Source organism: Giraffa tippelskirchi, chromosome 1 (genome assembly GCF_054371585.1).
Source record: "Giraffa tippelskirchi isolate mGirTip1 chromosome 1, T2T-mGirTip1v1.2.pri, whole genome shotgun sequence".
Taxonomy (NCBI): Eukaryota; Metazoa; Chordata; class Mammalia; order Artiodactyla; family Giraffidae; genus Giraffa; species Giraffa tippelskirchi.
This window is the reverse complement of record NC_137275.1, coordinates 20,154,522-20,226,610: the sequence shown is the minus strand read 5'-3', so window position 1 is coordinate 20,226,610 and position 72,089 is coordinate 20,154,522. Positions and strand designations below refer to the sequence as shown.

The following is a 72,089-nucleotide window of genomic DNA, read 5'->3' as shown; positions in this document are numbered from 1 at the left end:
TGGGAAACTGGCCCAAAACCTGGGAAGAGTTGAATTTCATATTGGACAAACAGGGTCAACCATAGAATAACTTTTTGGTAAACATTTGTGCATAACAATGCAGTTAGAATTTGTTCAAAAAGAAAAAACTGAAAATAAATGGAGAAAGTTAAGAAGCCATACCCTCCACTTGGTTTAGTTCAAAGTTACCCTCAAACTTCATTCTTAATGCTTGCTTACTCTTGGTGAGGTTTAAATGGCTTAATGAAGATGGTTCTTTCCAAAGTAACAGTTTAGTTAAAACTTTGATTAAGCACTTAAACCTTGTTGTTTGAATTCAAGGACTACAGTAGTATTCCTGGAGTTTTCAGCTCATCAACACTGGAGAAGGCAATGGCACACCACTCCAGTACTCTTGCCTGGAGAATCCCATGGACGGAGGAGCCTGGTGGGCTGCAGTCTATGGGTTTGCTAAGAGTCGGACACGACTGAGCAACTTCACTTTATGTTTCACTTTCATGCATTGGAGAAGGAAATGACAACCCACTCCAGTATTCTTGCCTGGAGAATCCCAGGGACGGGGGAGCCTGGTGGACTGCCATCTATGGGGTCGCACAAAGTCGGACACGACTGAAGTGACTTAGCAGTAGCAGCACTTCAAAATTTAATTTTGATGGTAAATAAACCTAAATTGTTAGTCACTCAGTTGTGTCTGACTCTTTGGGATCCTATGGACTGTAACCTCTGTCCATAGAACTCTCCAGGCAAGAATACTGGAGTGGGTAGCCATTCCCTTCTCCAGAGGATCTTCACGACCCAGGGATCGAATCTAGGTCTCCAGCATTGCAGGCAGATTCTTTACAGTCTGAGCCATAAACCTAAACCTAGAAATAAATGTAGGTACAGAGCAACCATAACCATCATAATGAGACATGCATGTAAAAGAATAGATTAAGAAAGTTTCTCCACTCATTTTCCTTTCAACACTGAACAGAATACACTTATTTTTTCTTTACTCTTCCCAGAATTTTCCTTGGTGATCTATTATTAGGAGAGTGCTTAGAGTACATGAAAAAGTATTTTGAAAGGCAAATTATTTTCTAATGAAATCAGCACTATTTCTTGCAGCAGATTACTGGATATTACAGATGTTACTCATAAAATACCTGTCAACAGACCAGGAAGGAAATCTAATTGTGTCATAGGTAGAAGCTACATATATCTTGGTTTGTTTAAAGAGACAGTACTATGTTAAAAGACAATTTCAGAGGAAATTTAAGACTTTTGTATAAACCAAGGTGATGTTTTAGTAATGATACAGACACAGAAGAAAATAAGTCTAAATGAAATAGTTAAATCTTATACAAATATGTTGTAGTTGCTGTTTAATCACTAAGTTGTGTCCTACTCTTTGTGACCTCTTGGACTGCAGCACACCAGGCTCCTCTGTCCTCCACTGTCTCCCAAAGCTTTTATGTCCATGAAATTCATGGACAAATATATACGGACAACTGCTTGACTTATACTAGTTTTGAAGGCAAATATACAATATAGCTACGATTGTTTCCATCTCTAGAAAAACATCCAAAAATTTAAGGGAAAAATATATATTTAAGGGTTGTACTTTGCTGATATAATGTATTTGTACTACCAAAAAAAAAAAGGACAATAAACATTGCTAGGATAAGCTATTGTTGAAATCTCAGTTTCAATATTTATTCCTTACCAACAATTTTCCTGTCCTTCTTTTACTGTTTTCTAACTTCTTTCTTTCTCTAGTGTTTCTTTTCATCACTGTGTCGACTCCATGAAAGCAGATACCTCTCCTCTAAAATTGTTCTTTTTCCTTTAACTTCACAGTAACAGTTAACATGATTTAAATGTCTAATCAGCCTTTCTCATTATTCAAAAAGATTCATCTATACATCAAAAGTATAAGAAATGAAAGAAAAAATAAACTTGACATCATCAAAATTTAAAACTTGAGTATTGCAGGAGACAACATCAAGAGAGTGAAAAGGCAACTCACAAAATGAGAGATCATTTTTTAAAATCATATATCTCTTAAGGATATTGTGTCTAGAATATTTAAAGAGCTACTAAAATTCAATGATTAAAATGATAACAGAATTTTAAAATGGACAGAAGATTTCAATAGATATTTCTCCAAAGAAAATATACAATGGTCAATAAGCATATGAAAAGATGTCTAGCATCATTACCCATTAGAAAACCATTAACCCAGGAAACCAAAACCACAGTGAAAACCACTGCATACTCACTAGGTTGTTGTTGTTGTTTAGTTATGTCCTACTCTTTTGAGACCCCATGGACTGTAGCCCATCAAGCTCCTCTGTCCATGGGGTTTCTCAGGCAAAAACACTGGAGTGGATTGCCATTTCCTTCTCCAGAGGATCTTTCTGACCCAGGGATCGAACTTGCATCTCTTGCATTGGCAGGTGAATTCTTTACCACTGAGCTACCAGGGTCTCCCCCATGTGCTAGGTTAATTCTAATCAAAAAGTCAGATAGTAACAAGAATCTATGAGAATGGGGAGAAATTGGAAGCTTCATAAACTGCTAGCAACACTATAAACAGGTCTAACTGCTTTGCCTGATAGTTCAGTTGGTAAACTGCTTTCCCTGATAGCCCAGTTGGTAAAGAATCCTCCTGCAGGAGACCCCGGTTCAATTCCTGGGTGGGGAAGATCCGCTGGCTACTCATTCCAGTATTCTTGGGCTTCCCTTGTGGCTCAGCTGGTAAAGAATCCGCCCGCATTGTGGGAGACCTGGGTTCGATCCATGGGTTGGGAAGATCCCCTGGAGAAGGGAAAGGCTACCCACTCTAGTATGCTGGCCTGGAGAATTCCATGGACTGTATAGTCCATGAAATCGCAAAGAGTCGGACACGACTGAGCAAATTTCACTTTCACTTTCAACTGCTTTGAAAAGAGTCTGGCAGTTTATCAACTATAAAGACATACAGTTATCTTATGATCCAGAAGTTCTACTTCTAGTTAAATACTCAAGAGAAATGGAAACCTGTGTTCACACAAAAACTTGTACACAAATGTCATAGCCCTATTCTTAACAGTCACAAAGTGGAAACAACCCAAATGTCCATCCACTGATAAATAGATAACCAAGATGTAGTAGTGCATCTTTACAATGGAATGCTATTTGTCAGTAAAAAAGAACAAAGTACTGCACTTCCCTTGTAGTCTAGTGGCTGGGAACTCACTTGCCAATGCAGGGTACAGGGGTTGGATCCCTGGTCCGAGAAAATTCCACCTGCCTCGGGGGCAACTCGGCCCACGTGCTGCAACTTCTGAGCTCATGCACCTGAAGCCAGTGCACCACAGCCAGAAAGTAGCCCCCACTCACTGCAGCTAGAGAAAGCCCGTGAGCAGCAACAGAGACCCAGCACAGCCAGAAATACATACATAAATAAAAGAATGAAGTATTGATACAACACAGATGAAAACATTATGCTCAGTGAAAGAAACTAGTCACAAAGGACCACATAATTATGTGATTCTTTGTATGCAGAACGTCAAGAATAAGCAAGTGTATACAGGCAGAAAGTAGTGGTTTCCTAAGCCTAAAGGTGATGGGGAGATCAGGGATGATGGTTAAATAAGCTTAATTTTAAAAAAAAGGTTTCTCCTCTACCCACTAGGCTCAGCTGTCACAAAAGATCAGTAAGGCTGCAAGGTGTCAGAAACACCATCTCCCAAGTCTCCACACACTTGTGTGCTCACTGTTTCTGGTAGTGGAGGTTTTCTGTATTTATCATCAGAATTCCTGGGTTTGACATCCTGTCTGCCTCTAGCTGTGTGACCTTGAGACATTCACTCGACCTTTTCAAATCTTAATAAAATAGAGATCATAGTAACTACCTCACAGGCACATTATGAAAGCTAAATGAGATGACATGAATCAAAGGCTTTATTAACTGTAATTTGCCATATGAATGTAAGTAGCTGCTATTAACAGTTCTAACAGCAGTACCTAGGGCCTTGATTTTTAGCTTGCCACGGAAGTCAGACCTGACTCACATTACCCAACTGCATCACAAGCAGGAGCCAGGGGCTTAATTTTACAGTGAGAAATCACCACTAAGAAGATTGGATAGTCACGTCAGTCTGTCCTCTCATTTCCTTCCCAGAAGAGAAATCTATTTGGGAAGCTCAATTTCCATCAGAAGGTTGCTTGGAGAATACAGAATCAGAACCAGGGGAGTTAGATGATCCTGGAAACATTATCACGAAGATAAGGCAAGCTAATGAGTTCCCATTCTTCTCTACAGAAATAGATCTGTCGGGCAGACTAGACAGCCTTCCTTCTTTAGTGCAGGAAACTGCTCACAAAGATGCCCTGTCACCCCTATTTTTCAGGCAACCCCCCTTCTACTCAGGGTATTTGTAACTACCTCAACTTCATCACCCTTATTCACCCTTCTTTATAACCCATTGTTACAATGAACCAATTCCCAATTTCAAACTTTTTTTACCTACTGTACTTTGCAGGTAGACAGCTTCCCTGGTGACTCTTTCTAACTTCCAACTCCCCATTTTCCCCACAGAAACAGGGATCCAATCAAGTTTCCCTCCCCAACACACTTGGAAAGCGAATCTAATCTACACGGCACAGCTTCTTCTTTGATCCAGTTAGTTGCCTTGTCTTCTTCCAGACAATGCATTTCAGCCCTAAAAATCTCTACAAATGTGAACTATTATGATCACTGTAAGCTCTGCAGATCAATACCTTGATGGTCTATCATCACGGCATGATTAAAACCAGGTGGTAAAGTGCAGTCCTCAGTCCCTCTGGCCCTTCTTCCCAGCACACCCTTTTTTTTTAAATTAATTAATTTAATTGGAGGCTAATTACATTACAATATTGTAGTGGGTTTTGCCATACACTGACGTGAATCAGCCATGGTGGTACATGTGTCACCCCATTCTGAACCCTCCTCCTGCCTCCCTCCCCTTCCCATCCCTCTGGGTTGTCCTAGTGCACCAGCTTTGAGTGCCCTATTTCGTGCATCGAACTTGGACTGGTCATCTATTTCATGTATGGTAATATACATGTTTCAGTGCTATTCCCTCAAATCATTCCACCCTCTTCTCTCCCACAGAGTCCAAAAGTCTGCTCTTTACATCTGTGTCTCTTTTGCTGTCTTGCATATAGGGTCGTTATTACCATCTTTCTAAATTCCATGCTGCTGCTGCTGCTAAGTCGCTTCAATCGTGTCTGACTCTGTGCGACCCCATAGATGGCAGCCCACCAGGCTCCTCCATCCCTGGGATTCTCCAGGCAAGAACACTGGAGTGGGTCACCATTTCCCTCTCCAATGCATGAAAGTGAAAAGTGAAAGTGAAGTCACTCAGTTGTGTCCGACTCTTAGCAACCCCATGGACTGTAGCCTACCAGGCTCCTCTGTCTGTGGGATTTTCCAGGCAAGAGTACTGGAGTGGGTTGCCATTTCCTTCTCCATTCTAAATTCCATATATATGTGTTAATATATGGTATTGGCGTTTTTCTTTCTGACTTACTTCACTCTGTATAATGGGCTCCAGTTTCATCTACCTCATTAGAACTGACTCAAATGTGTTCTTTTTTATAGCTGAGTAATATTCTGTTGTGTATATGTACCACAACTTTCTTATCCATTTGTCTGCCGATGGACATCAAGGTTGCTTCCATATCCTAGCTATTGTAAACAGTGCTGCAATGTACACTGGGGTACGCATGTCTCTTTCAATTCTGGTTTCCTTGGTGTGTCTGTCCAGCAGTGGTATTGCTGGGTCGTATGGCAGTTCTATTTCCAGTTTTTTAAGGAATCTCCACACTGTTCTCCATAGTGGCTGTACTAGTTTGCATTCCCACCAACAGTGTAAGAGGGTTCCCATTTCTCCACACACTCTCCAGCATTTATTGTGTGTAGACTTTTTGATGGCAGCCATTCAACTGGTGTGAGATGGTATCTCATTGGGGTTTTGATTTGCATTTCTCCCAAAATCACTGCTGATGGTGATTGCAGCCATGAAATTAAAAGACGCTTACTCCTTGGAAGGAGGGTTATGGCCAACCTAGATAGCATATTTAAAAGCAGAGACATTACTTTGCCAACAAATTCTGTCTAGTCAAGGCTATGGTTTTTCCAGTGGTCATGTATGGATGTGAGAGTTGGATGGTGAAGAAAGCTGAGCGCCACAGAATTGATGCTTTTGAACTGTGGTGTTGGAGAAGACTCTTGAGAGTCCCTTGGACTGCAAGGAGATCCAATCAATCCATCCTAAAGGAGCTCAATCCTGGGTGTTCATTGGAAGGACTGATGTTGAAGTTGAAACTCCAATATTTTGGCCACCTCATGAGAAGAGTTGACTCATTGGAAAAGATCCTAATGCTGGGTAGGATTGAGGGCAGGAGGAGAAGGGGATGACAGAGGATGAGATGGTTGGATGGCATCACTGACTCGATGGACATGGGTTTGGATGGACTCCGGGAGTTGGTGATGATGGACAGGGAGGCCTGGCGTGCTGCAATTCATGGGGTCGCAAAGAGTCGGACACGACTGAGAGATTGAACTGAACTGAACTGAACTGATAATGAGTGATGTTGAACATCTTTTCATGTGTTTGTCAGCCATCTGTATGTCTTCTTTGGAGAAATGTCTGTTTAGTTCTTTGGCCCATTTTTTGATTGGGTCTTTTATTTTTCTGGAATTGAGCTGCATGAGCTGCTTTTGTATTTTGGAGATTAATTCTTTGTCAGTTGTTCCATTTGCTATTATTTTCTCCCATTCTTAAGGCTGTCTTTACACCTTGCTTATAGTTTCCTTCATTGTGCAAAAGCTTTTAAGTTTAATTAGGTCCCATTTGTTTATTTTTGCTTTTGTTTCCATTACTCTGGGAGGTGGGTCATAGAGGATCCTGCTGTGATTTATGTCAGAGAGTGTTCTGTCTATGTTTTCCTCTAGGGGTTTTATAGTTTCTGATCTTACATTTAGATCTTTAAATCCATTTTGAGTTTATTTTTGTGTATGGTGTTAGAAAGTGTTCTGGTTTCATTCTTTTACAGGTGGTTGACCATTTTTCCCAGCACTTGTTAGAGATTGTCTTTTCTCTATTGTATATTTTTGCCTCCTTTGACAAAGATAAGGTGTCCATAGATGCGTGGATTTATCTCTGGGCTTTCTATTTTGTTGCATTGATCTATATTTGTGTCTTTGTGCCAGTACCATACTATTGACAGTAGCTTTGTAGTATAGTCTGAAGTCAGGCAGGTTGATTCCTCCAGTTTCATTCTTCTTTTTCAAGATTGTTTTGGCTATTTGAGGTTTCTTATGTTTCCATACTGAACCAGGAAGAAATAGAAAATCTTAACAGACCCATCCCAAGCATGGAAATCAAAACTGTAATCAAAATTATTCCAACAAACAAAAGCCCAGGACCAGATGGCGTCACACGTGAATTCTAACAAAAATTTAGAGAAGAGCTAATACCTATCCTACTCAAACTTTTCCAGAAAATTGCAGAGGAAGGTAAACTCCCAAAGTCATTCTATGAGGCCACCATCACCCTAATACCAAAATCAGACAAATATGCCGCACAAAAAAAGAAAACTACAGGCCAATATCACTGATGAACATAGATGCAAAAATCCTCAACAAAATTCTAGCAGAAAAATTCAACAACATATTAAAAAGATCATACATCATGATCAAGTGGGTTTTATCCCAAGGATGAAAGAATTCTTCAATATTCGCAAATCAATCAATGTGATATACCACATTAACAAATTGAAAGGTAAAAACCATATGATTATCTCAACAAATGCAGCCTTTGACAAAATTCAACACCCATTTATGATAAAAACTCTCCAGAAATCAGGCATAGAAGGAATATACCTCAACATAATAAAAGCCATATATGATAAACCCACAGCAAACATTATCCTCAATGGAGAAAAACTGAAAGCATTTCCTCTAAAGTCAAGAATAAGACAAGAGTGCCCACTCTCACCACTACTATTCAACATAGTTTTGGAAGTTTTAGCCACAGCAATCAGAGAAGAAAAAGAAATAAAAGGAATCCAGACTGGAAAAGCAGAAGTAAAACTCTCACTGTTTGCAGATGACATGATCCTCTACATATAAAACCCTAAAGACACCACTAGAAAATTACTAGAGCCAATCAATGAATATAGCAAAGTTGCACGATGTAAAATTAATACACAGAAATCCCTTGAATTCCTAAACACTAACAATAAGAAAACAGAAAGAGAAAATAAGGAACAATTTCATTCACCATTGCAATGAAAAGAATAAAATACTTAGGAATAAATTTACCTAAAGAAACAAAAGACCTATATATAGAAAACTAGAAAACACTGATGAAAGAAATCAAAGATGACACAAATAGTTGGAGAAATATACCATCTTCACGGATCAGAAGAATCAACATAGTGAAAATGAATATACCACCCAAAGCAATCTATAGATTCAATGCAATCCCTATCAAGCTACCAACAGAATTTTCCCAGCACACTCTTATTATTGTTCGGTCGCTGAGTCATGTCCCACTCTTTGTAACACCATGGGCTGCAGCACACCATGCACACTCTTTTTTTTTTTTTTTTTTATAAATTTATTTATTTTAGTTGGGGGCTAATTACTTTACAATATTGTAATAGTTTTTGCCATACATTGACATGAATCAGCCATGGGTTTACATGTGTTCACCATGCACACTCTTAAACCATTATTTTTTTTTAATCTATTTTGCTTTAGAAGAATTTCAACAGTAGAGAAGTGTAATAACATTCAAGTCACCAGAACACCAATATCCACGTTACTCTCACTGAGAGTTTTCTACTATTCCAGGATGAGAAATTAATTATTAATAGATGATCTGGTCTTTCCAGAAATGCAGAACATTATGGATGTTCATGGCATAGTAGTAGAAAGAGTATGGACTTTGGAGGCAGAGTTGGCGAGTTGTGATCCAGCTTCTTATCAATAATGTATCTTAGACAAGTTACTTAATCACTCTGAACCTCAATTTCTTCATCAATTATAAAGTATTTTCATTGCTGATGTCCTAAAACAATGAAAAATAATCCAAGTTCAGTTGCTCAGTTGTGCCCAACTCTTTGAGACCCCATGGACTGAAGCACCCCAGGCTTCCCTCTCCTTTACTATCTCCTGGAATTTGCTCAGACTCATATCCATTGAGTCTATGATGCCATCCAACCATCTTATCCTCTGTCTCCCCATTCTCCTCCTCCCCCACTCTCCTTAGAATCAGGGTCTCTTCCAGTTAGTTGGCTCTTCCCATCAGGTGCCTGAAGTATTGGAGCTTCAGTTTTAGTACCAGTCCTTCCAAAAAATATTCAGGGGTGATTTCCTTTAGGATTGACTGATTTGATCTCCTTGCTGTCCAGGGGACTCTCAAGAATCTTCTCCAGCACCACATTTAACTACCATTATTGAGATCTTTGCATTCTTTAAAAAGGCCTCTATAGAACAGACTTGTAGTTGCCAAGGGAAGGGGGTGAGAGAGAGATGGAGTAGAAGTTTGGGGTTAGCAGATGCAAATTCTCATATATAGAATGGATAAACAACAAAGTCCTACTATATAACACAGGGAATTATATTCAATATTCCATGATAAACCATAATAGAAAAGAATATTAAAAAATAATATACGTATAACTGAATCACTCTGTCGTACAGCAAAAATTAACACAACATTGTAAATCAACTATACTTCAATTAAAAAACAAAATGAAAAAAGGCCTCTATTATCATGAGTAAAATCAGGATTAGTCATGGCTTGCTTTGTGGTCTTCTGAAACTCTGGGACTTTCTGTTCATTATTTGAAAAGTAAAGAAAAAAATGACACTTTTTATATTTAAAAGTAATAGCAGTGTGGTTAAATAAGGTTTCTTCAGCATACTGAATTTTTTTTTCTTATATATTTCCAAAAACTGATTCAGTGTATTATAGAACCAAAGTAAGGTTTATAGGTCAAACTCTTAAGAAATGGTCTTCTATGTAGAGAAACACAAACAGTATCTGTACTAATTTTCTCATCTGATCTCACCTACTATTTCAGGAGAGAGACAGAGAAGTAGCCCACAGCATTACAGGCCTCTGACTTCAAAGCCTCCCAGTTTGAGCTGGAAAACCGATGGTCAGATGCCTAAGCTTTTTTAAAAAATCAAACACCATTTAAAGGTCCTGCTAACTGCATACCCAAGGTTTTATAACCCGACTCTTTTCCAGAAAGGAAAGAATGACCTGCAGTAGGAATTCGACGTAATGAAACATTTTTAGTGAGGCAAATGTTTTGCTTTCCAAACATGTTCTAAGTATTGATGACACTAGGGCAACACTTCTGCTAGACGAGACAAAGAAATACCTCAGACAAAGGCCTGGTACGGAATACCAGGTGTAACACAGTTCTAAAGAAAACAAAGGTAGGTCTTTGGGGCGGGGGGTGCAGGAAGTGCCGCACCACGTGTCACTTAGAATCTTCGTTCCCCAACCAGGGATCAAACCAGTGCCCTCTGCAATAGAAGCACAGAGTCTTAACTACTGAACCAGCAGGGAAGCCCCAAGGTAGGTTTTCTGATTTCTTTAAGATGATGCTGTCTGTGTTGTTCATTTTCTTGGGATGGTCTTTCAGATGTCTTGAGCCTGTGCTGTCTCCACCAGTGTATCTCTCCATCACTCAAAGAAGATCTGCGAACCCTTGGGAAAGGGGCTTTAGTCTGCTCAGGATGTCATAACAGAACACCATAGACTGAGTGGCTTAAACAACGGAAATGCATTTTCTCATGTTCTGGTGTCTAGGAGTTCATGATCTGGCTGCCAAGATGTTCTGATTCGAGTTAGAGCTCTCTTCCTGGCTTGTAGATGGCCATCATTTTGCTGTGTGCTCACATGACTCTTTTTGCATGGGGAGGGTGTGGGGTAGAGCAAAGCAGAGAGAGAAGGAGGAAGCAAGCTTGTTGGTGTCTCTTCTTATAAAGGCATTAATCTCCTCACGAAAGTCTTACCTTCATGACCTCAACTAAACCTAATGACCTCCCCAAAGTCCCATCTCCAAATACCATCCATTGGATGTTAGGACCTCAATACACAAAATTGGAGGGTACATAATTCAGTCTAGAGCACCCTTCTAAACCTCCTTCTACCATATCTGGGCTGATGTGTGCTCAGTCTTGTCTGACTCTTTGAGATCCTATGAACTATAGCCCACTAGGCTCCTCTGCCCATGGAATTTTCCAGACAAGAATACTAGAGTGGGTTGCCATTTCCTACTTCAGAGGATCTTCCCAAGCCAGGGATCAAACCCATGTCTCCTGCATTGGCAGGCAGATTTTTTACCACTTCACCATCTGGGAAGCCCCTCTACCATATCACGTCACTGAAATGTAATGGTCTCATGGTTAATTCTGCCTTACAGTGTGGAAATTACTCACCAGGTAAACTGAGCTGTTGTGCTTATAGAAGTTTAGTTTTAAAAGCTAAATCCACATCAGGTTTAAGATCTCACATGATAATCTTACTTGATGATGATATAACTGTTTCTCGAATACACAGTGCCTTCTTTTCTACCTTACTAGATAACTTAAATTTTAACAGAAGACTTACGGAGATGATGTTATTTACCACTTTTCTAGGACAAAAGGTCATCATTATTCTGGAAGGTTTGTGATGGTATCTAAAGGAGGCAACTAGAGAAGACCACAGAGGTAAGAGGGTTATGTTCTCATGGGCTTTTCAAAACCTACAGGTACCCGTTTCCTTTATCTAAGTCTTTCCTTATTGTAAAATATAACGCATCTACCCAAAATACATGTACTGGCTTTGTTTGTAATTATTTCGTTGCCTTCATTTATATTTTTACTGCCTAAATATCAATCCCTAACTACTTTATATAAATGTGATTGCACAATATTCTGTATCTGATGTCTTTATCTTAATTTTATGTTTTCAACTGTCATATATGACGTTGGATGTAGTTGGACTCATTCATTTAACTAGTATCTGGTATTCCATTCTAGGAATACAATACCATTTATTTATCTGTTCACTTTTGATAGAAATTAGTTTCAGTTTTGGTTGTTACAAATAATGCTTTTTAGAGCATACTTGTACATGCCTTTGGGTGAATCCATTTACAAAAAAACTCAATGGACAGTCTAAAATTGAAAAACGTAATATATGAAAGTAAGAACTGAAAACAGATTGGTTTAGCAGCTGATCAGACATATAAAAGAAAATTCATTAACTGAAAGATCAAAGCAAAGGATCCCAACTGAAACACAGAGAGAAAAAGGACTGGGAGGGGTAAAATACATCAGAAAAGCTCTGACGTTAGATTGTGTGACCTGCCGTAGTCCCAGCCAGTCAGAGGATTCTATTCCCTTGGCCACGTGACTGACTCAAGAGTCCCCATGTGGTTCAGGTTGGTACAATCAGATCTAATGTTGGAGCTTGGGCTTGAGCCTCCAGAATGAAATATTCTCTTTTCCACTAGACTTGAACTTGAGCCTTAGACGTTAGTCTGGAACTTGTGTGCTAGTGTACAGTCAGGGCCAAGAGAGGAGAATGACTGAGTCCTGGTAACATCATTTAAGGCCCTAGAGAGAAAGCTATACCAGTCCTATCACTGGACTAGTCAGTTCTATGAGCAAATATTTCCCTTCTTGCTTTAGACTAGTGAGGGTTTTGTTTTGTCACCTTCAGTGAAAGTCCTAACTATAAATACTCCTTCATTCTTATGCAGTCTCCAAATGCCCTCATCCATCCCTTCCACAAATAAGGGGAAATATCCTATTATGGAGACCTGTAGACCAATTTTCTATCCCCCAGCTAATATGTAATCTTCCTTCTGGGCCTTTCCCAGTAACGCAATAGCATTGTTCTTGGAGCCTGGTTGCCCACAGGACATTCACACTAAGTTCTTCTTCCTCCTTGGATCTCAGGTGACCTATATTCATCCAGCAAACCTTTGCATTCCTCTGCCCCTTGTTCATTTTTGCACCTCTAAGTTTAATATATTGTTTTAATTAACATTTTAGGAGCTAAACTCTCAGCTAGGATTATGTCTGAGTGGAAAGGTGCATGATAACTCTTGGATTGGGATCATATTCAAAAGGAAGAACTGATTATAAATTTCAGTTTCTTCTGTTTTTGAATCTGAGGATGAACGTAAATCTGAAAATGGTCATCAGAAAGCCTGTTTGCTTAAATCTCTCCAAACTGACTTCTCTGAGCTTCACAGCTCCCATCTACTGAATTCTCTTCCCTCACCCCTCTCTTTTTCAGTTAGAATACTCAAGACTCAGGGCTCTGGGCTCTGAAGTCTGGGCAGGGCACTGTTTATTGCATGGCTGAATATTTCACACGTAGTAAGAAGTCAGTTCTAAAGGAAATCAGCCCTGAATATTCCTTGGAAGGACTGATGCTGAAGCTGAAGCTCAAACACTTTGATGCAAAGATCAATACTTTGATCCAATACTTGAGGCAAAGATCTGAGTTATTGGAAAAGACCCTGGGGCTGGGAAAGATTGAAGGCAAAAGGAAAAGGGGATGGTAGAGGATAATAGGGTTGAATGGTATCACTGACTCAATGGACACAAGTTTGAGCAAACTCTGGGAGATAGTGAAGGACAGGGAATCCTGGCATGCTGCAGTCCATGGGGTTGCAAAGAGTTGACATAACTTAGTGATCAAACAACAATGACAAAAAAGAAACTGCCCCCATTTGAAACTAAGTTGAAATCTCTTTTTCTTCAAGTTTTATGTTTTAACTTATTTCCTCTTCTTTACTGGTATAATAATTTTTTAACCAAAAAAAGGCCCTTGGTTCCAATATTTCTTTTTATTCTTTGCTTTGTATTTAGTGTCCCTGACGACCCCACACACATAAAACTCACTGTGTCAAAACATGCAAACTGTCAGGCTGTAAGGCTGTCCTGCAGATATCTTTTGTTCAACCTTTACTCTCTCTTCCTCTCTCTCTCTCTCTAATATATATATTATATAATATATCATATATATTTACTTAAGTATATATACATATATTATACAATATATATATTATATTTATACATACTTACTTATATGTATATAATTGATTTACTTATTTGTCTGCACTGGGTCTTAGTTGTGGCACATAGGGTCTAGTTTCCTGACCAGGGCTGGAACCTGGGCACACTGCATTGGGAGTACAGAGCCACCAGGGAAGTCCCTACAATATATTTTAAAATTGTGTCTTCGTTATTGATATACACAGAATATCAGGAGATTATACATAACAATTCTCACTTTAGGATTCTTTCAGCATATCAGGATGTCTAGCTCTCATTTTCCCTCATGGCATCAATTACCTAGAGCAAACAACTGGTCCACTTCACTGATTGATTCTCTCCTTGAAGCCCCAGGGCAGCAACACGATGCAGAGTAGTGACCTGATGGCTTCAGGCACTGTGCCACGTGCTGTCTTAAGGAGAGACAGGTGTAGCGTGGAATCTGGATGCCAAGAGACCTTGTAGTTGAAGCTGGAGACTAAAAACTCCAAGCAGGATCTCTGTTGGTGGACACAGGACCAAGGAGGCATCCGTGGAGGCTGAAGAGTGACTACACAGTGGCCAAGATCAGAAATGCCCAGTGTCTCAGCATTGCCAGGAATGGAATGAAGAAAGGCACTAATTTTTGTTGTTCAATCACTCAGTTGTGTCCAACTCTTTGTGCCCCCATGGACTGCAGCACACCAGGCTTCCCTGTCCTTCACCATTTCCCAGATTTTGCTCAAACTCAGGTCCATTGAATTGATGGTGCCATCCAACCATCTCATCCTCTGCTGCCCCCTTCTCCTGCTGCCCTCAATCTTTCCCAGGATCAGGGTCTTTCCCAATGAATCAACTCTTCACATCAGGTGACCAATTAAGCTGTGCTATCAAAAACATTTAGGGTTTTCTTGGTGGAGCAGTGGATGGGAATTTGCCTACCAATTCATGGGACATGTTTGATCCTTGGTCCGGGAGGATCCCACATGCCTCAGAGCAACTAAGCCTGTGTGCCACAGCTACTGGCACTATCGGACTGGCATGCGACAACTATTGAGCCCAAGTGCTGCAACTGCTGCATCCTGAGAGCCTAAAGCTGGTGCTCCACAATAAGAAAAGCCACTGCAATGAGAAGCCCACGCACCACAACTAGAGAGTAGCCCCCTCTCTTGGTCACAAAGTAACCAAGACCCAGTGCAGCCAAAAATGCTAATAAATAAATAACTCTTTTAAAAAATGTTCAGAAGGTGGAAGAAGATGGCAGAAGAGTAAGATGGGGAGATCACCAACCTCCTCACATATACATAAAAAAATGCTCAAAGTTGGGACTTCCTTGGTGGTCCAGGCTTGTCCATGCTCCCAATGCAGGGGGCCTGGGCTTGATCTCTGGACAGGGAACTAGATACCACAAGCCACAACCAAAGATCCCACGTGCTACAACGAACACCTAGGGCAACTGAATAAATAAACAAATAAATAAATATTTTTTAAATGTTCAAAGTTAATTATCCTCTATATCTGATTTACAGACTAAGACTCACGCTCTCCACATTATGGATGGAGACGTCATAGACTTCATATTAAAATAGTTTTCCTCTGCATCTCCCTACTGACCTCTGTATTTTTTAATAGCTTTTTAACCCCATTCACTTTAGCATAATCTCTTGATGTACTTGATAATCAGAAAGTTCATTTTTCAAAAAGCATGAGCCATGCACTTAAGCATCACCTGGAGAATTTATCCCTCTGGTTAGGATTGCTGTTTAGCAAACAACAACAGTTGTTCCTCGATTTGGGCAGAGCATGGCAGGCTTGTCCCTACTCCACAAAATGTCAGTAGGTGCTACTTGAAGGTGACCCACATCTTCAGAACAAGGGCTCAGTCACATGACTTGGGGTTGTTGTTGGGTGTCAGTCCTCAGCTGGGGGATCATCTGTAACATTCATAAAGGGCCTTGCTATGCAGCTGCTTGGGCTTGCCAGGTGGCGCTAGTGATAAGAACCCACCTGCCAGTGTAGGAGACCGAAGAGACTCGGGTTCAATCCCTGGGTCGGGAAGATCCCCTGGAGGAGGACGTGGTAACCCACTCCAGTATTCTTGCCTGGAGAATCCCAGGGACAGTGGAGCCTGACTAGTTACAACCCATAGGATTGCAAAGTCAGACATGACTGAAGCGACTTAGCACTCACACATGTGTACAGCTTGGCTTCCTTATAGCCTGGTGGCTAGGTTCCAACAATAAGCACCCCTAAAGGCAAGAAGTGAAAGCTACCTATTTTTTAAGTCTTGGGCCCAGAAACCCACACAGCATCCCATCCACTGTGCTCTATCAGTTGAGTGATGACCGTGCCCAGAGTCAAGGAGAGGGGATATGGAACTCGGTTCTCAATAGTAGGAGAGTCAAAGAAACAGCTGCTACACTTATTTAAAAAGCAAATCATTGGATCATTGGATTTTACCCTAGACCCACTGAATCAGTATTTCTGAGGCTTGAGGTTGGGAATCTGGTTTTAACAGACACCTCAAACTTTTCTTAAGCAGACAAAAATACAACTTATATATCATCTTGGAACTTTTTATTTTAACATAAATATTCCGTCTCCCCTGTCTCTCTCTTTTTTTTTAATTGGGGTGTAGTTGCTTTACAATGTTGTGTTAGTTTCTGCTGTACAATAAAGTGAATCCCATTATGGGTATATACCCTTAGAAAACCATTATTCAGAAAGACACATACACCCCAGTGTTCACTGCAGCACTATTTACAAGAGCTAGGACATGGAAGCAACCTAAGTGCCCATCACCAGAAGAATGGATAAAGATGTGGTACATATATACAATGGGATATTCAGTTCAGTTCAGTCACTCAGTCGTGTCTGACTCTTTGTGACCCCCATGAACGCCAGGCCTCCCTGTCCATCACCAACTGCTAGAGCTTGCTCAAACTCATGTCCATTGAGTCAGTGATGCCATCCAACCATCTCATCTTCTGTCATCCCCTTCTCCTCCTGCCTTCAATCTTTCCCAGCATCAGGGTCTTTTCCAATGAGTCAGTTCTTTGCATCAGGTGGCCAAAGTATTGGAATATTGCTCAACCTTAAAAAGAAATGAAGTTGGACCATTGGTAGAGATGTGGATGGACCTAGAGTCTGTCATACAGAGTGAAGTACATCCCCTGGTTCTTGATCAAGGCATATTTCATGATATCTACAACCACCTTGCTTCATGTGATGGGAAGGGACACATTAAGGAGCCTCTTCTAAACTTGAATTCCTCTCATTATTACAGGAAGAGCAGAGCACAAGAGAAGGTGAAAGGGGGTGAATAAGGGCAGGCCTGGTAATCCTTCGTTCATAGGTAGGTCTTCATTGATCTCAGCCAGCTTTCACTGCACAGATGATAGGAAACGTCAGCTGACTTTTATATTGCAGCACCCCTTATTTTGCAGGTGATGTGCTTCTTTTCTATATAAATGTTAAGGAGAGGGAAATTATTTCATCAGGTGTGTGGATTAGTTGGGTTCCTCTGAGAAGCAGGCCCCAAGATGCAGACTGGATACACAGTTTATTTGGGAGGTTCACGATAGATGAAACATAGCAAGTAAGGCAGCCAATAGGGGCCCAGAATGAAGAGAGCAATTTGGGGGAGAAGACACGAGGGGGGCAACCAGACTTTAATCCAACTTAGAGGTTCTGGGAAAAGATATCAGCACTCACACATCCCAGTTATCCTGCCAACAACAGAGGAACTTGGGATATTTATATTCCCACCCTTAAGTAATTTGCAAGGATGCCCCTAGGGAGTCATTAATTTCTAGGCATTTCAAAAGGCAAAGCAGGTTCTAGCAGTCCAAGGGTAGGTATTGGCCATTGTGCATGAAAATGGCAAAGGACCCAAGAAGATATAAGGAGAATACACTCCCAACCTGTCAGAAGATCTCACATCCTCACCCAGGCTTAATCAAAACAAGTCAGACTGGGGTTCTGTACAGTTGTTCTGTCTGTTCTGTGGTTTTAGCTTATTCCTGGAAACTCCTTACTTTTCTTGGAGGTAAAGAATCTGCCCAACCAAGAAATCTGCACTATTTCATCTTTTTCTGAATAAAGCAACCTCTTATCAAAGAAAGAAATAACTTTTGGAACGCTCATGACATTGTTTCCAGATGTGTGATTTCCAGATATACACTGGCCAGATGCAGCAGAGCCCAAGCCATGGTGCAGGAGCAGATGCCTGGAAGTTGAGGGCTATCCCTGATTCCATGAAGATCCTGGCTTTGTGGACCACTTTGATGTCATCTTTCATGGTTCGTTGTGGTGTATGTTACTTTACAACCAGGGGGAGCATTTCAACTGGCTTCAGTTTTTTGGGTAGTGTTTGAGATCGTTGTTTGGAAAGGGTTATGCTGGAAATTGCCAGTGATAACATGTGCTGGCTTTGTTCTTCCCAATGTTCTCTCATGTTGCTCCACCTCACATCCGAGCCAGTCCCAGAGCTGTCCAGAAAACCCTTTAGATGTTAGTCTCCACATGCATTCTCTTTAGAAGGCAAAGAAATTGCAAGATAGCTAATGAGTGAGTTCTGATGACAACATTCTGGACTAGAGTGAAAACTATGATCTAATTACTCACTCAGGAGGGTGCTTGAGTTATTGTTCAGTCTCTCAGTCATGTCTGACTCTTTGTGATCCCATGGACTGCACCTCTCCAGGTTTCCCTGTCCTTCACCATCTCCCAGAGTTTGCTCAAACCCATGTCCACTGAGTCAATGATGCCATTCAACCATCTCATCCTCTGTCATCCCCTTCTCCTCTCACCCTCAATCTTTTCCAGCATCAGGTTCTTTTTTATAATTAATTTATTTATTTTAATTGGGGGCTAATTACTTTACAATATTGTAGTGGTTTTTGTCATATATTGACATGAATCAGCCATGGGTGTACATGTGTTCCCCATCCTGAATCCCGCTCCCGCCTCCCTCCCCATCCCGTCCCTCAGGGTCATCCCAGTGCACCAGCCCTGAGCACCCTGTCTCATGCACTGAACCTGGACTGGCGATCTGTTTCACATATGATAATATACATGTTTCAATGCTGTTCTCTCAAGTCATCCCACCTTTGTCTTCTCCCACAGAGTCCAAAAGTCTGTTCTTTACATCTGTGTCTCTTTTGCTGTCTCGTATATAGAGTCATTATTACCATCTTTCTAAATTCCATATATATGCATTAGTATACTATATTGGTGTTTTTCTTTCTGACTTACTTCACTCTGTATAATAGGCTCCAGTTTCATCCACCTCACTAGAACTGATTCAAATGCATTATTTTTAGTAGCAGAGTAATATTCCATTGTGTATATGTTCCATGCTTTCTTATCCATTTGTCTGCCGATGGACATCTAGGTTGCTTCTATGTCCTGGTTATTGTAAGCAGCAGCATCAGGGTCTTTTCCAATGAGTCAGCTCTCTGCATCAGGTGGCCAAAGTATTGGAGCTTCAGCTTTAGCATCAGTCCTTCCAATGAATATTCAGGGTTGATTTCCTTTAGGATTGACTGGTTTGATCTCCTTGCTGTCCAAGGGACTATCAAGAGTCTTCTCCAACACCACAGTTCAAAAGTATCAATTCTTTGGCACTCAGTCTTCTTTATGGTACAGCTCTCATATCTGTACATGACTACTGGAAAAACCATAGCTTTAACTATACAAACTTCTATAGGGTTGGCAAAGTGATGTCTCTGCTTTTTAATGTGCTGTCTAGGTTTGTCATAGCTTTTCTTCCATGAGCAAGCGTCTTTTTATTTCATGGCTGCAGTCACCATCCACAGAGAAGAGGTGGGTGCTTGAGACGAGATTCCAATTATTTTGATTGTGCTTGCTTGATTTGTAAATCTATTTCCCTATCATTTTCTTCCCTGACAAGAGATGGCCTTCTTCCCCGACCATTTCTATTGAGTAGAAACCCAAGCTGCAAAACAGATAAAAGAAAATGTAAGATACTATGTATGACATTGAAGGAGGAACCATTTTCTTTTCTTTTAATTAATTAATAATTTTTGGTTGCACTAGATGTTCCTTGCTGTTTTCTCCAGCTGCAGCGAGTCGGGGGCTACTCTACTGGAGTGAACGGGCTGCTCATGGTGGTGGCTTCGCTTGTTGTGGAGCAGAGACTCTAGGGCACATGGCACTTGAGCTCAGTAGTTGTGACCCACGGGCTTAGTTGCTCTGAGGTATGTGAGAGCTTCCCGGACCAGTGATCAAACATGTGCCCTTACTTTGGTAGGCAAATTCCTGACCACTGGACCACCAGGGAAGTCCCCAGACCATTTTCTTAAGGCATCAAAATCAGTTCCCTTCTGCTTTAGAAGCAAAACCAGACTCTAACCTGGCCTGACCTCTGACATCATCTGTCCGCCCTCCCCCTCTCCTCCCACGGGCCTTGCTTCTGTCCCCCAATGCAGCAAGCCCACTCTGGGGTCTTTGCCCTTGCTTGGAATCCTGTGACCCATGCCTGGGTGGCTTGTGTTCATCGTTTATGCCTTGGCTTTAATGCCATCTCCTCAGAGAAACCCTCTCTGACCACACCATCATGTCAACTTTTACCTAACCTGCAACTTAACCACTCTTCAAGATTATCTGATTTGTTCATTTGTTTGCTTACTGTCTGTTTTCCTCACTCAGTTCAGTTGCTCAGTCATGTCCGACTCTTTGCAGCCCCATGGACTGCAGCACACCAGGCCTCCCTGTCCATCACCAACTCTCGGAGCTTACTCAAACTCATGTTCACCGAGTAGGTGATGCCATCCAACCATTTCATCCTCTGTCGTCCCCTTCTCCTCCTGCCTTCAATCTTTCCCAGCATCAGGGTCTTTTCCAATGAGTCCGTTCTTTGCATCAGGTGGCCAAAATATTGGAGTTTCAGCTTCAGCATCAGTCTTTCCAATGAATATTCAGAACTGATTTCCTTTAGGATGGACTGGTTGGATTTCATTAGAACAGGTTTCCAACCTCCATTCAGCACTGTATTCCGATTATCTGGCACACAGTCAGTCCTCAATAACTACTTGTTAGGCAGGTGAATAAATAAATAAAAGAGATGCTTGTGGGCAGAATAGAGGGTTTGACGAGCTTAGAAGCAGGACTGAAAGAAGCAAGAGAGGAAGCTGAGAAAACAGTCCCGTGACAACTAAGAATAGAAACAGGAGGCAGGGGCTTCCCCCTGGGCTGGGAAGGCTGTTCAGCTAATCACTTCATTGCCTTTCCTGTCACTGTGACTTTAAGCTTAGCAGAACATTTTAAAGGTAAAAGTGTGAGAAGTAGGCATCAGCAGCTATTGTTTCCTCCAGCCCACACTTGTGCTGAGCTCCCAGCCTGCTCATCCCCTTCCAGGAGCCTGGAAGACACAGCCAGTCAACTGGTGGCCTCAACGTCCTGCTTGCAGCTAGAGAACCTGCTCAGGGCCCCCGGGAGGACCAGGGTGTTGACCATGGTGCTGGCCTTGTTATCTCTGCCTCCTTCTCCTACTGGCTCCAATTATTCCTGGCTCCTGTATCTCCCTTAGGAGCCTGGATTCAGGGTTTAAAAGACTTTGGAAGGGCAAAGCTTATTTCAAACAATGAACTATAGGATGACTTTAATCCTAGTCTGAATTTCTGAGGGCTACCTAGCTGAGTCAGTCTCTTCAAATGCATTATTCTGTTTAAGCTCACAATCCCACTATGAGGGAGTTGTTATTATTATTATTATCCCCACTTCTCAGATAAGCAATCTGAAGCTTAGAGAATTAAGCAAATTTACAGCATTCCAAAGCTCAGTAATGATGGAAATGGCATATAAACCTAGGTCTAAATGCTTTTTAGGGTCATGTGCCCATAATGAGTAAAAGTATACTTTAAACTCTCTTTCTGACTTTAGTACCCTGCCCTCAGTTTAACTGAGTAGCTCATTCCTTCTTCCATGACTGGTATGAAGGAATAAATGTCTAAATATATTCTATTTTTCTCTAGTTAGCCACCGTGAATTCCAAAGTGATGTGGCAATCTTTGCACATCTGTTTAATTTTTACACGAGGTAATTGTAGGAGTTATTTTTTGATTGTTTGCCTTCTGAGGACTCCCTCCTGGCTTGCCCTGCGCCCTAGAACTCTCCTTCACATCCTTTAAAATCAGACAAGTATCCTCTGCCTGTGCCTCACTTTCTGTTTGGTGCTGCCCTCTAGCGGCAACAATAAATGCAGCTTCTGTTCAAGCGGTAACTTTTCACTGGCGCTCAGAAGAGGTTTGGGGGTTGTTTTTACTGAGTTGTTGTTGTTTAATTGGAGTATAGTTGCTTTACAATGTTGTGTTATTTTCTTCTGTACAGCAAAGTGAATCAGTTGTATGCCTTCTTAAGGTGTCCAGAGATTTACAAACATCTGCAGGTGTTGAATGGTACATGGGCACCTATATGCTCTCTCTGCCCAGTAACCCAGAATTGGAAGAGGGGTTCAGAAGGATTGAGAGACACTTCCAAATAAAATACACGTCATTTCATCAGCTTCGAGTGCAGAAGCATTTTCTCAGTCTTCCTCTCTCTGTTGATCAGAAACTAAGTAAAAGCCATAAAGTACACAGAGAAGAGAGTGGTGGTAATTAACCTGTGCTCTACAAGCCAAGCCTTCCTTGTACATGTCCCAGAGGGCGCATAAATCAGACGGCACTGTCGGTTTTACAATGAAATACAAACGTGGAATGCAGCCCACTGCTTAGGAATTCTGGCATTTTCTTCTGACTCTGAGGGAAGAAGCGGGGGCTTTGCAGGAAGAATAGAGAAAGCTAGTAATAATTCTCTAAAAAGCCTCATGTTAGAAGGAATAACAGGTGAAAGCTGTGAGTATACTCAAGACATTATTTGCAAGTTTGTTTGTTGTGGCCTCTTAAGAGTCTGTAGATCAGAAAAACAAAAACTCTGTGGTTGTTTCCAAGTATACAAGACTGACCAGGCTGACTGGATTAACCCATGATTCAGTCAGACGGGTTTAACTGATTATTTTCTTCCTTGAACCCACCAGTCCTATTGATGACTCATAAACCAGCAAAACCAGCCCAATGAGTTAGGCCAGACCACAAAGACTGATCTCAGTTTGCAAGAATTCTGACTTGGATTCAGTTCAAAGTTGCTTTCATTTAGGTCTTATTACCCAAGCGGCAAAAATATGCAAACGTTACAGATGACATCAAAGATACAAATGGAAGATTAACTGATGCCGCCCATGTTCATCCCGGTGGCACATCCAAGGTCAGTGGCCAGTGCGGCCCAGGTGGGGTGATGAGCCCCCTAGGACAAGGGAGCCCCGGGCAAATGTGCCAGAGAGACCTATGTATCGGCTAGAAATCCTGAGCTCAAAGAGGAATACGGTGGCAGGGGGAGAATTGGGGGTATTCTCCTAGAGAAGGGGCCAGTGCATTCAGTATGAAGTGTGTTCATGTGAAGGAGGATATGCATGGATGGCAGATTGTCCAAGGAGTACAGGTAGTAACATATATTTTCCCCAGTGAAGAATCCCTGAATTTATAGACAGATACAGCATTCTCTGCGGGTCAAAACTGATACAGGCCTGGGACCTGGGACTTTTGCTGCAATGTTGCAATTCTGCAATGCTTGCATCTGAATACACCTCACCTGGAGCAACAAAATACCAAGAAACTATATGCGACTAAATGTACACTAACCGTGTATGTGTGCAGGTGGGACAAATTCTGGACAAAAGATACAAAGAGACCAAAAAACCTAATTGGCACTTCTGGAGAGCCTGGAGCAAAAGCAGGGTACTGTGCATGCCCTGCTGCACATAATATCACCTAAGAGGTGGGCAAACCACCTAAGCCACACTCTCCAGAACAACCCCTGGACACACCTTGTTATTGTCCAGTACCCTAGTTGGGTCTAACTCTTTACAGCCTAGCCATCTCATCCTCTGACGCCCTCTTCTTCTGCCCTCGATCTTTCCCAGCATCAGGGACCTTTTCAATGAGTCATCTGTTCACATTAGATGACCAAAATACTGGAGCTTCAACGAGTCCTTCCAACGAATATTCAGAGTTATCTCCCTTAAGATTGACTGGTTTGATCTCCTTGCTGTCCAAGGGACTTTCAGGAGTCTTCTCCGGCTCCATGGTTCAAAGGCATCAATTCTTTGGCATTCTGCCTCCTTTACAGTCCAACTCTCACAACCATATGTGACCACTGGGAAGACCATAGCCTTGACTATACGAACCTTTGTCGGCAGAGTAATGTCCCTGCTTTTCACACCCATACCCTCACCCCATATAAAGAACAAGTTCACCCCACCTCAAGAGTAAGTAAGCAGGGGAACCTGTTGTTTGTTCTCGGTTCCCCCTGCTGCAGGGCATGCATCATGCATGTTCAGTCACTTAGTCATGTCTGACTCTTTGTGACCCCATGGAATGTGGCCTGCCAGGCTTGTCTGTCCATGGGATTTCCCAGGCAAGAATACTAGAGTGGGTTGCCGTTTCCTTCTCCAGAGGATCTTCCCAATCCAGGGATCAAACTCAGGTCTCCTGCATTGCAGGCAGATTCTTTACCATCTGAGCCACCAGGGAAGCCTTCGCTGCTGCAGTAGGGGCCCCAATAAAGCCTTGCCTGAATTTTTTGTCTGGCCTCCGATCAATTTCTATTGATTAAGGAGACAAGAACCCTGGTTGGTAACAATGTGGCATAGCCAAGGAGAGATAGAAGTTCCCCACCAGGGAGTACATGCTAAGTCACTTCAGTCATGTCCAACTGTTTGTGATCCCGTGGACTTGAGCCCACTGGGCTCCTCTATCCATGGGATTCTCCAGGCAAGAATATTGGAGCAGGTTACCATTTCCTCCTCCAGGGGATCTTCCTGGCCCAGGGATTGAGCCCACATCTCTTACGTCTTCTGCATTGGCAGACAGATACCACTAGTGTAACCTGGGAAGCCCATGTGAGGGCAACCTTTCCCAACTAAAATGGCAAGGCCTCCTCAGGAGGACAAGACAACTTTCAGATTTCTTTCACCCTTATGTTCATACCTGGAACACAAACGGAAGGTTAGGAAATACAGCAGCCCTTTTGTGACTATGAAGCGATGAGCATCAAAATGAGGGCTTAAATGTTAAAGATGGTGGAATGGGTCACTGACAGTCCTGCTGAACTACCACATATGCCTTGAACTGGTTTCCCTTCCCTGAATTTCTTTGTATGCCAAAAAAAATCCTAATGTTTAAGTTCCTTGTTCTGTCCTGTGGGTCCCATCCTATTGATGGTGATGCTGTGGGCTAGGAAGATCTGAGGCACTTGCCCTGGGCCCCATCCCTCCTAACAAGGCACACAGATACTCCCAACCCCACACTGGGCCCAGCGTTGTGCCAATGCCCATTCTTATGGTTTTTATTATGATCACAGGATACACTTCAGAAAAAAAAAAAAAGTCAGCAAACTGTAAGGGACAAGATTTATTACTCAGAGAGCCTGGAAAATATATTACACACCTGAGGGCCACAGAGCAAGATCTCAAGGTGACAGTCAGAGACAGAGACAGAGAGAGATGGAGAGAATGGACCTGGGACTCTGCTTTTATTAGGGTCTGAGTGTGAGGTGTCTGGGGTTTTGTGGGGTCACTCATTATGGGGTAATTTGAAGCACGGGGGTATTTAGGGCTCAGGGGAGTGGAGGAAGGGTCACTAAAGGGGTCAGTTATCCAGAAGTGTGAGTGGCCTAGTTCTTACCTGGTTGGTCTGCTAAGGAGCAGGTTCATACAGCCAGGAACATGCCTAATCAAAATAGATGTCTTTTGAAATGGATTTCTCCACAATCAAAGGCTTAATATAAAGCACCTACACTACCCCATTCTCATAGAGTTTTGTGTTGGTTATAATAGAACAGTACATTCTTAACAGATTGTCTCAGTCTTCTCAGGCCACCATAGCAACATACCAGGGGCTGGGTGGCTTAAACAAAAGAAATTTATTTCTCATGGTTCTGGAAGCAGGAAGTCCAAGATCAAGGTCTCAAAGATTTGATAGCTGGTAAGAGCCCTCTCCTGGCTTGTAGACAGCCACTATCTTGTGTCCTCGCCAGGCTTTTCCTCTGTACCTGCTAGTGGAGAAAGAATGAGATTTCTCTTAGTCTCTTTTTTGTTGTTGTTCAGCCGCTAAGTCATGTCTGACCCTTCGTGACCCCATGAGTGGCAGCACTGCCAGTCTTCCCCGTCCTTCTGTATCTCCCAGAGTTTGTTCAAACTCATGTCCACTTATCCTCTATTGCCCTCTTCTCCTCCTGCCCTCAATCTGCCCCAGCCAAGAAAAAGAAATGCAAGAAAGCAAAGTGTTTGTCTGAGGAAGCTGTATAAATAGCTTAGAAAAGAAAAGAAGCGAAAGGCAAAGGAGAAAAGAAAAGATATACCCAACTGAATACAGAGTTCCAGAGAATAGCAAGGAGAGATAAGAAAGCAACATGAACAATGCAATGAAATAGAGGAAAACAATAGAATGGGAAAGACTAGAGATCTCTTCAAGAAAATTGAAACTACCAAAGGGGAACATTTCATACAAAGATGGGCACAATAAATGGCCTAACAGAAGCAGAATAGATTAAGAAGAGGTGGCAAGAATACACAGAAGAACTGTACAAAAAAGATGTTCATGACCCAGATAATCATGATGGTGTGATCACTCACCTAGAGCCAGACATCCTGGAATGTGAAGTCAAGTGGGCCTTAGAAAGCATCACTACGAACAAAGCTAGTGGAGGTGATGGATTTCCAGCTGAGCTATTTCAAATCCTAAAAGATATGCTGTTAAAGTGTTGCATTCAATATACCAGCAAATTTGGAAAACTCAGCAGTGGCCACAGGACTGGAAAAGGTCAGTTTTCACTCCAATCCCAAAGAAAGGAAATGCCAAAGAATGGTCAAACTACCAAACAGTTGTGCTCATTTCACATGTTAGTAAGGCTATGCTCAAAGTCCTTCAAGCTAAGCTTCAACAGTATGTGAACCGAGAACTTTCAGATGAACAAGATGGGTTTAGAAAAGGCAGAGGAGTCACTTAAGAAATAGAAAATAATTTGATAAAAATATTCATTTAATTATTTGAGTCATAAAATTTCACTTTATCTATTTGTTGGATTCAGATTGTGAACAAAGAAAAGAAATAATTTCTATTTGGCTTTCAGTTTTAGAGATGCATATCAGTTTTAAAAAGACACACATAGACATACATATACTTTTGATCCCCATTTCAGTACCCAGCCTGTTTCCAGCATCTCTCTCTCTCTCTCTCTCTTTTTTTTTTTTTTTATTGACAGAGACTCCTCTGATAGATCATGAGGAAGAACAACCCAGCCTGTGAATAGTTGTAAAATCATCAATCTACAGTGGATCACTAGGAACTACACTACCACTGTGAATTAATAAAAATGAGTAAAGGAATGGATTGGAGTTTTACACTTGAAAAAGAAATTTGGCAGTAAAATACAAGATGATTCTGTGTTTGTTCAGTAGCAAAGTGTCTGGGTATCATTGTCAGCCTCATGTGGGATGCATATACATATGCTTAATAGTGATTCACAACCGTAATTTTAGGTCGTAATCATGCTGTGCATTTTTATGTTTTGTTTTCTGTTGAGTACTCTACTAAAGAATCAAAGCAAAAAAAAAAATAAATAAGTAAAAGAAAGAAAAACAGCAGTGAGAACATTTTAAAACATTTCATTAGACTTGAATTTTTTTCATTCCTAGCAGTTGCAGAGAACCCTAAAGATAGAGTATGTTTTAAAATTTCCCTTTCACAACCATTAATCAGTCAGCATGATAAAAGAATCCTCTAGACTTGTAAACTATGGATTCATATCCCATAAGAGGTTCGTTTTTTTTCCTTGTTCAGTAAGCTAACAGCTTCCTGTAGTGGTACCAGCCAGGGTCCTGGCAGGGCTTTGAACACAATGTCAGGTAATGAAGTGGCAAGTATGTTACTTTCAGTGTTAGAAATTACACCCAGGGAGTTTTGGTGTTTTGATTTGGGGTTCATTTTTATTGATTTATTGATTGATTAGTTTTTCAGTTTGGGGGGAGAGATCGACAACACTTAGATTCATTGCATTATTTTTAAAAGATTAAAAGATCAATTTTAATCATAACATATTTGGGAAGTGGTTAGATCAAAATGTACCACCTAGGCTGTACAAATGCCACCACCTTCGGCCAATAAACAGCGCTGAGCTTTGGGCAATATCTGAGCCATCGGGGGTTACAGTCAGATTGAAGTGACTTCACAAGCCGTGTCCTGCCCTCCAGGGACTCCTAGACTTTGCTTTGTCCCAGCTTCTTCTCTGAGACGCTACAAAGATGATCCAGATTTTCTGTTGATGTCTGAAGGCTGTCCTTGAAGTCTAGATCAAACTAGATCTTTTATGACCACTCTAGAAGTACTTAGAGCTCAGTGTTGAAAGGAATTAAAACTTCAGGAATGCTTTGGACAAGTAAACGAGCCCACCCTGAATAGACATTGTAAGTGATTACAAATGCCTGATCCCATTTCTTTCCCCAGGTTTTTTCTCTCCCCTCCCACACATGTCCCCAAAGGGCCAGAGTATTAACAGAGACTCAAGAAAGACCTCTCTTCTAGAACTTAGCGACAGAGTAGTGGCTCATTTTTATTATCCAGACTCTAGTCTCTCCCTCATAAGTGGTTTTGATGTTACTGTTGCTGCTGTTCTTGTTTAGTCACTTTTGCAACTTCATGGACTGTAGTCCGCCAGGCTCCTCTGTTCATGGGATTTCCCAGTCAAGAATACTGGAGTGGATTGCCATTTTCTTTTCCAAGGGATCTTTCCAGACTGGGGATTGAACCTACGTCTCCTGCATCACGGGCGGATTCTTCACTGTTGAGAATATTGGAGCTTCCCTGTCAGTGGTTAACTTTAGATTGTTAATGTCTGTTTGAACAGACTTATAAGCAGTTTAAGTCTGTCCATACAGACATTAACAATCTGAAGTTACAAAACAAAATTGAAAGAAGGAAGGAAGAAAGGGAGGGAGAGGATGGAGGAAAAAGGGAGGTGAGGAGAGGCGATGGGCACAGCAAGATATACAAGTGACGTTTTGCTTTTCGTGAAGGAAGATTTGAATTTTGATGATTTATTTCTTGGTAAGACATATTTTTTAATCCCATGATTTACATTATCTCATGAATCTTTGAGTCTCTGCTTGTATCTAAGAAATCTTTGGTATCAACCCCTTGGAGTTTCCTTCTTACTGTCACAACTCTCATGCTAAGCTGCATCTTTGAGACAAAGGGGCTTTTGGGTCTATTTCATAACGCATGCACTTGAAGACTGGAGGTTCCTCCTGACTTTTGCTTTGATAAGTTCACCACTTTAAACCCATGAAATTGTGACCACCTTCACTTCTATCTTGCTTGCTTGTCTCTGAGATGTCAGCTTTATCTGATTGTAAAATGTTATGTAATGTCCTCTAACTGCCTAGAAAACATATGAAAACAACATGACTTGAAAAATAATAACCTAATCTGGTGAAATTAACTTCTATGACTATGTATTACATGATTGTAATTAAAACTTTATTTCAAATAATAAATATATTTTAGAATGGTTATACTGTTTCTAACCGACTTTCAGTTATGCAGCTTTAAAATAAGAGCAAATGTATGAAGTTCATTTTGCTACAGGTATATTTATTTCAATAAAAAAATCTCTGCAAGAAATACAGGAAATAGACAAGTTGTACGTGTTTGAGTTCATTTCTGTTAAAAATATTGGCTTTGCCTGTTCAAATCTTTCTCAGTTAAATCAGATTCTTTGGGATTCACATATCCCCGGAATATAAGTAGATTTTCTACATCTATACTCTTTCAAATTATTGGGGTTACAATTTTTATTCTGTGCTTATAAAATACATTGTACTGAAAACTCCAGAAAGTCAAATTCATCATTTATTTTTATAACTGGTACCATCTGCAAAGTGGAAGCATCACAGCCCCACCCGTGGCTCCTTCCTGGGTTTCATCACAGACATGAACCCTGGGAATTAAGGACTTTTGATTTGAGCAAACAGACAGGTGACTTAATCGTCATTAGGAAAGGAGCTTTTACCCATATGTAAAAGTCAAAAATGGTTAGAGGGTTTTCCAAGGACATTTTCCTTGAGATGATGTTTTCATGAGTCCCAAAGTATTGATTCAGACATCAATCCTGTATCATATTCCTTCTCCTCTCTTTACCTATGTGTGATGTGTATGCATTTGTGCCTGCATGTCTACATATATATATATATATATATCTTTTTCCATATGCAATCAGGAGAAAGTTGCTGAAATCAGCATTAAAAACATGTGTTTAAGCAATCATTACCCAGTAAATGTAGAACCACACAGGGTTAATCTGCCTATGGACTAGCCAGTATGTCTCAAAGTGTGTCCCATCTCTCCAGAACTATTAAGTGAGATCCTCTGCCAGCGAGGCCAAAGCGTCTGTACTTAAAAAAAAAAAAAAAAAAGACCTCCCCGAGTGATTCTTTTTTAAAATATTTATTGATTTATTTAGCTGCACCAGGTTTAGGTTGCAGCATGTGAGATCTGTTTTCCTGACTGGGCTCAAAATCAGGCCCCCTGCATGAGGAGCACAGAGTCTTAGCCACTGAACCACCAAGGAAATCACAAGTGATTCTTATCTTTTCTAAAATTTAAAGAATGTCTAGGCTGGATCATTTATTCATTCATGTGTTCATTTAACAAACATTCACTGAGCTTCTATTAAGTACTGTGGGATGCAAATGAGTAAGACAATCACCGTCCCTATCTCCAGGAAACCTAGAGTCTGGCATCTGCTGAACTGCGTCTCATAGGCTCCCAGCATCCTATAAGAACTTAACAATTGTTGCAAACTTTTCTGCTGAACAGGACCCAAGTCAAGAATAACCCATGTTCTAAAGAATAAAGAGAATTGTAAGTAATCAGAAACCAGATTCTTACTATATTTAGGGCTTAGTAAGTGGCAGCTGAACTACTTCTAACTGCCATCATCACCCAAGCCCAAACCAATTTTCTTTTTTAATTAACTTATTTGACTGCATTGGGTCTTAGTTGTGCCATGCAGGATCTTTGTTGGATCATGCGGGAATCTTTTTTTTTTTTTTGGCTGAGGTACACGGACTCTCTAGCTGTGGCTCACAGGCTCCAGAATGTGCAGGCTTAGTTGCCCTGTGACATGTGGGATCTTAGTTCCCCAACCAGGGATTGAACCCTCGTCCCCTGCATTGCAAGGTGGAGATTTAACCACCGGACCACCAGGGAAGTCCCACCAACCCCATTTTCTATGGATGAAGAATGCATAGAAAAAGAAGAGGGGAAGAGGAGGCATCAGTTCAAGGGCAAAAAGTACCAAAGCTCTCACCATAGTATTGTAACCGAAAGTGGGGTCTGGCAGCTTGACACTCAAAAGTCAATAAAGAGGCCAGATTGGTAGAAAGGAAAGTTGTTTTATTTTGGATGCCAGCAACCGGGGCAGGGTATAAGGGTGGGGGTGGGCGCTTGTCCAAAGGGTGACTACCCACCCTTGACAGTCAGGGAGCAAGAGCTTTTATAGACAGAGAGAGGGGACTACATGCAGAAACAGCACAGTCAGTTTTGACAGTCATCTTGCAATTGGTCATCAGTGGTCTAGCCAGCGCCATCTTGATTGTTTTAGGCACAGTTAGTCAGTTCCATGGGTCCGTTTGTTCCCATTTCCTTGAGGCCAATTCTCAGAATTGTGGCAGCTTATGTCATGGGCTTCCCTGGTGGCTCAGAAGGTAAAGCATCTGCCTGCAATGCGGGAGACCTGGGTTCGATCCCTAGGTTGGGAAGATCTCCTGGAGAAGGAAATGGCAACCCACTCCAGTATTCTTGCCTGGAAAATCCCATGGACGGAGAAGCCTGGTAGGCTACAGTCCATAGGGTCACAAAGAGTCGGACACGACTGAGCGACTTCATTTTCACTTTCACTTTCACGTGTCATGGCTATAGTCTGGTCATCATGTAGTAAAACTTCTTCCACCTGGTGGGGGTTTCAGTATCTATAAGATAGTTCACTACTGACAAAGCTATTGTTTGTCTAGTCAAAGCTATGGTTTTTCCAGTAGTCATGTATGGATGTGACTGTTGGACCATAAAGAAAGCTGAGTACCAAAGAATTGATGCTTTTGAACAGTGGTGGTAGAGAAGACTCTTGAGAATCCCTTGGCCTGCAAGGATATCAAACCAGTCGATCGTAAAGGAAATCAGTCCTGAATGTTCATTGGAAGGACTACTGCTGAAGCTGAAACTCCAATACTTTGGCCACATGATTCGAAGAACTGACTCATTGGAAAAGACCCTGATGCTGGGAAAGATTGAAGGCAGGAAGAGAAGGGGATGACAGAGGATGAGATGGTTGGATGACATCACCTACTCGATGGACATGAGTTTGAGCAAACTCCGGGAGTTGGTGATGGACAGGGAAGCCTGGCGTGCTATAGTCCATGGAGTCGCAAAGAGTCAGATACGACTGAGCAACTGAAATGAACTGAACTGAAGATAGTTCGCAGGATATATGCCTCAGAATATTAACCATATAGGACTAATGTCCTTGACTTGGGTCATTGCATTTGCTTACTGACTAAATTATTATTGTTTTGTCCTGTCTACTGTTTTTCTTTGCTTTTGCATCTACTCACTTCTTTGATTAAACTTATTCTTTAGCTTAAGTTTTTCCACAGGATCACAAAGAGTTGGACATGACTTAGTGATTGAACAGCAACAACAAAATTTTTTCCACAGACAAAAGGCAGACAGAAGGTGTGGAGGACAAGGACCATAGGGTCCTGATCCATTTCAGTATCACAGCACTTCCCTCTCCCCGCTGTGAAAAGAGGGATTGCCTCCTCGCGCCAAAAACCAAGTAAAGAAGGTGCTAGTTGAGACTCCTTTAGAAATTGGCAGAAGGAGGGAATAGACATCTCTTCCTTTCAGAAGGAAAGACAGACTTCTAACTCCCTTGTCAAATGTCTACTTATTCAGTAGGCTTGCTGGTCTACCATCTGTAGCTGTCTCAACTAGGTTGCAGAGAACTTGAGCAAGGAGGCAATGTGGACAGGAGTGGCAGTGGACCAACCTGTATGCTCATGAAGGTCACTGGATTTGAGTCAGCACCCCACCTGGGAGGGCAGTCAGTTGATGAGGGATCTCTAGAAGCAAGAGGCTGTAGAGTCCCCCATGCAGGTGGGAACTGAGAAATGTTGGAAGAGATCGATCCAGGAGTTCATCCATGCACTATGCAGTGAAGATCCACATCTCAGAGAATGTAAACAAGGGCCCTATGAGAGAATCAGCATTTGAATGTCTGTCATGCCAAATCACACACAGGGTTTCAGTTAAACAGGTCCCCTGCAAAGTGACTCACAATAGTGTATTAAATTACATTTCCACTTACACAGAAAAAAAAAGAACATTTGCTCTTTGTAACCTTTAGTTTTTCTCTTCTATTCCAACACAGATAAAATAAAACCCAGACGAAGATGGAAAGGAGAGGTGATAGTGTTGCTGAACAAAATCTTGGCCTTCTCCGCCCATCGAAGCGTTTGGAGGAAATAGAAAGGTGGTTTTAACTCTCAGCCAGCAGAAAGGGGAACACAGTACCCTCACGCCTCAAGAACTGTGCATACACTCAACCCTGCCCTGAGGAGTCTAGGAGCTTACATAAGGCAAGTGCTTGCAGTCAGGAGCCAGTGATGAGGAACAAAGGTGATGGGACCTTGATTTCTTCCTCTTGCACTGTTTCAAAGACAATCATAAACTGGCGTCAGTGGCCCAGTAATTGAGTCCGGCAGTTTGGGGGCCCTGTGGCCTTCTTTCTGATATGTGACTACAAAGGGAAGGGTGTTTTAAGGGTAAATAACAGATAGGGGATGTATTTAACATAGAGTCATAGGAAAAAATGTGAACTGTAGCTCCTGCAGAGTTGTTGTTGTTGTTCAGTCACTATGTCATGTCCAACTCTTTGCAACCCCATGAACTGCAGCACAGCAGGCTGACCTTTCACTCTCTCCCTGAATTTCCTCAAACTCATGTCCATTGAGTCTTTGATGCCATCTAACTATCTCATCTTGCAGAGTTAGGAGGCAGAAAAGCAAACTTAGTTACAGAGTTAGGACCAGTTAAAGTAAAAAAAACTAAGAAAGTTCAGTCCTACTTACTGTTCTCTTTATCTTCTTTGTTCTCAGGAAAGGGAAAGAGAAAAACTCATTCCTCTTTTTTCCTTTTCACTTCAACAATAGGGCAAACCAACATCCCCCCCCCATTTTGAATGCCTGTGCAGGGGGAGCAGAATGATGCACAGTACCACTCTGGATAGGAGATTGAGTTTTTAATTGAATTACATTGGAATAGGATGATTAGAAAGCTATGGGATCTGGCCATATTATTATGGCATAAGGTGTGTAACTGAAGGAGGTAACTGAAAAAAATTAACTATTTCACATTTATATCACAATGTTATGTGCTTTCCACGTGGCTCAGTGGTAAAGAATCCATCTGCTGACGCAGGAGACCCGGGAGACGTGGGTTCGATCCCAGGATTGGGAAGATCCCCTGGAGATGGAAGCGGCAACCCACTCCAGTATCCTTGCTTAGAAAATCCCATGGACAGAGGAATCTGGGGGGCTATAGCCCATGGGGTTGCAAAGAGTCAGACATGACTTAGAGACTGTGCACCCACAAGCACACACGCACCCCCACACTATTGTAGACTGGATTTTTGTGCACCTTCCACTAGATTCATATGTTGAAACCTAATCTCCAGTGCAATGACATGTGGGGTGGGGAGATGATTAGTTCTTGAGGACGGATCCCTCATGAATGGGATTAGTGCCCTAATAAAAGACACCATAGAGAGCTCCCTGCCCCTTCTTCTAGGTCAGGACACAGCAAGAAGACAACTGGTTATGACACATGAAATAGGCTCTCATTTCACCTAATCGGCAGGCACCCTGGTCTTAGACTCCCCAGTCTCCAGACTGTGGGAAATAAATTTCTGTGTTTAAGCTTTCCAGTTCACCATATTTTTGTTATAGCAGCCCAAGTGGACTAAGACACACAGCAACTTCAAACCATTTAGTAAACCACCTGAATGGATATTATGTGAAAAATGAACAAATAAAAAAGTATTCTTTGGTAAAGAATGTGAAGCAGTGTAAACTATAATTCCCACCATAAAATTAACCACAGCTGCCACCACCTCGCTGAAATTGACAGTGACAATCAGTATATTAAAGGCTCTGTGAAGTTCTGCAGAAAAGACTATTAGATTGTTTTCAACCTAGCATTTCTCTTGTTCTCGATAGAAAGAGAAAGAAGGAGATGTTAGAGCTTACGGAATCCTGATGTGCTGTGAAGGACACTTAGAGAAGTAAATACTGGGATAAACAAAGTTTGTGTTGTGTAGTGTGGGATGTAGTGCTATGAGATGACAGATCAAAGAGATTATTGTATGACATCATGGTTATTAAAAGTAGCACGGAACATATTATCTTTCATGCTGCTGGTGCTGCTAAGTCGCTTCAGTCGTGTCCGACTCTGTGCGACCCCATAGACGGCAGCCTACCAGGCTCCGCCGTCCCTGGGAGTCTCCAGGCAAGAACACTGGAGTGGGTTGCCATTTCCTTCTCCAATGCATGAAAGCGAAAAGTGAAAGTGAAGTTGCTCAGTCATGTCCGACTCTTCGAGACCCCATGGACTGCAGCCTACCAGGCTCCTCTGTCCATGGGATTTTCCAGGCAAGAGTACTGGAGTGGGGTGCCATTGCCTCCTCCATATCATTCATGAAGATAACAATAATAACTAATCTTTATTGAAGGTGAAATATCTTCTGGAGATTTTCTGTACATTATCATATTTAATCTTCCCAAGAACCCTGAGGCAAGTACTATTCATATCCTCAGGTTATAATTAAAAAGATTCCCTTGTAGCTCAGTTGGTAAAGAATCTGCCTGCAATACAGGAGACCTGGGTTCAGTCTCTGGGTCTGGAAGATTCCCTAGAGAAGGAAATGGCAACCCACTCCAGCATTCTTGCCTGGAGAATCCCATGGACAGAGGAGCCTGGCAGGCTACAGTCCATGGGGTCAAAAGAGTCGAACACAACTTAGAGACTAAACCACTACCACAGGTTATAATTGAGAAAATGGAGGCCAAATTTACACAGCTAGGAGAAAGCCTTAACCCAGGTCTGTCAGAGCCCAGCCCTGTTCTGGACCACTGGAATATATTGCTCTGTATCCCTATCTATCTCTGCACTCTTTTGGGACATTCTCCAGACTGTGATTCTAGTATTACTCACCACCACATCGAATAATCAGTCATAGCTGTGAACCTCGTGGCAATTAAATGATCCTTACATTTCCAACCAGCATGTTCAGGCTCAACAATAAGGTTAGGGTCTGCATAATAAGTGTAGCAATGATTTGAAATTGATATGAACTACAAGAGAAAGGCCAAAGGGAGGCTGAGCAGCTGTTCACTTCGGAAATGTTAAGGTTCCTCTGGGTGGCATGTTATACGAGTCTCTGTGTGTGCTGAGGGGGTGGGGTGGGTATGGGGAAAATATTTATCTTCAATATACCCCGAGTATGAGAAAATTGGTTGCAGATGGCTCACAGCTGTGAGGGATACCTTTGTTTCATTTGAAACTTGTTATAAATCTGTTCCTTAAACTACCTGCTCCAATGACTTTTAATTTAGAGAATGTTGGGTAAGTCCCTGGATCTGATGCTCATATATCACCATAAAAGTGGTGGGGTGGCTTGGCCTGGAAACCCCTGGGAGAGGCCCTAGATTTATCGAAGGACTAGGTTACCACGGGTGCTTTGGGGAGTTTGAGTAAAGACTTTTATTGATTATCAACATTGTAAAGAAGAAATCAATTTTACCAAGAGCGGAATTGAGGGAGAAAATCCCCTTTGGCTATAATTTTTTTAAAAAAGAAGTTAAGCTAGAATTAGTCTTTTTCTCTGAAAGCATTTTGGAAAATGGAACTGTTATTCCATAAGTTAAAGAAGTTTGGAGTGAGATGGAAAAGAAACAGTTTTTGTGGGTAAGCAGTTTAACTGGTTTTTCTCTACAAGGGCAAGGAATATTGAATCAATATCCAGTGGTACATTTTTATGGGGTCAGGGTCAGGGGATGGGGGAGAGATAAGTGGATGATAATCAAAAATAGTTATTTGGTTTCATAAAGTCCAAATTAATGGATCTCCTATTTGGAAAGCAAAACTTTTCCCAACTGTTTTTGTATCCTACAGCAAATTGGCACTAAACTGACAAAGTGACTTTAAAAAAATGTGTTAAATATTAGGAGTTCCTATAATTTCTGTTTTACAAGGGTTTGTTTTTAATTATTGAAATTTCAAGGCTCCTTTCACACTAACTCTTTGGAAGTCAGAAATGTTGAATTAAGCATTTTCTTCTGACTCCTGAAGTTTTGAGACTTTAGTCAATGGGTGTATACCCTCTACAGTGGCCTCCTTTTCCTCCATTATAGCCAGCATATCAGTCTTCCCAAAAAACAATGGACCCTTCCTAGAGGTACATCAAAATAGAGATCTCAATCTTAAAAAAAAAGAATTCTATGAACCCTTTAGGTTTTCCTATCACACACAAGCCATCTAAAGAAAAAATGAAACTCATCTTAATGAACAACAAAGGTAGAACATAGAAGGCCACCACAAGGTAACAAAAGATTCAGCTTTTCCCTGACAGTTCTCATTCAAAGATTTTCTCCACCATTCATATGCATCAAATGAGCAAGAACTATTTTAAGGGCGATTGGCATAAATTTGAATACCGTTTAGAAGGCTGAGCAATGAACGATACTTCTATTTGCAATAAAGTTTGCCAGGGATAAGAATCTATATTATGTTCCTAACTTCACTAGATGTGACTTTAAGATATATCATCAATCCAGCCTCTAGAAACATCCTCAAAAGAAAGCAAAAGATACTTGGTTTTACCAAATAAATTCTTTTTAATAGTCTGAACTTTTAAATTTCTGTTTTTTTTAATTTTGTGATCAGGTTTGCTGCTTTTATGGTAGAGACTGACTTCCAGAGAAAAAAATCCTCAAATATATTATTGCACTAGGGCTTCCCTGATGGCTCAGTGGTAAAGAATCCACCTGCCAATGCAAGAGATGCAAGTTTGATCCCTGGGTCAGGAAGATTCCCTGGAGAAGGAAATGGCAACCCACTCCAGTATTCTTGCCTGGGAAATCCCATGGACAGAGGAGCTTGGTGGACTACAGTCCAGTGGGCCACAAAAAAGTCAGACACAGCTTAGTGACTAAACAACAGCATAGAAAATAAAGGTTTTCTTTATTATGGTCCACCTTATGACTGTCCAGGAACTATTTAGTCATATTTTGGGGAAAGATAAAATCCATCAATTCAAGTCAAAATGTTAATACATGTTTTTATTCTCTTCTATTATGACAATTAAAAAAAAAACAAAACAGAAACTGGCTACTTGTTGCAGGAAAGATGACCCACGTGTTTTAGTACAATACTTCTCAAATTTTAATGTGCCTGTAAACTACCCAGGGATCTTCTTAAAATGCAGATTCTGACTCATTGACTTGGATAGAGCCTGAGATTCTACATTTCTAACAAGCTAACAAGATGATACTAATACTGCAAGTTAAGAATCTCTGGTACATGGATGAGGAGGAGAAAAGGAAAGTTCCTAAATAAAGGAAAAGGCACAGCATAAAATACTGAGCACCTTGACATCTTAGTGTCCATCTATAAATATCTTTAAAAATAAATAGTTAGACCCATGATAATAGGACTTCCCTGTAGCTCAAAAGGTAAAGAATCTGCCTACAATGCAGGAGACCAGGGTTTGATCCCTGGGTTGGGCTCTGGAGAAGGGAATAGCAATCCACTCCAGTATTCTTGCCTGGAGAGTTCCATGGACAGAGAAGTCTGGCAGGCTGCAGTCTGTGGGGTTGCAAAGAGTTGGACACAACTGAGTGACTAACACATATAACACACATAATGATAATACACATATTTGGTTAAGGACTGTATAAAGAATAACAGCAGAAAAGCCTCATTCTAACTTTAACTCAGCCACTAATTATGAGAACTTGGGCAATTCAACCACACAATCTGGATTTGGGTTTCTTATCTCTATAATGATTCAGGCATGTCCTCAACTAGTTTTACCACCAGAGATAACATGATTTGTGCATTTGTGTTAAGTATGAAGTGCTGCAGTCAAGAAAGATAAATTGGTATCTTCCTAAGCTGCTATTGTGTGTATTTTCTGATAAGCAGATTAACAATCCCTGTCTTTCAACAAGAACTCCACCTCTAGAAATTAGTCCTGAAATATAATCATCAGTTCAGTACAGTTCAGTTGCTCAGTCGTGTCTGACTTTTTTCGACGCCATGGACTGCAGCACACCAGGCCTCTCTGTCCATCACCAACTCCTGGAGTTTACTCAAACTCATGTCCATTGAATCGGTGATGCCATCCATCCATCTCATCCTCCATCATCCCCTTCTCCTCCTGCCTTCAATCTTTCCCAGCATCAGGGTCTTTTCCAATGAGTCAGTTCTTCTCATCAGGGGGCCAGAGTATTGGAGTTCCAGCTTCAACATCAGTCCTTCCAATGAACACCCAGGACTGATCTCCTTTAGGATGGACTGGTTGGATCTCCTTGCAGTCCAAGGAACTCTCAAGAGTCTTCTCCAACACCACAGTTCAAAAGCATCAATTCTTCGGTGCTTAGCTTTCTTTGTAGTCCAACTCTCACATCTATACATGACCACTGGAAAAACCATAGCCTTGACTAGATGAACCTTTGTTGGCAAAGTAATGTCTCTGCTTTTTAATATGCTGTCTAGATTGGTCATAGCTTTTCTTCCAAGGGGTAAGCATCTTTTAATTTCATGGCTGCGGTTACCATCAGCAGTGATTTTGGAGCCCCCAAAAATAAAGTCTCTCACTGTTTCCATTGTTTCCCCATCTATTTGCCATGAAGTGATGGGACCAGATGCCATGATCTTAATTTTTTGAATGTTGAGTTTTAAGCCAGCTTTTTCATTCTCCTCTTTCACTTTCATCAAGAGGCTCTTTAGTGCTTCTTCACTTTCTGCCATAGGGTGGTGTCATCTGCATATATGAGGTTATTGATATTTCTCCCGGCAATCTTGATTCAAGCTTTTCATCCAGTCCAGCATTTCATATGATGTACTCTGCATAGAAGTTAAATAAGCAGGGTGACAATATACAGCCTTGACGTACTCCTTTCCCGATTTGGAACCAGTCTGTTGTTCCATGTCCAGTTCTAACTGTTGCTTCTTGACTTGCATACAGATTTCTCAGGAGGCAGGTCGAGTGGTCTGGTATTCCCATCTCTTTCAGAATTTTCCACAGTTTGTTGTGATCCACCCAGTCAAAGGCTTTGGCACAGCCAATAAAGCAGAAGTAAATGTTTTTCTAGAACTCTCTTGCTTTTTCGATGATCCAACAGATGTTGGCAATCTGATCTCTGGTTCCTCTGCCTTTTCTAATCTAGCTTGAATATCTGGAAGTTCATAGTTCACATACTATTGAAGCCTGGTTTGGAGAATTTTGAGCATTACTTTGCTAGCGTGTAAGATGAGTGCAATTGACATGATGGCGTGTCAGCCAACAATTTTTAAAATATTTTAAAGGATATTGTGACAAGACACTGTATAGTGGGAATGGAAAAGATTCTAGAAGGAAATGGACTAGATTTAAAGAAGACTTTGTACTCATCAGATTTTCTTTAGGGCATGGCTAAAAGTTTGATAATCATAAATAAGGGATATTTTTAAGATTAATTCTCACTGGAGAATTGGGAAAGTGTTATAGATAACACGTCACTTGCTCTCACTCACTCTCAAAACATTCAGTGCAATCATTTCTTAGGTCCTTTTCAGTTCTAAGATGCAATTATTCTATAAATGAGCCTCTTTTTTCTAACAAAGCACACTGAAAAATTGGAACAGCAATTCAGACAATCATTTCAAAGTCAGTTTCTCTATTTTTTAAAATATAACTTCTCTTATTTATTTATTTTCATCTGTGCTGGGTCTTCGTTGCTGTGCGGGCTTTTCTCCAGTTGTGGCCAGCAGGAGCTACTCTCCGTTGTGGTGCTCAGGCTTCTCACTGCGGTGGCTTCTCTTGTTGCAGAGCACAGACTTCTCTTGTTGCAGTTCCTGGGCTCTAGAGCCCAGGCTCCATAGTTGTGGTGCATGGGCTTAGTTGCTGCAAGGTATGTGGGATCTTCCTGGATCAGGGATTAAATCCATGTCTCCTGCATTTGCAGGTGAATTCTTTACCACTGAGCCATCAAGGAAGCCCCAGAGTTTCTCTTTATATTAAGTTTTCAGTGAATAAAAACATCTCCTTATGAAGTGTATGAGATACCCACAGTTTTCAGTCACTCAACCTTCTCTGTATTGATCCTTTGGGAATTAAATTTTATAATATTGAGTGATCTCCAGACGTATCTAGGATTATTTTTTTCTTTCTTTCTCAATTTTGTAATTACCTAAGTGTTGTTTGCCTAATGGAAATTTAAATATTGATCAAAGAGCAGATCATCAAGTGTTAAAAATTTACAGAGTGCCACAAAGTGCTGGCATTGGGGTATAGGGTGAATTAGCCTTGTAGGTGGAGAGTGGTACGTATATCAGGCTGTTACTGAGGTAGTAATCTATGAAGATGTATTTTGGTGAAATGTTTGTCTAACAATGTATATGAAACTGCATAAATAGACTTTGTTATAAATAAATGTGGGCTTCCCACCTGCCAGTGCAGGACACATAGGAGACATGAGTTCAATCCCTGGGTTGGGAAGATCCCCTGGAGGAGAGCATGGCAACCCATTCCAGTATTCTTGCCTAGAGAATCCCATGGACAGAGGAGCCTGGTGGGTTACAGTTCACAGGGTTGAACAGAGTCAGACACGACTAAAGCAACTGAGCACACACACACACACACACACACACACACACACATAATAAACAAATGTATATCGTCTCAAAAAAACCACACAATTGAACTGTAAATGCCTTAAATTAGAACAAAATCTAAGATGCCTTCTGACTTAAAATATATATGAATCTATGTTAACCTCTTTCTCCCTTTGACCTAAAACAGTCAATGAACAGTGCAGTGTCTGCAGTTAATCTTAGTTTGGGGCTGAATGATCCAGTGCTTATTCATTCTCCTGAAGTTAGATAAGCAAAGTCTACCTTCCCCACACTATCTAGGTTCCCAGGGCCTCTTCACACATCGGCACAATAGTGTGGGTAAGTAGGTGGCCAAACCCCAGATAAACCCCAAATACATGTTTTAAACGTCAAGTCAAAAATTAGTAAAATGCAAATTTAACTAGTTTTCTTGATAAAAAAGATCAATGATAATGTTTAATGTCTGAGTGTGATGGATTATTTTCAGTGCATATAATTGATATGCTTTCTATTGAAGCAGTGAATCTGTTATTTTGATACTAATATGTAGAAAAAGTGATTTCCTTCATAAAACTCACTAAAAACCTCTGATACCACTTCCTAGACTATGGGGCCATCAAGATTTCATTTTGAATTAGTATCAAAGTGGTCATATTTAACATTTGGTTCAAATGAGTGAAGATAAGCATGTTTTCTCTTTTCTTCATAGTAAATTTGAGTGATACCTCAATTAAGTCTTTATTTGGTCCTCGGTTAAAAAAAAAAAAAGCTTAGTATTTTGTAAATGGATTAATAAGACCAAGTTATATGTATGTGTAATGAATGTGTTTTCCATTAGTAAAGCCATTTGTGTTTTGAAAAAAAAAATGCTTTAAATGTGTATGTGGTTTCGTGTTTACCTATTAATTGTTTTCATTTCTCCCTTGGATAGAAACAGGCAAGTGGAAAGTTGTTGGATGTGTGAATATCAAACTTGTTTTAAAAAGCTTAGAAAATTATTGACTGGCAGACAGCATTTGACTTTCTGATGTTAAAGAAATAATTAAACTTCAGTTTTTACTTTCCAGCTAGTTCAGTCGTTTAACTTGGCCTCCAAGATGACAGTGTTTAAAAACTCTCACAAAGAATTCACCTGGACTTTCCCACTGTCACCTGAAGTCATCATGTGTAATGAGAGTGTGTGGCCTGGGTTCTATGTGTCTCTTAGGACTTCGGATGTAATTTTGCAAGTGACCTTACGTCAGTAAGATTTTTAGAGTGATGACTTTGTTTTTATGAAAATGATACACAGTCATGATAAAAATTTTAAACAATAAAGTACAAAAAAAGAAAAGTGCAGATGATCCCAAATCTTACCACCTGATAATAAACGTTTTTTAGTATTTGATGAATATTTTTCCAGATCTCTATACATATGCAGCTGACCCTCAAATGCAGGGGGTGGGGTTGGGGTTAGAGGTGCTAACCCTATTGTTTTCTTACTTACATTTTTTGGGAGGATAATTGCTTCACAATGTTCTGTTAGTTTCTGTTGTACAACAACGTGAATTGGCTATGTGTATACATATATGTAACTTCTCTGATGGCTCAGCAGGTAAAGAATCTGCCTGCAATGCAGTGAAAAATCCATGTACAGCTTTATGCAGGGCTTCCCAGGTGGCGCTAGCAGTAAGAACCTGCCTGCCGATGCAGGCGACATAAGAGCATGGGTTTGATCCCTGGGTGGGGAAGATCCCCTGTCCCTATTAGACTGTAATCTTCCTCAGAACAAGAACTGTGTGGTTATTTTCCCCCCCTTCTTTTTATTTTTTCCCAGTCACCTGGGCTTTCCACAAAGCTCAGAGGGCCATATAGGCAGGTGCTTAATCAATAGTTGTTGAGTGATCATTCCCAGACCAGGCAGATGGAAGTCTGCATTTTGCAGTCATTGGGTGGTTGTGATGTGCTGCCTACAGGCTCTGCAAGGCAGATGAAGGGTCTGGAGGTATCACAGAAGTGGTGAGGGGTCCCGGGAGGCTCCACCAATGGGAACTCAGGACAGATGTTAAGAAATGCCTCACCAGGGAGGCTGGGAGCTTAGTTAGAATGACAGAAACGAGCCTAACAATGACACTGCCAAATAATATCCCCGAATTGCTTTATACAAACTCTAATTAAATAAGGATAAATAAGTATAACATTTATACAGAAACTAATACATTGTGACACCTTGAGTTTAGAAAAAAATGAGGGGAAAAAAATCCGAAGGGTGAGAAATAAACAGAAAATTGCCCACTGAGAGAGGGGGAAAATAAGCAGAAGCTCCTCTGGGGAAAAGAGAGGGCAAAAGAAGGACAGCCGGGAAGGTAGGTTTCTTTTATTGCTGAAAGTGGGGTCTGGCTGCTCACTGCTCAAAAGCCACTAGAGTCCAGGTTGGTGGAAAGGAAAAATTTGCTTTATTTTGATGCTGACAACCAGGGGTAGGGGACTGGGAAGAGGGGATGCCCATCCAAAGGCCGATTCCCACCCCCACCCGGACAATCAGGGTGCAAGAGCTTTTACAGACAAACAGAAAGGGCAGCAGGTAGAAATAGCACAGTCAGCTCTAACAGTCATCATGAAATTGGTCATTGGTAGTCTGAAGAGTGTCATCTTAGTTGTTTTAGGTACAGTTAATCCTGAGTCCCAGGGTTGATTTGTTCCCATTTCCTTGAGGCCAGTTCTTGGAATCGTGGCAGCTTGTCATGGCTACTGTCTGGTCGGCATGTAGTTAGCTTCTTCTACCTTGTGGGGTTTTTAGTATCTTAAAGACAACTCATAGGATATGGCTCAGAATATTATCTATAGCCCTTGAGAAGGAACTAAAGGTCCTTGACTTTGCTCGGTGACTACATTATTTGCTCTCCTTTGACTGTTCTCCTTTGTTTCTGCATGTTCTCATTTCTCTGATTAAACTTTTTCTTTGGCTAAAGTTTTTCCACAGACAAGAGGCAGGCACAGGATGTGGAGAGCAAGGACCACTGGGTCCTGTTCCATTTCACTTTGTCTAGTTGCAGCAGCAGCAGCAGTTGAGTGTTGCAAACCTGCTGAAAAATACTGCTTATGTGAAGAGGAGCAAAATCTTTGGGGAAGTGAGGCCCATAATTGAGATTGTAGGTAACCCTATTTTCAGGCTTTTCAGGGACTGAAGAGTGAAGAATATCAAGACAATCTTAGGAGCCCATTTGCATTGCTAAATAATACAAAGCAGTTCTACTTTTTCTACGAATGAAGATACATTTTGTAGGACATGAAAAATATCAGGGTGATTTCTGAATCTTGGCTTCCATATAATATCTTTTAAAATTTCTGTCTGTGTATTTTTCATGTGCTCTGAAGACACTCATGATTCAGCCAGTCTCAGAGAGTACAAGTGCTTCTGAAATCAGAAGGTGCCACAGATGTCTCAACCATCACTCAACTCTGGACCAAGGGCTCTGCCATCTCCCTTTAACACTAGTCCCAGGAAAATGTTCTTGGTTTTCCTCTGGTTCTGCTCTTGGTTGATAAAAAGGGTAAATGCAGGAAATGGCTTGCCCAGCATTACAACCCATGTCCTATAGACAAGTATTTAGTCTTTTTTGCCCAAGTATGTTATGGAACTGAGAGGAAATAAATGCGAACAGATTTGGAGTCAGATATGCTCGATTTAGTTTCCCTGGTGGCTCAGATGGTAAAGAATCCGCGTGCAGTGCAGGAGATCTGGTTTAGATCCCTAGGTCAGGAAGATCCCCTGGAGAAGGAAATGGCTACCACTTCAATATTCTTGCCTGGAGAATTCCATGGACAGGGGAGCCTGGCAGGATACACTATGGGATTGCAAAGATTCAGACATGACTGAGTGACCAACACTTTGATTTTGACACTCAATTTGGGGTCTTGACTTTGCAATTAGAGGAAGTCATTTGGTCCCTCTGAATCTCAGTTACCTCTTCCATAAGGTGGAAATAATAAGAGCTGCCTTGTAGGGCTGCTGTTATACTAAGTGGCACAAGAATAGTAAAGTCCCCTACATACAAACCTTCAAGTTGCAGACTTTCAAAAATGCAAACATGCATTCGTATGTTCAATCACTTAAGTTAGTTCATGCGTCTGGTGTATATTGTCATGTTCATGCATCCTCTACAAGTGGTTGGGCTTTTGCATACTTTACTGTACATTATTGCATAGAATGCAGTATAGTGTCTTTCTTTCAAGCCCAGGATGACCAGAAGCAAGCATAAAAGCAGCAGTGATATAGTTGGTACTGCTATGCTTTTCAAGACACTGTACTATAAGATCAAAAATGTTTTATTTATTTTTTGTGTTTGATTTTTTTCTGTTTTATCAACCTATTAAAGTATAAATATTATGTAGCTGATACACAATCAGTTGTGTTACCTAGATGGGTACCTAGGCTAACTTTGTTGAACTTACAAACAAATTGGACTTAGGAATGCACTCTCGGAATGCACTCTCACTCCTATGTAGGGGACTTACTGTATAATAAACAAGCTTTACATCTCTGTCCCACACACACAGGAGCCAAGAGACTCATGGGAGCCATGCTTGTTCTGTGCGAGAGAAGCTCCAACTCCTTGACTGAATAGAAAGTCATTCGAACAAATAAGCAAGGAGATCAAACCAGTCAAACCTAAGGGAAATCAAGTCTGAATATTCATTGGAAGGACTGATGCTGAAGCTCCAATAGTCTGGCCACCTGATTCAAGGAGCCAACTCATTAGAAAAGACCCTAACGCTGGGAAAGATTAAAAGCATAAGGAGAAGGGGGCGACAGAGAGTGAGATGGTTGGATGTCATCACTGACTCAATGGACATGAGTTTAAGCAAACTCGGGGAGATGGTGAAGGACAGGGAAGCCTGGCGTGCTCCAGTCCATGGAGTTGCAAAGAGTCAGACACGACTTAGTGACTGAATAAGACAAAAACGAACTCCACAATCTTGGCCTAGAAATAAGAAATCTTGGGATATCAAGGTTGGTTACTTGAGTTGAAGAGATAAAATGGGAGTGGGTGTCATTTAGCCTTGTGCATTGTCAGAGCAGGCAAAGCTACCCAAAGAATAAGAGAAAGGGGGAAAGAGATGAAAAAACAATGTGAGAGAACACTTCCTCTGTCTAGGTGAATAATAAAATTATCCAAAAATATTTCAGTCTGTTAAATTGTTAAATTGTTTCAGCTTCTCAAGATGCAGACAATCATAGTACTTTCCCTTCAAGAACATGCATACTTTCTATGAAAGGGTACCATCCATTGTTTCAAAAGGAACATGACAAGAGAATCTGGCAGGTAAGAAAGAAAAAATATGAGAAGCAGGAGATCAGACAAATGGGAACTTTTCCCAACTCAATTTTATAATTTTTGTTTAACAAAAATAACATAAAAGGTATTGGTGAAAATGTGAAAAGATAATGAGACTCTGGTCTCAAAGAGACTGCAATTTAATAGAATAGATAATGCAAGTGTACAGTATAGTAATTCTAAGAAGTCTAGGAGTACACTATAAGGGAAGAACAGAAGGCTGGCAGGACAGGCTACCCCAAAATATGCCACTTAGGTATATGGATTGCTTTGAGCTGAAGGTACTCAAAAAACAGTAGATGCAGGGACTTCGCTGGTGGTCCAGTGCTTAAGATTCCATGTTCCCAATGAAGGGGGCCTGGGTTCAATCCCTGGTCAGGGAACTAGATCCTCCATGCCACAACAAAGATTGAAGACCCTGTGTGCCACAACTATAAAAGCGCAGTCAAATAAATAAATTTTTTAAAGAATTTTTTTGATGTGGACCATTTTTAAAGCCTTTATTGAACTTGTTACAATATTGCTTCTGCTTTAGGTTTTGGTTTTTTGACCGTGAGATATGTGGGATCTTAACTCCGTGACCAGGAATTGAACCCACACCCCCCACATTGGAAGGTGGAGTCTTAACCACTGAACCGCCAGGGAAGTCCCTAATAAATAAATATTTTAAAGAAAGAAAGAAAAACAGTGGATACAGGAAGAGGTGTCTTTGAACTTTCCTTTCTGCCTAAAGGCAGATCCCTCCCCCACCTGCCACCTCAAATACTCAGCTGTCACAGTTTCATCAATTAGAGGAGACTGACTCTCATCACTAGCGAGGGGACTAGAAGTGACACCACAGCCTGACAAACCTTGTCACCAGCTCCCACCAGTTCTTCATTCAGCTTTCCTAAAGATCATCTATTCTCTCCTAAGAGTCTTGCATCCTTCCTCTGCTTTCCCTATAAGATGCTGTTTAATCCTGAATTCTAAGCCACACCGGGGAGTGATTCATTTTCTTCTGAGTATCCCATGAGAAATATGTTAGTAAACTTCTGTTTGTTTTTCTCTTCTTAATGTGTTTTTTATTACAGTTCTCCCAAATAAGAACTCAAAGAGTAAAGGGAAAATTATTTATCTTTCCCTGCAATACCAGGATCCACAATAGCACAAAGCAGGGAGCCACCAGATTGAGAGCAGAAGAGGATTTCAAGCCAAACAGGGTTTGAGCTGAGCTTTTAACAGCAGGTAAGTTTTAGGGGCAGGAATGGGAGAAAAAGGCAAAAGAAATAGAAGTGAGCTCAGAGCACCCTGTTCTCTCTACCTAGAACAGCCTCACCCATCCCCCTTCCCCCACAACCAGCTTCTGCTTTAAGATTTGGCTCATGTCTTCTCCTCCAGAAAATATTTTATGGTCAATTTCTTCTGCCCGAGCCCTGCTGAGCTACTTAGCTCTGTGCTTCTTCCCATCACAGCCTTTATCCATCACATTACAGTGGCCACTTGCCATCTGAGTCTCCCATTAGACTTATACTCCTTAACATACTGATATGGATTAATTACTTTTCAGATGTGTCACTAGTTTGTTACTAATAATTGTTAAAATTCAAAACCTTACCTTATGGGGGCAGGGGGCTGCTGGGGGGGGGTGGGTTAAACGGTACTCCAGGTACACCATGATAACTTCCTCATCATTTACTTTATGCCATGTTTAGCTGACTGGGAGAGATAACATGCCTACTTGAGAATTGAAGCCATTGTTCTAGCCTTCCAGTTTCCCATTTACAAAATGGTTCTGATGTTGGTAAACTTGACATGGCACCATAAGCTGTTTGGCTTCAGCAGTGCTGTGACTTTTGCATCATGGCAGGCACGACATTTCTCAGTGGCCTAGAAAACCGACACATTTGTGCTGGAATTTGGATTATTGTTGTTGTTCAGTCACTCAGTTGTGTCCAACTCTTTGCAGCCCCATAGACTGCAGCATTCCAGGCTTCCCTGTCCTTCACCATCTCCCAGAATTTTCTCAGAGTCATATCCTCTGAGTCGGTGAAGCCATCCAGCCATCTCATCCTCTCTTGCCCCCTTCTCTTACTGCCCTCAATCTTTCCCAACATCAGGGTCTTTTCCAATGAGTAGACTCCTCACGTCAGGTGGCCAAAGTATTGGAACTTGGATAGTGATATTCAAAATACTTTATAGCCCCCAGGCAGTGACTAGTCCAAACACACACAGGTAACCCTACAGCATGGTCCTAGGGCTTCTTTCCCTGTCTCCCACTAATGATAACCTTTATTTATTAGAATGAACAGAAATTTAGACATTCTCGGGGAAGAAGCCAGGATAGCCAGGAATGCAGGAGATATTTGAGGGTTCAGAGAAGCTGTTACTTGCCAACTGATATATATCTCAAGACATTTAACAATTAGACAAACTGCTGTTTTGTGCCCAGCAAATGTCAGTGCTGCCAACCAAAAAAAGAGAATTGGGGCAATTAATTTTGAAAAGAGAAAATAGATTTCATATGTGCTAGGATCCTGGATAGGATTCCTAGAGTGTGTTCCATAAGAAAATGTAGCTCATAAGATATTTCTAGATGTTCCAAGAGAAATATTTCTATCATCAAGTAAGATTGGAAAACACTGTACAAATTATATTCCTCTTGTATTTCACAATACTGGAGTAAATTACAAGTCCTGGAGTAAAGAAAACTCTTGAACTTCATTTAGTCCAAGTATTGAAAAAGCTTACTTCCTCAAGGGAATCTTTTCACCATGAAACAATTTTGCTTTGGAAGGAAATGAAGGTTCTGTGCAACAACATCTAGGAAGTATCATTCAAAATATCCTCTCAACATTTAGATACGCCCAGGGTGGTGAGCTCTCAAAGAGAGCTCACCATACAAAGACCAGATTTGTCCTGATACCATCATTTTCCAGAGGTTTCTCTCATACTTCATTTCACAGGCTCAGGAGTCTTGACAATTGAATTGCTTGTTTCCAACCCCTAGGAAAGTCCTCAAACACTAACCACTAGTGGTTGGGGGTCAGCAAACATTTTCCGCAAAGAGCCAGAAAGTTAATGTCTTCAGTTTTGTGAACTGCCATGCCTTCTCAACTCTGCCATTATGACGGAGCGGCCATAGGCACAAAGGAGCATGTCTGTGTTCGAATAAAATTTTATTTACACAAATAGATGAAGGGCCAGATTTGTCCTGTGATCTACTGTTTGCCAAGCCTGACCCAGGCTGAAGAAACGGGTGCCTCCTCAGCCTCCCCTCTTTCAGCCCCAGAATGGTCTTTGCTCTATTTGTTGTCCTAGATCTCAAGGATGACTTGAATGAATAGAAATAAAAGAGCTGAACAAGACCTTGTCACTTCAAATCTCCAAGAAAAAATGGAGATGGGCTACAGAAGGCAAGAACATTCCCACTGGGATACAAACCATGCACCAGGGAGTACAAGTAGGAGAGACCTTTCCCTGAGTCTCCTGAGATCCTTAAAGTTAGCCTCACTCCAGCTACTTCCATGAAACATTTGGGGACTAAAAGCCTAATGACAATCTTTTGGCTGAGAATCAAGTAGCTGTCACTTCGGTGATCCTGCTGTTTGCTACTATTTTTATTTGATAAGCAGAACATTATACTTGGGCCTAGATTTGAGGCAAGATCGTCAGTGATGCATGGTCTAGAGACCAGAGGGCCTCATCCCCAGGCCGGCCTGTGGTCAGGTTTCTTTGGCAGAAGTATTGTAGATGTTTTCAATTAGGGGGGAAACAAAAACCTCCAGGGAGTATGGCTTTGACCCGAATAAAACCTCCCCTTGAATATAATTTCCCTCTCTAGCTCTCTTTCTCTATTTCTCTCTCAATCTGTAAATCTGTGTGCCGGCGTGGGTGTGGATGTGTGTGCAAAATGGTTGAGACAGCTGCCTTACACAGGTGGTATCCCAGGCAGTAAATAATATGGCTTTTATAGAGGGCTTGAGACACACAGTCTCAGAACAATTAATTTTACCACTACACATTTGACCTAAGAGCACTTTTTATCACAGCAGGAATTCCTTATCAAATTCTCAGGTGCAGGAGCCCCATAAACACTTTGGAGGCATACAGACTTCATGGCTGAGATGGTTAGTTACTTGAGGAGGGAGACAGAAGTGGTCTGGGAAGAAAGAGAAATATAAAACACTGACCCCAGCTCAAAGAGGCAAACCCGAATAGTCAACACTGCCCTTCTGGGAAGTTTGTGTATTCCTCACCTAGTCATAGGGTTAGAAACCTTAACAATTTAGCATATATTTTTGACTGTGCCACACAGCATGTCGAATCTTAGTTCCCCAACTAGGGATTGAACCTCAGCCCCCTGCATTGGAAGGGTGGAGTCTTAGCCACTGGACTGCCAGGGAATTTCCCTTTTTAATTTTTTAACCTTAACAATTTAGAAGTCAGCCATCATGGGGAAAGATTGGCTGTGTTGTCATAAGGCATGCACAATTGAAGAGTTACAAGGAACAATACAGTTCAAAAGAATTGACAAAAATTTCCAGGTGGAGGACCGGGAAGTCATTCAGCTTGCAAACTGGGGCTAAGGAGTGCTTACCGAAACAGCCAACAAAAACTTTAAAAAAAAAAAAAAAAACTCATATGGCTGGAAATCTATGTATATATGTATTTAAACATATCTTCAAATATTTATCTACTTAAAGAAAAGAAGATATCCACCTGTCTCTGATATTTGTAATAATTAGTTTTACTTCTTCATAAATTAATGTATTTTATGTGTTGAGAACCCCTAGTCCAATTTTCTGTACTTGCATGAACTAAACAAAGATTTACTCAGGTGAACACAAAACTGCAAATTAGGGATTCCACCAGAATTTATGGGCTTCCTTGGTGGCTCAGATGGTAAAGAATCTGCCTGCAATGTGGGAGACCCGGGTTTGAACCCCAGGTGGGGAAGAGCCCCTGGAGAAGGGAATGGCTACCCACTCCAGTATTCTTGCTTAGAAAATTCCTTGGACAGAGGAGTCTGACAGGCTTCAGTCCATGGGGCCGCAAAGAGTTGGACATGACTGAGCAACTAACACACACACACACACACACACACAAACACCAGAATTTATATGTCAGGGTGTATTATTGCTTGTTTGTTTTTCTATTAAATGGCCATTGGGGCATGACATTTTGTTAAAGAAGCAAAACCAAAGGGGAAGAAAAGCTGTCACAATTATTTTCAAGACCCATCCAAACCCTGACATTTTTCTAAGTTCAACAAACATTTTTGATGGGTCTGAATGACTGTGAAACCAACAAATCATTCCAGTAAAAGCAAAGGTGCAGGAGAGCATTTATTCACTGACTGTCTGTGGCCTGTGAGCCCCTCCTGAGACTGAGATCCTCCTCTTCTGGGATAGAAGAGAGAGCTGGAAGGACAGGAAAAGCATTAAATGAGAAAAACCTGACAAAAACTATTCTTCTGAATCTGAGCCCATATGTCAGTTTCATGTAGAATCATAAATTTATAGATTTAAAATCCCTTTTCTGTTTAAAAATGGTAAAGAGATTATATTATACTTCTTTAACTCTCTTGCTTAAAATCCTTTATTATTATTATTTTTTTAATACCCACTGTGTCATTATAAGGGGCTTCGCCAGTGGCTCAGAGGTAAAAAATCTGCCTGCAATGCAGGAGGCACAGGAGATGCAGATTCAATCCCTCTGTTTGGAAGATCCTCTGGAGGAGGGCATGGCATCCCACTCCATATTCTTGCCTAGAGAATCCCATGGACTGAGGAGCCTGGTGAGCTACAGTCCATGGGGTCACAAAGAGCTGGACATGACCAAGGTGACGGAGCATGCATACACGCATGCATGTCATTATAAAAAAAGAAGGTTTCAGTTTCTTTCTGATGAGGATCCTAACTTTTGATGACAGAGGGCCTGATCACAGGGGGGAAATTAAGTGGCTGATGTGAGACACATATACCATCAAGAGATAACCAATTAGAAATAATTAGGGAAAAAATCCCAAAGGCGGCCTTTAGCCCACATCTCTTTCTAGGAAATTTTATTCTTTCTTTAGAGTCTAAAATGCCTATTTCAAGTACTGTTTCATTATTTTTCTCAAAAGTATGAAATGCTTGGCACCTCATAAGCCTCCTGGTGACTCCTTGTTTGAAGGGCAAAGCATAGCAGACATCCTCTAATAAAGAATAACTGCTAATAAGGTAAACATGACATAATTTTTTTCTTGGACTTAATTTGTACTTGGGCATCTGCCTTTTCCTCACAAATACTGGGGGATATCTACTCAAGAGTAACATAAATATGAGAATCTTCTCATTTATTTGATCAAAAGCTGGATACACTTGCATATCTGCCATGGGTGTGGAGGTAACTGAACACGGATTTACAATAGCTCAATTCTACATGTTAGTTGGAGAAAGAAACCACTCTCCATCGAACTATGAAGTCATGAATATGCTCCATAAATTGTTTTAATTAAAAAAAATATGGTGAGATTGCACCTCTGTGTCCATTATATTTGAAAAGCTGGGAAAGAGAAATAGGTTGAAGGCCTAACCTGAGGCAGAAAGCACATTCCTTCAGCATGGTGCTCCTCCCCAGACCCGAGGAAGCCGCAGAGCCTTCGCTTCTCCTCTCCGCACTCTGTAACTTTCTGTCTGCTTGGAGAACTTTCCCAGGTTCCCCTATGTCTCATCTATTTTTCTGGGTTCTCATAAAGATTCCCCCACTTGTCCCAAGGGTGCATTGGACCCAAACTCCTGCCTGCCCATGTGAGCTGACCTTGTGGATCTCTTCCCAACTCCATGTTCAGTGACCACATTGAAGCTTGCAATCAACCATGGTGGGAGTGTTTACAGCATGGAAATTGGCCCGTGCTATAGATCAGGACTTTTACTTCCTCCCTGGAGATCCAGTTGGTGGCTAAATCTACACTAGCATACCAGCGTCTTGAACACATCCTTCTACTCTTTCTCCCTCCCCTTCTCCCATTTCAAATCTTATCCTCAGATAACCACACGTTTGAAATATGCCAATAAATGCATTTTCTAAGTTAATAGTGGAGAAAGAGGTATTCCCTGGTGACTCAAATGGTAAAGACTCTGCCTTCAATGCAGGAGACCTGGATTCGGTCCCTGGGTCAAGAAGATCCCCCCAAGAAGGGAATGGCAACCCACTCCATATTCTTACCTGGAGAATTTCATGGACAGAGGAGCCTGGAGAGACTACAGTCCATGGGGTTGCAGAGAGAGGGACATGACTGAGTAACTAACATACACATTCTGTGAAGCATATATTGAACACTATCTAATGATAATGCCTTAACCCAAAGAAAAGAATCTCTATGAAAGCCCACAAAATAGTGCTTTTGTCTAGGACAAACTTCTCAGCATCTTTCAAATTATACCATCAAGGCAGCTAGTGACTCCACCTTAAACCAGTGTTGACAAGATATGAAAGCAGAGTTGGAAAAACTGTCTGGATAGAGGGACCAGTGTTGACTGAAATGCAGAGACAACCTTGCCAAGACAAAAAAGAGAAGCCAATTTTCAGGAGCCACGTACAGATGTGAGAGTTGGACCGTAAAGAAGGTTGAGAACACACAGAAGTGAGGGATGATGCTGGATAGGGCACCGGAGCGCTTGCCCTCTGCCTCTCTTCCATCCGAATGTTCATCTGTATCTTTTAATACCCTTTGTATATAATGAGTGGTCTTAGTAAATGGGTTTCCTGAGTTTTATAAGCCACTCCAACAGATTAATTGAACCCAAGGACAGGATTATGGGAACCTCTGATTTATAACCGGTCATCAGAAACACAGGTAATAGCCTGGGTTTGCGTTTGTGACTAAAGTGGAGTCTTATGGAACTTAGCACTGTGGTATTGGATGTCATCTCTCGATTGTTCAGTCACTAAGTTATGTCCGACTCTTTGCAAACCCATGGACTACAGCATGCCAGGCTTCCCTGTCCTTCACCATCTCCCAGAGCTTGCTCAAACTCTTGTCCATTGAGTCGGTGATACCAACCAACCACCTCATCCTCTGTCGTCCCCTTCTCCGCCTGTCTTCAATTTTTCCCAGCATCAGAGTCTTTTCCAATGAGTCGGCTCTTCTCATCAGGTGGCCAAAGTATTGGAGCACCAGCTTCAATCTCCTGGTAGACAGTGTTAGAACTGACTTGAATTGTAGGACATCTGGCTGACGTCTGGGAGCATCATTTTGGGAGGTGTGTGGAGCCCCCTCCCACCCCAACTCCCACACACATTTTGGAATTGGGTGACCAAAATGAAATTAGGTATAATAAAATAATTTGGAGCATAGTTTATTTCTTAGTTCATGGAATCATTATGCATCTGACCTGAACACATTACACCTTTCCTGAGTCTACTCACTGAAACCAAAGTCATAGCCTCAAGGAAACACAAAGGCATCAATTAGAGGATGGAAATGTTAGGAAGAGAGAAAGGGAGCTACCTGCAGAAATACTAGTGTGAAAGTGCTCTTCTTCTCTTAACACTCTTTTCCTTTTCTTCTTCATAGTGAACTCTTTTCATGTCTTCGTCCTTTATGAATGAAAGCAACACCAAACCTAAGGGCATCTTATAATCAGAAGTGCTTCTGACCAAAAGTGCAAGAAGGGAACCAGCATGGATCCCAGAGTGTTGGGCTGCACACTGCAGGCTTACAAGCCGTATGCTTGCCCAACTTTAAGACCTAAGAAAGAGCCCAGAGTCAGTGACAAAGACATCAATGGTTTAATGGATGGAGGAGCTCACATGTCTGAAGCAAGGTCCTAAAGTGACACCCTACTGTATATGCAGCAGAGGGTTGGGGGCATGGATTGGCAACTGGGAGGAACTGATGTCAGGTTGGCTCATCAGTTACCAGGGAAAGGATGTACAGAGAGCAAGAGAACAATCTTAAGTGGCCGGACCATGTGCAGACAAAAGCAAGCCATGAGGAAAAGAGCTGATGAAAATCTCTCACATGCATATCCCTCATATGCAGCATCTTGAGGACAAAGACCATGATGGGGACCATCCCCATAACTGGATCCTGCCCAAGGGAAACAGTTAATAATACTTCTTCAGTGTTTCATTCTGATGTATCTTTTATTTTCCCACTTTTCCTATTTCACTTACTTATTTCCTTTCCCCTAGCTGGAATAACTTTTCCTAGCTTCCTACTTTTCCAAAGTCTATCCATCCTTTAAAACTCATGTCAAGTCCTCTCTTGTCCGAAAAGGCTGTGCAAACCTCCCCCAGCCCCACTCCAGGGAACAGGGGAGTCAGCCAAGATGGTAAGTGAGCTCTGGACGAGGGGTCAAGAGTCCTCATTCACTGGCTGTTTCCTTACTTCCATCCTGGCTCTCCAAGACAAAGCCTGTGGACCAACTGGGGTGTGGAATGAATGGGGAAGCAGGAAAACACAACTGAAGTAGACCACTTACTATGTTCACCTCTTGACCTACTATCCCTCCCTCCTCTAAATTCTTAGACTGTAGGAAATCAACCCTAAATATTCATTGGAGGGACTGATCCTAAAGGTGAAGCTCCAATACTTTGGCCACCTGATGAGAAGAGCTGAATCATTAGAAAAGACCCTGATGCTGGGAAAGACTGAGGGTAGGAGGAGAAGGGGACGGCAGAGGATGAGATGGTTGGATGGCATCACCGACTCGATGGACATGGGTTTGAGCAAGCTCCGGGAGATGGTGAAGGACAGGGAGGCCTGATGTGCTGCAGTCCATGGGGTCGCAAAGAGTCAGACTCAAATGAGCGACTGAACAATTGTCTACTTAGTCATTTTCCACTTAACCTATGAAATGCATATTCACAGCTCTTAGCACACAGAAGGCAATAACTCATTGACTGGATGATTGGTCTGTCTTTTTCTCTTAAGAAAACTCCTTGTAAGTTCTTTTAGTTAAGTTGTTTTATTTATTCTCTTATTGGCAGTTGATTTTTGTCCTTTCAGATTGTGGCATTTACCTAATAAGAAGTAATTTAACTGTTTTTAAATAGGCTGTTTGGCTATTTTAAAGATAAGAAAGTACTATATCTAGAAGAGCAGAGAGGAATGGGCATAAGAGACTGAGTCCTGGGTGGACCCAGCCCAGCTGTGTGGTCTCTGCCCTCCTGTCACTGTGCCAGGAGTTGGAAGTTCACTTTCTAGCAAATGGGGGAGCTTGCATATCCTTGGCAGCAGGAATCCTGGCCACCAATCCCAGCCAGCATCTTGCCCTCAGGTTACTCCTGCTTTCAGTTCAGAGTTCCACTTGTCTGTCTAAAAAGCAAACACATTAAACCCTGATGACTCACAGCCCATTAGCTATCTCACTTAATGGAGCAAGTGACAGCTCTCATTACTCTAGATTGACCCTAAGCAGGTCTAGAACCTTGTATTAAACCTCTACCACTTCTCTAAGCTTACTGAGTGTGCCCAGTGAAATATCAGGATTCAATTAAATTCAACACGTAATTATTGTATATCCCCAATATTCTAGACACTCTATTAGGTATAAGATAAATAAGTAATAATTCCATTTGCTTTTATTGTGGGCCACTGTCTGTGCTAAATCTTTTATCTATGTTATCTCATCTAATTGTTAGGATGTTTCTACTGTGACTTCTTATGTTCAGTTTGCCATTGAGGAGGCTGAGGCAGGGGGGTTAAGGGACATTTTCAAGATCACATAGCTATTAAAGGGTAGGCTTTCTGCCCAGCTGTGTCTGACTCTAAACTCATGCTCTTTCTTACCTCTTTTCTCATGGTCTCTCCTCTCCTCAGTTTACTGTCTAGTAAACAGATTGAAGGATCTGAAATTTGAACTCAGACTCCTAAGGACTGAACTTAGATCCAAGCAACTCCCTGTGACCCCTGACCCAGGAAGTGGTCGAGAGTCCAATGATTCAGTCTCCTCTGGCTCAGCTTTTCTAACCGATGATACCAACACTTACCTTCACTAATGCTTGACAAAGTGCTTCTGAAAGATATTAGATTCCCAGCAAGGGACTTCCATTGACCCTATCAATCAAGACTCCATTTGTATGGAGGCATCCATGGTGGGGGTTGGGGGTTGGGGGAATGACATAGCAGCTCCTTTTCTGTGGCATCACTTCACCTGGGCCCAGCCCCTCAATTCAACTGAGGTAAGATTGTTGTTGTTTAGTCGCTAAGTCGTGTCCGACTCTTTGCAACCCCATGGACTGCAGCATGCCAGGCTTCTCTGTCCATCGCCAACTCCCAGAGCTTGCTCAAACTCATGTCCATTGAGTCGGTGATGCCATCCAACCATCTCAACCTTTGTCACCCTCTTCTCCTGCCTTCAATGTTTCCCAGCATCAGGGTCTTTTCCAATGAGTCAGTTCTTCCCATCAGGTGGCCAAAGTATTGAAGTTTCAGCTTCAACATCAGTCTTTCCGATGAATATTCAGGACTGATTTCCTTTAGGATTGACTGGCTTGATCTCCTTGCTGTTCAAGGGACTCGAAAGAGTCTTCTCCAACACCACAATTCAAAAGCATCAATTCTTTGGTGCTCAGCTTTCTTTATGGTCCAACTTTCACATCCATATATGACTACTGGAAAAGCCATAGCTTTGACTAGACAGACCTTTGTCTGCAAAGTAACGTCTCTGCTTTTTAATATGGTGTCTAGATTGGTCATAGCTTTTCTTCCAAGAAGCAAGAGCCTTTTAATTTCATGGCCACAGTCACCATCTGCAGTGATTTTGGAGCCCAAGAAAATAAAGTCTGTCACTGTTTCCATTGTTTCCCATCTATTTGCCATTAAGTGATGGGAAAGGATGCCATGATCTTAATTTTTTGAATGTTGAGTTTTAAGCCAGCTTTTTCAGTCTCCTCTTTCACTTTCATCGAGAGACTCTTCAGTTCCTCTTCAATTTCTGCCATAAGGGGTGTCATCTGCATATCTGAGGTTATTGATGTGTCTCTATAGCTGATTCACTTTGCTATACAGCAGAAACGGACACAACATTGTAAAGCAATTATACTCCAATAAAATTTTTTTAATCAAATAGAAAAAGATATTTACTAAGATCCATGTATCTCTAGTCACCTCTGGCCAGTTATTCCACTCTCGTCGTTGTTATAACATGTTATAACCACTATACCACACTCCCTGATTTTCCTCTCTATTTTCCTGAGTTCCTGCGATACCACCCTCAGGCAGGTGACAGAATTAGTTATGTTTGCTACAGAGGTGAAAGGGGGCACGATGCCGTGTAATGCCTGACTTCCAACAGTCTTTCATCTTTAAGAAAACTAAAAACGGTAGACTTAGCCCCAGAAAGGAGGAAGAGATTTTCTTCTGCACATCTGCCTCCCCTCAGCTCTCAGGTCTGCTTTAGTCAATATTTACCTGTCAGCCCATAACTTGTTGATGTGGATCTCAGAGGAATTGAATCGATCTGTTTTTCACCTACCTTGTTGGACCCTTTGCTAGCGATAGCTTTTGTGAGCTGAATGTTTTTAAGTGACAGACATAGTAAAACTCTTTATGCCACAGACAAAGGGACTGAATTCACACTTCACTCAGGAACTTAACAATTGTGATCCATGGGACCAACATTACTTGTAGTTGCTCCTGATACCAGACACAGGAGACGTACAGGGTACTGAGTCCATAAAATCAATAGCTGCTATGAGAAGATCCTTCTGTACTTGATGACAAATAGTGCTTAAACACAAACACATTTAGGCAAACCTAAGTATTATGTAACCAAACAATTTTATTAATTTAGCTTGTGGGATTTCTTCCCCTTCCTCCTCCTCTGCGTCTTCTTCTTTTAAATTGAGATGCCACTGCAGCTGAGCTTCCCAGGTGGCACAGTGTTAAAAAATCCACCTGCCAATGCAGGAGATGCAAGAGACAAGGGTTCTATCTCTGGGTCAGTAAGATCCCTTGGAGAAGGAAATGGCTACCCACTCCAGTATTCTTTACCTGGAGAATCCCATGGGCAGAGGAGTCTGGTGGGCTACTGTCCGTGGGATCACAAAGAGTCAGACACACCTAGGCAGCTATGCACGCACGCACACCACTGCATCCAGTTAAGCTGACTGTGCTCTTTTCCCCGTGGGGGCCCAGTGTCCAATGTCTGCAAACAACAGCCCCTTGGTAGCGTATGCAGCCCATTGCCTGTGCAGGCTGCCCTCAGTGACCTTGGATACAACTCTTTCCAGTGGACTTTCATGACTGGCATGCTGTTTCCAATCTAAGCTCCAGACAGGTATGCACAGTGCCCCTGGAAAGCCCCGGGGCACACTGGCCAGGGTCCACATTGGCCAAGTCATAATGTCCATCCCCACTGAGATGCAGAACAAGGAGCCTGTGATTGAGACCCTCCTAGGGGCCAAGTCTAAGTTCCCCAGCCACCACATCTTGGATTCACATCTTCAAGAAATGGGCATTTACTAAGTTTAGTGCAGATGAATGTGAAAACATGACAGAAAAGCGGCACATTCCGGATGGCTGGGGGGGGGGTCACATATTTTATATACAACCCTAATGGTGGCCCCCTGGACAAATGGCAGGCCCTGCACTCATGAGAGTCTTGGAGCTGTCCCCTCCTTACTCATGTCCACCAATAAATCCTACTTTCTCATAAAAAATATATATATTGAGATGCCACACTGTAGTACATTCCATTGTTGTTGTTCAGTCGCTAAGTCATGTCTGACTTTTTGTGACCCCATGGACTGAAGTATGCCAGGCTTCTCTGCCCTTCACTATCTCTTGGGGTTTGCTCAAACTCATGTCCATTGAATCAGTGATGCCATCCAACCATCTCATCCTTTGTCACCCCCTTCTTCATGCCCTCAACCTTTCCCAGCTTCAGGGTCTTTTCCAGTGAGTCGGCTCTTTGCGTCAGGTGGCCAAAGTATTGGAACTCCAGCTACGTTCCCTAGAAGTACATTGTATACTTTAGGCATACACATGACAATTTTTCAAATGTATATGGTGACTTCAGTTGTCCTGAGGCTTTATCTTTATTTGCCCCCTCTTCCTTGGAGGATGATTTGTTTTTCCAACTGTAGCAAATAGCTGGAGAAACAGTGGAAACAGTGACAGACTTTATTTTCTTGGGCTCCAAAATCACTGCAGATGTTGACTACAGCCATGAAGTTAAAAGACACTTGCTCTTTGGAAGAAAAGCTATGACCAACCTAGACAGCATATTAAAAAGCAGAGACATTACTTTGCTAACAAAAGTCCATCTGGTCAAAGCTATGGTTTTTCCAGAAGTCATGTGTGGATGTGAGAGTTGGACTATAAAGCTGAGCACCAAAGAATCGATGCTTTTGAACTGTGGTATTGGAGAAGGCTCCTGAGAGTCCCTTGGACTGCAAGGAGATCAAACCAGTCAATCTTAAAGGAAATCAGTCCTTAATATTCATTGGAAGGACTGATGCTGAAGCTGAAACTCCAATACTCAGGCTACCTGATGCTAAGAACTGACTCACTGGAAAAGACCCTGATGCTGGGAAAGATTGAAGAGAGGAGAAGAAGACGACAGAGGATGAGATGGTAGGATGGCATCACCAACTCGATGGACATGAGTTTGAGTAAACTCTGGGAACTGACGATGGACAGGGAGGCCTGGTGCGCTGCAGTCCATGGGGTCGCAAAGAGTCAGACATGACTGAGAAACTGAATGGACTGAACTGAACTGAGTGGTTTTCCACCCACTTGCCCTCTGCCTCTCACTACACTCATATAGGAGCTACATGCAGAAGAGAATAAACCAAAACTCACAGTCTCTTTCTAGGACCTTCCCCTCTCAATGTTCTGGAGGGACTCAAAGGGGAGTCCTTCCCATCACTGAACAAAAGTTGTATGCATGCAGAACAGATTTCCTGTAGACCTTAGCAGGAATATTCAGCGAAATTAATATGGTGAGATACAATGGCTCTAGTGGTAAAGAAGCCACCCGCCAATGCAGGAGACTTAGAAGATGCGGATTTGATCCCTGCGTCAAGAAGATCTCCCAGAGAAGGGCATGGAAACCCACTCCAGTATCCTTGCCTGGAGAATCCCATGGACAGAGGAGGCTGGTGGATTAGAGTCCACAGAGTTGCAAAGAGTCAGACACAACTGAAGCGACTTAACAGGCACACATGCACATAATCATTTCCAACAATACGTATGTAAGAAACAAAACCAACACAGACTATTTAGGAGAAAGAGACTCTCAATTCTGTCAGTGGTAGCAATCCTCACTAATTGTAAAAAGTGGTCTGCTTTAAAAAACAGAAGCTAACAGACTACGTATTACACCTTCATCATTCTGAGATAATCACTACTGAAATTTTACAGTGAGGTCCTCTAACTGTTTTTTTTCCTGGTGCATTTTAACTGATTATTTTGTAAGAATTAAAGTTATACAGAAGTTGAGAAATACATAGCATTTGCTTAAAGTAACGCCCACCTTCTTGCAGTCCAAGATGAGAAACCCATCAATCTAGAACAAAGGAAACCCCACAAGTTCTAAAGTCATGACCACAGTCAAGCCATCAATCAGCACATATGTATTAAGCGCCCGCTGGGCACCAGACACTCTCCCTTCAAAGCGTTCTCAACACAGAGAGAAATAAGAGAGGCAATGTTAGTACAGTAACCTCACTGACTGCATTACCAACAGAACATTTCATTTCTCACTTTAGAGTTGCTTCATTGCATTTAGCTTTTCTTCCAAGAACAGTGATGGCTACTTTTCAAAATGAAACCACACTACCAATTAAGTATTGCTGTTTGGTTTTAGTTTTGCCCAGGACAAAAGGATAGAATGTCCCAAAGGTAAATCTAACTCACCATTTCTAATAAGGCATAAAATAATTGAAATAATTTTAAATGACATTTTTCTTGCTTACTCCCCAATAAGAGTTTCTGGGGGAGAACAGTCAGGTCCAAGTCTCTTCTTATATACTCTATCATCTTACCTCCAAAGAAAGAAGAGACAGGATAAAGGAAATGAACATGAGACAAGTGAGGTAGCCAATGGGCTCTTGTTAGAAATAGTTATTGAAATGATGAATTTAGTATGAAAAACTATTGAACACTAGATCAGAGGTCTCTTACCTTTTCGAACACCAGGAACCAGATCATGGAAGACAGTATTTCCACAGAGTGGGATGGATGGTTCCACGGGGTGGATGATTTCTGGATGATTCTTACAAGGAGCACCCACCCTAGATCCCTTGGATGCCCATTTCACAGTAGAGTTTGGGCTCCTACAAGAATCTAATGCTGCTGCTGATCTGATAGGAGGCAGAGCTCAGGTGCTAATGTGAGTAATGGGGAGCGGCTGTAAATACAGAGGAAGCTTCACTGGTTCACCGCCTGCAGCCCAGTTCCTAACAGGTCACGGAGCCCTGTACTAGATGACACTTGCCACTTGTCTTTGCAAAATCCTCCTCCAGGGGGCTGGCTGAGGGAAACAAGAAAGCCTGAGAAACAGTAAGGCCTCCAACTTTTCTGGAACCAAATCGGAGCACTTATCTAGCCACGCTTTGTGAAGTCAGCCCCAAGCTGCCTTCCCCCCACTTTCTGCTCCCAGAAATACAGTCACAGAGAGACGCACCGAAGATACTATGTGCCCATCCCTCTGGCTGGCCCCCTCTGGAAGGGACAAGATCATAGAAGTTCCAGGACCACCGATTATGGTAGCACATCCATAATGTCTTACCGGTTCTGCTGAATCAAAGAAGTAATTGAAAGGTAAACATGAACTAAACGGTCAGTGTCATTCAAAGCTTCTCCTTTTTCCCAGGTGCAGACTATTCTCCTTTGGGGGAAAGAACAGTTGTCCCCCCAAATCGTGCCCTCAGTAAAATTCTGGAAAGTTCTCTGGAGGAACACAGGGCAGAGTTAGTCACGCCTGAAGCCTGCTGTGTGGCGACAGTAGATTCTATCGTACACTCGGTTGGCCATGATGTGTGTGAGCTGGGGAGTGGGGAAAACTGTTTCCATTTTGGTTGTTGAGTAGATTAAGCCTGAAGGAATGTGATGCAAGCTGGGGGCCCCCTGCCCTCTGCACAGGCCGGATTTCACGCCATTTCTGCGGCGTGAAGACATTTGGCAAGGCTTAGTCTGGAACAAGTGCTTCTGAATCCCCATGCGCTGGCTACAGGTGTTCCAGCCAGAGCAGCCTTCAGGGGCTGTGGAACCTGGTGGGTCCAATCCCAAGAAGGCAGCATCTAAAAATCAAATGACTTTGCTTTTGGTCTGGCAGGAACACCCATCACTGGGCTGCACATCTAGCGTGGAAAGCCTGTTAGTTGAGCTTTACAAGTGAAATGTGTCTGTCACATAGCTGTAACTTGGTTTGTTTTTATGGGGCCAGATCCTTCGTCTCTGGATATAGTAAGAACTCTTTCTTAGAGCTTCAGAGGATGAGTATCGGGGATTTGAGGGTTAACCTTTGAGAGCAGGAGTGTTTTGGTTCCTTACAGAATGTTGCCATGGGACTTTGGAAATCTTTCATTCCCACATTTGGGGAATGGTGTTCACTTAACCTTAAGTAGTAGAGGCAGGACAAGCTCTGACCAGCCCTGGTTCCTGGAGGAGCTCATTGAGCCACAAAGAGGGTAAATTGTGAACCTGGGGTAGAAGGGGCAAGGTTGAGTCAGGGAGAAAGGACCATGGCTGCTGGAACACATTCCCTGAATATCTTTGACACCAGCATTTGACACCATTTGTGGCATGGGTTTACCTGTTAGGGTCAGGGTATCCTCGTAGACATCTGTGTGGCTTTTAATTCACAATTATGAGAGGTTTAATCTGTAACTATGGTAACAACACTAAGAATTAACAAAGACCCAAACATAACCCTAAGTAATAGCTGCTTTCATAGTTCTCCCACAGCCCTGTGCTTTTTTTCTGTTATGCAGAATTTAAGACTTCTCCTTGAATTGTAGCTGTTGTATGTGTACTATCACCCATGCTACACTGAAAGCCCCTTAGGGACAGAAACCGTATTTCGATCATTTTTGCAACAAATACGGGACAATGAGAAGGACATAGCCTTTGATATCAAATCGGCTTGTGTTTCAAGGTTGGTGGCCCTTGTATGATTTAATTAACTTCTCCAAGCCTCAGTTTACTTATGTGTAAAATGGGAATAACACCCTCATCATCAAGTTATTGGTTTCTTTTTTTGTTTAGCACCTCCTCCCCCACCCTAGTGTCCACTGTGGTGTTTTCAGGCAAGTGATACACACTTGAAATATCTGAACTGCATTCTTTAAAAGAAGCAACTAATATTTTCCAAAAAAGAAGGAAAGGCTCTGTTTAACAATCCTACATATGAATGGAGGAAAGAGAGAACTCAGAAACCCAGTGAACCCCCTGAGGCCATAGAACACACTGGCAGCAGGTCTCAGGTTAAAATCAAGACTCTTGAACCTTAGTAAGCTCTTCAAGGTCATCTCAAGTGTTCCCTGAATGTACGATTTGGAAGTAAGCAATCACTTCCTTCCTCCTGGTTCATCAGGAGACAGAAGAGAGCAAACAGAGGGCAGAGCTGCTGGAAATCTTATCAGAGCTCAGGCAATTCCCGAACACACCACACACCAGCATCAGGGACAGTCAAAGGCGTTAGGAGAAAGCGGAGACAAGCTCTACAATGCCTGGAAGATCCCGACTCACTTAAAATAATTCTATCCCAAAGCAGTCTCCCCCTGTGTGGGCTTCCCAGGTGGTGCAGTGGTGGGAAAAAAAAAAAAAAAAAACCTGCCTTCCAAAGCAGGAGACGCAAGAGACCCAGGTTTGATCCCTGGGTTGGGAAGATTCCCTGGAGAGCGAATGGCTACACACTCCAATATTCTTGTCTGGAGAAATCCATGGACAGAGAAGCCTGGTGGGCTACAGTCCATGGGGTTGCAAAGAGACAGACACATCCGAGGGACCGAGCACGTCCCAAAGCATTGGAAAAGTGGAAATGCCTTGGTCACTGGTCCCCGGTGTTGGTGAGGATGTTGGGGGGAGGTGGGGAGTGCAGACGTTTCCCATGCCTGCTCCTGTCGGTGGGCCTTTCCCGGGCTCTGGCATCACGGAAAAGGTACTGTCCATACCGCCTGCCGGAGGACCCGCCTCTGACTGAAACGTTTCCAAGGAGCCGGAAGTGCTGCGGAGAGAGGGAATTGCTAAGTCGCTTCAGTCGTGTCCGACTCTGTGTGACCCCATAGACGGCAGCTCACCAGGCTCCGCCGTCCCTAGGATTCTCCAGGCAAGAATACTGGAGTGGGTTGCCATTTCTTTCTCCAGTGCATGAAAGGGAAAAGTGAAAGTGAAGTCGCTCAGTCGTGTCCGACTCTCAGCGACCCCATGGACTGTAGCCTACCAGGCTCCTCCGTCCATGGGATTTTCCAGGCAAGAGTACTGGAGTGGGATGCCATTGCCTTCTCCGAGGGAATTGAGTGGGAGGCAAAGTCCATTTGTAATTAATTGGAAGGAGACGATCTGAGGCAGGCTCCCCTGCGGGACTCGTGAGTGAGGGGCTTACAGGGAGCTGCCCCTGTGGGCACCTCGAGATATTCCGAATATTTTTCGGAAACAAAGTAGGAACCCAACGTGATGACGGAGATCAGGTCCCCACTCCCTGATGGTAATGCCCTCCATGTGTCACAACATAACACAACAACCAGGCAGCCAGGCAGCAACACTGCCACACTATCCACCCACCTCACCTATGGCTCTAAACTTTCCAAAGTACTTTTCAGAGACGTTTTGGAAATACCACCTAAACACACTCCTCACCTCTCAGCAAAGACAGCTGACACAGAAATGGCTTCGTTCTGTAAGCACTCTTTCCTCGGCATTTACCTAAAACTCTGTCGGGAGCCGCGATAGGCATTACTGACAAAATGGAGGCACGGCCCCAACCCCCTCTCCTCATCCCGCAGGCACGGTCCTGGGATGAAGGAGTTAGGTCTTGTGATTCTGACTTGGCCTTTCCTTCCTCCGGTTGAGTTGGCTGGAAAGAATGTTATAATCCATAACGTTAACTATTGACATTTGTTCAAGGATCTTTACAAAGAATGTTCCAGGATGAGCACATAGGCTGCAGCCTGAGGCCATGGGAAACATCGTTATCTGAAACCTGCCTGTAAGGGGAATGTTTATGGCAAAAGAAGTTTGCTGAGTTTAGGGGTTAGGAATAATTAAAGAATAGTTAGAAGCTAAAGGTTTAAGGTATGTTGTAGTGTTGGCATATTTTACTATAACTTATGGAAACTAGGTATTTTAGAGATACTAATAGCCAAAAGCCTTTTTAGGAGATGATGAGCTTAAGTTACTAGGGGATAGCAGGATTTAAAGAGATAAGAAATAAACTGAGGAATGTAATATACAGCCCAGAGACAAACTTGAGTTACAATGTTATCACAAGGACACTTAAGAAGAAACTCTGAAGGACAACAATGATTTATGGAGACAGTAAATATGGGTGAGGGGAAACTGAAGATGTCATACCTCTGACCTAATGCTTTTGTAAAAGTATAAAAGAAAACCTGGTGCTTAAAATAAACATGCAGCCCAGTGCTTTGAGCGAGAGACTGCATCATTTTCGTTCGCCGACCCCGTTCATCCCTTCAGGGCGTTTCCCTGGCTGCTGGAGCTGGACTCTGGCAAAACTCAAGGAAGCCTTCTGAGTGTTTCCTAAGAGATACAGCCTGGTCCCTCTCAGGCTGAAGCATCTATGATTCCGTTGTTCTTCAGATTGTAAATTGAAGAAAGGCAAAGCTAAGACTCTTACAGGGAGAAGGATTTGTGGACTGGGAAGGGGCCAAGGAACTGCCAGGCTGGAGCCCAGCCTCATTCCCAGAGAAAGTGGCAGCCTCCCCCTGCTGGCTGCTGGGAGGGCAGAATGTTTACCCAGAAAATCCAGAGCAAGGGCTTCCCAGTTGGCTCAGTAGTAAAGAATTCATCTGCCAGCCAGGAGACTTGAGATAGATCCCTGGGTCAGGAAGATCCCCTGGAGGAGAAAATGACAATCCACTCCAGTATTCTTGCCTGGAAAATTCCAAGGACATAGGAGCCTAGTGTGCTATGGTCCATGGGGTCACAAAGAGTTGGACACAACGTAGTGGCTAAATAGTGAAGTGAAGTGAAGTCGCTCAGTGTGAGCCCATGGACTATAGCCTAACAGAGTTCTCCGTCCATGGGATTTTCCAGGCAGGAGTACTGGAGTGGGTTGCCATTTCCTTCTCCAAATGGCTAAATAGCAGCAGTATAATTATAAAACAGCACAGCAGTTACATATACTTTAGTGTGAATTAATGTAAACAGGGCACTTTTTTTTTTTTCTGTTTTGGAGATGAAAAAGACAAAAAACTCTTGTAAGAAAGAAGGCAAAAAATAGAGAAAATAATATTAATTGTGTTCTATATATGTCATTATGTCTACAGAAAAGGAAAGTGAAGTTAACACCTTCATGAGAGTTGGACCATAAAGAAGGCTGAGCGCTGAAGAACTGGTGCTTTCAAACTGTGGTGTTGGAGAAGACTCTTGAGAGTTGCTTGGACAGCAAGGAGATCAAACCAGTCAACTCTAAAGGAAATCAACCCTGAATATTCATTGGAAGGACTGATGCTGAAGTTGAAGCTCCAATATTTGAGCCACCTGATGCAAACAACCGACTCATTGGAAAAGACTCTGATGCTGGAAAAGATTGAGGGCAGGAGGAGAAGGGGATGACAGAGTGTGAGATGGTTGGATGACATCACTGAATCTATGGACATGAATTTGAGCAAACTCCGGGAGTTGGTGAAGGACGGGGAAGCCTGGTGTGCTGCAGTCCGTGGGGTTGCAGAGTTGGACACGACTGAGTGACTGAACAACAATACAGAACTAACCAAACTACAATTACAAAATAATGTATGTCCTCTTCCTGCAAAAATGAAGACAGAGATGTCAAAGGTTAGTTCTGCCAGCTACACAATTTTCCTTTGCTCACCCTCAGTGCATCTTTCCACTTTTCCCACAAGGTGGCAGCATTTCTCCAACGATACAGTCGTCAGCAATGAACGCTGAAGGAATTGGCAGATCTAACTAGAAGTAGAAATCAGGGGATAAATAACATGAAACATATAAAAAGAAGAAAAGCTCAAAAATTGTGATTGTGCACTATTGAAATAAAGGCTTTCAAACCATATGTTCAAATGTAATAGCTTCCAGCCTTTCTGCAGCTTAGAAAAATTTAATTCATAGCCAACTTTTTTGCCACTGCCTTCTTCCACCACTTGATGGGGATAAAGACCCCTTCAACATCTAATTCTCATTTTCTTTTTTGATAGTTGGTAATTCTGCACACTACTAGATATAAAGTAGATAACAAAGACCTACTATATAGCATAAGGAACTATGTTCATTTTTTTGACCATGCCATATGGCATTTGGTATCCTAGTTCCCTGATCAGGGATGGAATCTGGTCCCTGCGTTGGGAGCTCAGAGTCTTAATCACTAGACCGCCAGGGAAGTCCCTATATTCAGCATCTTGTAATAACCTTTAATGGAAAAGAATCTGAAAAAGAATACTTATGGAGACTTCCCTGGTGGTCCAGTGGATAAGACTCAGCACTCCCAATGCAGGGGATGCAAGTTCAATCTCTGGTCAGGGAACTAGATCCCACATGCTGCAACTAGAGGCCCCCATGCCACAACAAAGACTGAGACAGCCAAATAAATTTTTTTTTTTAAATGCATATGTATTCCTGAACAACTTTGTGAGACACTTGAAACTAACACAACGTGGCAAATTAACTATACTTCAATTAAATTTTTTAAACAAAGAACTCCAAAGTCATCAATCCGTGCTTTATCCATGGTTCCAGTCCCATTCCATTCAAGATGCTGGGAGCAGGTTGCCCCATCTTTCAGGAGGTCTTCACCCCTCTGGGAGCTGTCCCTGGGAGCTAGCATAGGGTTCTCAGGGACACTTTCCCTGTGCTTGGCCTAATACAGTTAGTAATTTTCCACCTTTAATCTGTATCCCTCCAGAATTAACAGGCTTCCAGGTGGCTCAGTGGCAAGAATCTGCCTGCCAAGGCCGGAGATGCAGGAGACTAGAGTTCAATTCCTGGGTCAGGAAGATCCCCTGGAAAAAGAAATGGCAACCCACTCCAATATTCTTACCTGGGACATCCCATGGACAGAGGAGTCCATAGGGTCAAAAAGAGTTGGACATGACTAAGTGACTGAACAGCAACAACAATCAGAATTAACTAAGCCTTCTTGGGTTCCTCCTTCAAATAGTTTCTGAACTTCCAACTCCTTCCTGTTTGTCCTTATCTCATCCACACACCTGACTCCCATGACCCTGCATTACCATCATTCCTCATAGGGTTTCAGACACCAACACTGTGCAATGAATGCAGTTCCTAACCCACTGTATCTGGTGGTGCAAGTAGCCCTCAGACGCCTCCTTGAAGCTGAGACTATTCTTTGTGAGACCAGCTTTAAGCTTTCAGCAAACCTTGCACCATGTCTGCACTCCATGTGGGTTTATTGAATGAATGGGTCATTGTGAAAAGGCCATTTCCTTTGCTTCAGTGATGCTGATGATAAATTTCCCCCGAAGAGGCATATTGTCAGTACGTCTGCTTTGCACTGGCCTTGCACTGGCCCTGGTAACTCATGAAGATGGAGACTGTAGGGGTAAGTCAGTGTCACATGGGAGAAGGGGAGAATTTGTTTCAGGGAGTACTACAAGCAGTGTGCTGATCGGGACACAAGCCTTGGTGGGCTTTTACAGTGGTGGTGACCTCCCTCCATGCTGAACCTTCATCCCTCTAGGCTGGCATGCTTCTAGGACCAACAGTCAACTGGAATGCAATGCCGATCCTTCCGTGGATATTTTTCCCTGAGATGATTTAAATTATACATCGAGATGCTATTGGTGTGGGGTTTTTTAGCAATAATTTCTTGGCTGAAGTTGAATATAGAGGACTCAGGAAGACCCCTCAGGAAATGAAGGAAAAGTTCGAGGCTGGGACCTCTGAGCCAGGAAACCTGAAGAGGTGGCTTCTTTATAGCTCCTTAAGTATTTCAAGTTTGCTGATGAATGAATGAACGAATGAATGCGAGTTGTCTTCAGCAAAAGGAAGCAGTCTTCTTGATATCATCTCAATCTCTACTCCTTTTTTTCTCCTGTGACTGTAATTAAGGACGCTATGTTTTTCTGTTTTTCTTTTTTTGTCTACCGTGTTACTGATCAGATTGTGTCTTTGTGCTGAATGAGGCAATGACTTCTTGGCATTCACTTCATATACACGGGTGTTTGTAGACAGTTATCATCTCATTAGTCACTGCCTAGTTAGTTCTGCTTTCATGTTTCCACATAAATGAATCCCTCCCACTCCCTCAGTCATGTCTGTCCTTACTCTCTGATCTTCTTCCAGTATTTCCATCTCTTTTGGGCCCCGGAGCTTCTCCCTGACAATTTATTGTTTCAGGTAAAATACCACCAGAGTTACCCAGAAGGAATATAGGGTGTGCAGACTCAGAGGAGAATTAACTCTTTTAATACAGTTTCAAAGTTGGAACCAGAAACAAAAGAACTTTGTTATGGACCACCTTAGGGCTTCCCTGGTGACTTAGATGGTAAAGAATTTGCCTGCAATGCAGG

At 42.1% G+C, this 72,089-nt stretch overlaps 2 long non-coding RNA genes and 1 other non-coding gene across 3 annotated transcripts; 2 read left to right on the top strand and 1 right to left on the bottom strand.

Moving 5' to 3' along the window:
• Positions 1–17,614: 17,614 nt before the first annotated feature.
• On the bottom strand, positions 17,615–25,930 carry LOC145543161 (uncharacterized). The gene is made up of 3 exons (XR_014080513.1): positions 25,816–25,930; positions 19,328–20,030; positions 17,615–18,604 (listed from the first exon to the last, which is right to left on the bottom strand). It is a non-coding gene; the product is annotated as an uncharacterized LOC145543161 (long non-coding RNA).
• A 7,808-nt stretch (positions 25,931–33,738) lies between these two features.
• On the top strand, positions 33,739–50,610 carry LOC145543157 (uncharacterized). The gene is made up of 4 exons (XR_014080501.1): positions 33,739–33,824; positions 47,317–47,426; positions 48,574–48,665; positions 50,384–50,610. It is a non-coding gene; the product is annotated as an uncharacterized LOC145543157 (long non-coding RNA).
• Positions 50,611–60,505: 9,895 nt separating this feature from the next.
• On the top strand, positions 60,506–60,639 carry LOC145521798 (small nucleolar RNA SNORA70). The gene has a single exon (XR_014065704.1). It is a non-coding gene; the product is annotated as a small nucleolar RNA SNORA70 (small nucleolar RNA).
• The last annotated feature ends 11,450 nt before the right edge of the window (positions 60,640–72,089 follow it).